Raw genomic sequence first — 69,756 nt, 5'->3', positions numbered from 1 at the left:
GACCAGAAACAAGAGCCAGAAGCTGAAAGAAAGAAGTGACAAAGTCAAACACCCCGTGCCCTGCCCGCGCCGAGGGACCCCGCAGCCCGGCCGGGCCCTGCCCGGCCCCTCCGCCCGCGACACCGCCGCGTTCCCCCTTCCCGACGTTAATCCTTATCGCCAGGTTAAATAAAACATTTCAAACCAATTGTTTGTTTAAGTATATATGTCATTTTAGTGTAAGAATATGAGCTTGCTTCCTGTTTGCTCAGCAATGGCCGTATCCTGCGCTTACAAACACTCCATCGCTCATCCCGGGAGTTTATTTAACCCGGGCTAGGGGAAGCCACCCCGGGCATCCCCCGAGGCGGGCCGGGGCAGCGGGGACCCCGCCGGCCCTCCGCTCACCTCCTCACCCCCGCGCCTCGCTGCACCGACCCCGGACCCCTCGGAGCCTGCCGGAACGAGCAAACGAGGAAAACGGGGGACAACCGTGTCGGAAACGGGGAGGCTTCAGCGCAGACCCACCTCGGCGCCCGCCGACGGCTTGGGCCGCCGGGAGGCTCGGAGCGGGGAGGCTCGGGGCTACTTGCCGTTGAAGCCGGTGCACGCTGCCGTCGTGCCGTGGGCGAGGGGCGGAGGCGTTACCGAAAGCCGGCCGCAGCGCGGGCGCCTTCCCTCGCCGTGCGGGGCCGCGTCGGGTCTAGACGGACCGGCTCCCCGGTGTCCTGGCACCCGCGGGGGCTGCCGCTGCGGCCAGGAGAGCGACGGCGGGGCGGGAGGCACCGACAAGCCCCCGAGCCCGCGGCTGCTAATTGCCACCTTTAACTGGGAGGCCCGCCTAATTAGTGCCCCCGCAGCAGGGGCTCAGGGCTGCCCGCCGCGCAGCGCCCGCCCGCCCCTCCCCTCCCAGCCGCGCAAGCGACGCGCCCGCGCTGCCTCCGGCCCCGCTCCCCGCTCCCCGCTCCCCGTCCTCCCCTCCCTCGCTGCCTCTCGCCGTTTCCTGCGGGGCTTCTGCGTTTTAGCAGGCTGGCGGTAATTGCACGTCTCGGCAGATGCTCTATAATTTGATATCTCGATGGAAAAAATACAGCGGGGACTCGGGGAAAACAAACAACAACAACAACAACGACAAAAAGTAAGGGGAAAAAGCAAAGCGCCACGATTTCGTGCTACGTCGCTGCGGAGAGCCCCGGGAGAGCGGCGGGGCGCGGCGCGGACCCCAGCCGGCCGGGCCTTGCGGCCTTGGCGCCTTGGGCTGCCTTCCCCGCGGCCGGGCCGTAGCGCAGCGGCCGGCGGGCTCCGTGCGGCACCGGCCCGCGCCCGGCGGCGGAGGTGAGGGGCCCGGCGGTGCCGCGGCCCGGAGCGATGCGCCCAGGCCGCTCCCCGCCGTGTGCCACCAGGCACCCTGCCACACGCTGCCCCAGCCGCCTTTTGAAAAAGCATCGTTCAGGACGCGCAGTGGGGAATCCAATTAACTTAGCCGACAGCAGTTAACGGATCTTTAAAACGCGAAAGCATCCACCTCTGCCCGAGCGAAGGCGGCGGCTCTGGCCTCTCCCGGCCACGGGCAGGCCGAGCCGCCAGGGAAGGCGGCGGGAGAATCCGCCCCGGTAACGGCCGGGACAGCAGCCCGCCTTGCTCTGTCTCGGTAGGTCTGCCTGCGAACCTGGGTTTGAATCTCTAACCTGCCTCCGTGCGAAAAAAACCATATTTTTGTTTTCATTCAAAAGCGTTACATTACTCACAGCAATAGTTCATAAAATACTTTATTGAAATAAAGTAAATATCTTCGCATTAATAAAACTGATCATAAAATGCAGTTCTCGAATAACTAGGGGCACCACAGGGTTTTAGACAGCGAGTAGATGTGAAAGATGGGATCCAGTGTCCTCCTGGCCCCGTCGGGCCGTCGCGCAACGGGCGCCCGTGGCGCAGCGCTCCGCGGGCGCGGAGAGGAGCGGCGGGGCGGGGGGGGGAGGGGGACGCGACCGACCGAAACGCCCAGTTCACCGGAGACCGAGGGCGACCGTAGCCACTGGCCGTGCTGTCCCCCGTCCCCTTCCCCCGGGCCGCCGCGGGCGGGGCGGGAGGTGCGGGGCCGGCGGCGGGCTCGGCGGGCAGCGCCCGGAGGCGGCGGCCGGGGCCGGCGGCGGTGGGGCCGGGCGGTCACCCTCACTCCTCCTGGCTGACCTCGGCCGGCGAGCCCAGGCTCTCGGGCGGCTTCTCGGCGTCCCGGGCTCGCTCCTGCTCCGAGAGCTGCTCGCTGCTGGGGATGGAGTTCTTCTTGGGGCGGCCCTTGGGCTTGGTGGGGGACTCCAGGCCGCCCCCCTGCAACACCTGCGGGGCGGGGAGGGGGCAGAGGAGGGGGGCACCCCGGTAAAACCGTGCTGCCGTCGGCCCGGGGCGGGAGGACCCTCCCTCTCCCCCGTCCCCCGGACCTCGGCACCGCGCCCGGGCCGCAGCCAGAGAGCAGCCGCGGCCGCCGGTGCGGCTCCTCCCGACCTGCGCCGATCGCCCTCCGCGCCCGCGGGGCCGAGCTGCAAAGCCGGGCGGGCTCGGACCGGGGGTCCGGCGGGGGCCCAGGCGATGCTGGCCTTAAAGGCCGGGGGCATATTAATTATTATTATTATTATTATTATTATTATTATTATTGTCCAGGGCCGGCATGCAGAAGGACGAGCCCGCGGGGCAGTGCTCGGTACCCCGGTGGGGCGCGGACCCGGCGCGCAGAAGGGTCGGACTCCGGCACTTACTATTTTCTTCCATTTCATGCGCCTGTTCTGGTACCAGGTTTTCACCTGGAGCTGGCTGAGCCCCAGCGATTCGGCCAGGTCTATTCTGCGGGCGAGAGAGAGAGGCGGTGAGCCCCGGCAGCTTTCGTCTCGGCTGGCAGCTTTCCTCCTTTTGCAGGAAAAATGTGTCCTCGGCCCGGCCCGCCCCGGCCCGGAGGTCCGGCATCGCCTACCTGTCGGGCGTGGAGAGGTATTTCTGCTTCTCGAAGCGCTTCTCCAGCCCCATGAGCTGCAGCTCCGTGAAGACGGTGCGGCTGCGACGCCCCTTCTTGGCCTTGCTGCCCGGCTCCGGGGGGCCCGGCTCCAGCTTGCCGCGGAGGTGCAGCTCCAGCGGGAGATGGGGCGAAGCGGTGCCGCCCTGCAGCCCCGAGCCGGCGGCCAGCAGCGCCGAGCCCAGCCCCGAGCAGCCCAAAGGAGCCAGCGGGAACTTGAACACGGCGGCCGGCTCCGCCTTCAGCACCGCTGCGGGAGAGAGGGGCCGTCAGCGCCGGGCAGCCCCCGGCCCGGCCCCCGGGGATCCCCGGGGCTGCAGGGTGCCTCGGTTTCCCGGGGATCAGACCCTGCAAGGAACCCCGGGCCCTTCTCCCCCTTTCTCGGCAACGACGCGGCGAGGCGGAGCGGAGCCCCCCGGGGTGCGCGCACCCCCGGAGCGGGGGTCGGGGCCGGCCCTGCCCGCGTCCCCCCGGCCCCGCCGCCTCCGCGGCACAGGGTCGCATTCTCCCCTTCGACCGGCAGCTGCTAATTACGGAATGACTCGGGGGGGTTGCAAGTGGAAATAGTTTAAATCAATCGAAAAGCGTTCCCTTCCAGTGCCACCCAAGAGCAGCCGGGCCCGCTGCAGCCAGCTGAGCCCCGGCGGGCGGCGGGGGGCCGGACACGGTCCCGGCTTTCTCTCCCGAGCAGTCTACAGGACGTTGTCCACCGGGGAACAATTTAAATCCCTCTCCGTGAACCGCAGCCCCACCATTTTCCTGCGAAGACGCGCCCGGGGATAGGAGAGGGAGAGCCTCCGAAGGCACCCAGCCCAGCCCCGAGGGTGCTGCTGCAGACACGCTCGGGCCGCCCTCGGCCCAAGCCGCGGCCGCGCAGCCAGCCCGCTCCTCGGCGGTCGGGGCCGCTGCCCGGCCCGGCCCGGCCCGGCTCGGTTCTACCCGCCCGGCCCGGCCCCGCCGCCGCTTCCCGCCGCCGCCGCCGCGGCCCGGGCACGCGAAGCCAGCGCCGGTCCCGAGCCCGGCAGCGTGCGGGGCGCCCGGTGCCCTGCGCCCGCCCTGCGGGCCCGGAGGGGCTGCGGCCCGGCCTGCCCCGCCGGCACAGGCCGGAGCGCGGCCGGTGGCGTGAAACGGCCCTTTGGAGGAGCCCCTGCGCGTCCCCCTTCTCGGCCGGAGCTGAAGTTGTCTTGCCGAAGCAAATACACGTCTCGCTCCCTCACAGGGCCTGATCCTGCTGAAGCCGGCGGGAGCTGTGCCGTCAGGGCTATCAAGAGCCTTTTACCTGCTCCGCTATTTCAAATAGTTCCGCCCGTCTCGAAAATAATACTCATTTCCAGATATTCCAATCTATGTTGCTCCCTTGCTATGGGGTTTGGCGCTTTCCTCTTTATCTTTCAAAAGGGAAACAAGAAATGGGGATCCTCCGATTCCGTTCGTTTCTACGGATAAAGAGCGACGTCTCCGCAGCCTAAGACGGCTTGGGAAATGCAATCGCACATTAAATGCTGGCGTTTAAAATAAATTGAATACTGGCGTTTAAAAAAAAAAACAACCTGTGTCGTTAATACACTGCATTTGTCCTAGGTACTACATCAGACTGGAGAGAGCACGCTGGCTCCCGCTTTAAATAAGTATATATATAAATATTATAGATATAAAAAATAATATAGACATAAAATAATACATATGTAATATATGTGCCGGCTTTCCAAGCTAGAGCCGTGTCCGCAGAGCGCCGTGCCGTCTCCTGCGGGGGCTCCAGCAATGCGCACCTCGTCCGAAAACACGAAAAAACCGACCAGCAACAACGCTCTCCCCGTCACACTCAATGGCCGTTTTGTGCGAGCGGCGTCGGAGCCGTGAAGCCGCTTGCTTCATTTTAGGCCCGAAATACTCGCCAAGGCTGCAGGCTGGGAGCCTCCCGCGGCACGGCGAGGGGACGGGCACGGCCGGCAAAGCCCGGCAGCCAGCTTTTAGGCAAAATTCACGAGGCCCGTGCGTTCCCAGGACCCCGCAGGACCGTCCCCTTCAAGGGGACCGGCTCCGCAGCGCGCTCGCCTACCCCGGCGGGAAATGCCGCCCCGCCGCGCCGCCCCGCTCCCGCAGCCCGCTCCCCCCCAGCCGCGGGAGCCCTCGGGGCTCGGGGCGGGCGCGGGGGCTGCCCCCGCCGCCCCCGGGACGTACCGAGGTGGTTGTGGTAGGGCCGGGCGGAGAGCAGCGCCTGCACCCCGAACTTGAGCAGCTCCCCGGCCGGCGCGGCCCCCTTGGCCTCCGGCGGGTCGGTGAGGATCTCCTCGATCATGAAGCTGCGGTAGCGGTGCGAGCGGTGGTCGGGGAAGGCTTCGGCCGGGAAGTAGTGCGCGGCCCCCAGCTCCAGCGGGTGCTGCATCCTCGCCGCCGCCCGCGGGGGGAGCCCCGGCCGCCGGGGCCGCCGGGCCGCCCTAGCGCAGCCCCCCGGCCGGCGCTGCTGGCAGCCGGGCAGCGGGGCGCCCCGCGGGGGCTCTGCCCATCGCCCCGCCGCCCCTACCCTGCCCCTGCCCCTGCCCCTGCCCCTGCCCCTGCCCCTCCGGGCCGGGCCCGGCGCGGCCCCCCCAGCGCGAGTGGCCCGGGACCGCCCTGAGCCGCGCGGCGGGCCGGAGCCGTTACCGCCGCATGCACACGGGGCGCGGCACCGGGGAGCGTCTCTCCGCCCCGGGACGGCGGGCAGCGGCCTATTATACCGCCGGCCCCGGCGGGGCTGTCAGCGCTGCGGGGGAGGGCGCGGGAGGGGCTGCGGAGGAAGGAAGGGGCCGGGGCGGGCGAGTACCTGGAAGCGCGAGGTTACAGCAGAGCATTTGATCCGCTGCCATATAAAGCAAATTAGCCTTTCTGCCCGCTGCGGGAGAGCAGACACCCAAACAAGCGCTGGCCCCTTCGGAGCGCAGCCCCAGCCTCAGCCCCGTCTTCGTCCCCGTCCCCATTCCCAGCCCCATCCCCATTCCCAGACCCGTCCCCGTCCCCAGTCCCAGCCCCAGCCCCAGGGCCGTCAGGGGAGCCGCAGCTCCGGGGAGCGCCCGGCCGGAGGGGGACACACACGGAGCCACCCCCGGGGACCGCCCCGCCACCTGCCCGGGCCGCCCGCCCCCAGGGCCGCCTCCCCTCGGGGGGACCTGCCCCGCGGCCCCGGCCGCGGCCCCGTACGTCCCCCCTTGGCGGGGAAGGGCCGCCACCCGCGGCTCGGAGCCCTCGGGGCAGCCCCGGTGCGGTGGCCGGGGGGAGCCAGCGCCCGGAGGAGCCGGCGCGGCCCGAGGGGAGGCGGAGGCCGCGCTGCCGGTCTGGGCAGGGGGCTGCCCGACGAGGGGGCCCGGCCCGATGCCCTCAGCTCCGGGCTCCCTCCGGGCCTCGGCCAAATGGCTGTAAACAACTGAAAGGAGCTGGTCGGGGAACGAAACAAAACACAACACGAAGCCGACCGTTTCCCTTGACTTTTACAGCCTTTTCGCGAATATTTTGCTCGGTACAACGGGATTCGTTTAATTCGCCTTTAGCCCGTGTCACGCAAGACAGCAGAGAATTAAGGAGCCATTCCTACTCGTTACTGACGTACGGCGTGCGAGATTTCTGTGCGAGAGTCCCAGCGCTCGTAGTCCCCAGCAGAAAATGTGGGCACCAACGGGTTAGAGGGGGGACGGTTTCGGCAGCCCGGCCGGCGGGGTCCCCGCGGCAGGGAGAGCTGCCAACGGCCGTGGGATGCTTTTTGGCTGGGCTCGGCCCCCTGCCCACGGCGGGAGCGGCACTGGACACGCGGGACCGCGCGTTGGTGATTTCCACGGGAGGTATCCCCCGGACTCAGCCCAGCCGCTGCCTCTGCGATGGGGCTGGCCCACGCGGAGGGCCGGGCGTGGGCCTCATCCCCGGGGGAAGGGGAGCGCAGCCTCTGTCTTTACGGTTTTCGACGAAAAAAAGGGATTTCGGCACGTTTCCTCGGGGCTGCCGAGGGGTCTGCGGGGGATGCGCGGGGCCGCGCGGAGCCGCCGGCGGGAGCTTGCGCGGCCCCGCTCCGCCGAGCCGCGAGCAGCGAGGCGGGACGGGACCGCCACGGGGGTCACCCGCAGATGCTGTCCCCGAGCGCAGCCCACGGGGGGTCGTGTCCCAGCCGCGGCGCCGGCAGCGCTCCGCGGCCGTGGGGGGCCGGCCGGCTCCCCCCCGCTCCCCCGGCGCCGGGCTCCCCCGCGCTGTCCCGGCTCCAGTGCTCCTCGCCGGGCTCCGCGCCGCGCTCCCCGACCGGCGACACGCGTGGGGGCACCCGCAGCCGGCGCTGCCCGCAAAGCCAGCGAGCAACCTCGCGGGCGGCCTTTGCAGGCGGAGGGGGTCCTGGCTGTTGGGACCCTCGGAGGATCGGGACACCCGGGCCAGTATTTTTAATTAAATCGTGACGGAAGGGATACGTGGAGGCGTTTAAGGAACTGTCGCGGACACGAGGCCGAGCTGCCCGCGCTTGTCAGCGTTATTTCAGTCCTACTGTCCTGGCGTTTCACCGCACTACCCAACCATTGCATTCGACAAAAACGAGGTGTTTCCTGAATTTGTGCTCTGTGCTTCCACTGCCTTCCCAGATAACCTGTTCCATATGTTTACTGCCACCGGTACGGAGCAGTTCCGCACGGATTTTTCTCTTTTCTCCACGTTTCTTCCGTTTAAGATTCTGCCCCTTGCTCTGTGAAAGAGTAACGAGCTGAAAAACGCCTTGTTAGCTCTCCCCGGTCCTCCCGCCGTCCTGACTTCGGTGGAGGGCTGGCACGGGTTCAGACACCACCCTCAGTGGTCGCACCGCCAGCGAGTCAGGGGAACGCGACAAAGCAGTGGCCGTGTTCGGGTGCCAGCGGTCCCCGCCCGGTCTCTGGGGCCACGGGCGGGGGGCAGCGGCAGGGACCGGCAGCGCTGAGCCCGCCGAGATGCTGCGCGGCCCCGGGGCCGGGCCGGGCGCCTCCATCCCCGCCCCGCGCCCCCGTCCCTCCTGGAAATCTCCGGGGCAGCAGCGTCCCTACGGACACCTGCCCCGCGCTCCGGGGAGCCCTAGGCGAGGTTAACGGGGCCCCAAAAATCCGAACAAAACCCCTCCCAGTTTCCTGGCGTGGCTTTCTGTCCGCCCATCTTTTGTCCATCTCCTCTGTTTAGATCACAAGGTATTTTCATGCCGAGGTACTGATTTCTAACGGCCGGGGCAAAAGAGGCCTTTGGAGCTATTGTAATAAATAACAAGAAGAATTATTATGAGTAAAGTGAGAAGAATTTGGGCCACATTCAAGGGAGCAAACAAATCCACATCGGATTGTTTAAACAACCTCACCTCGAGACTAGCACGCTCATAAACAAACAGTGCGCATAAAATAAATCTCCATCTCCCCCCCCCCCAAAGCACACACCTTGGCTTTTTTTTTTTTTTAAATAAAACAAACCGCATGAATAATTGTAAAAATTAGATTAAAAACTAGCCCCATCTCTGAGCAGGTTAGGTTCCTGGTACCACAGACCCGGTATCGTGTCCCAGCATACAGAATTACCTTTGATAATTTAAGGTTTTATATACCTTGTGAAACATCTGCCCCGAGGCTGCTCATGTGAGCAGCCGCAGCCGGGCAGGCACGGCCGGCCTGGGGGTCACATCAGGAACCCATCCTGGGAGCAGGCCTACAGCCCCCGAGTTCATTAAACAAAAAAATTAACGTGTATGGAAAAGGCTCCTATGGCAAGGTTTTGATGCCGCACTGTAGGAAACGAAGGGTGCACTGCACCACCCGGCTGCACTCACAAGCAGCAATTCAAAATCGTTGCAGAGCAAATCCCATAGCTCAAAGAACACCAGTGGATGCTTTTTAAATTGTGCCTGAAAGAATTGTCTATTTTCATGCGCTCTCACAGAGCACCTAAATCCGCACTCTTATTTTGCGCCGATCTCTCCGGTGGATACAACCCTGAGCAACTCGCACAACTGCTCTTTCTAAATGGCACCATTTCAGGGCGGGAGCTCTGCAAAATGCGTGGGGCGCTGGGGAGGAACTGGGTGAACGAACTGCAGGCCCCCCATTTCATACACTTCTTTCCCCAGCTACTAGAAGGGAATCACCTTTGCCAAAATGCTCCTCATCTAATGAGTGGGGTTTTTTGTTTGCACCAGGGACAGACTTCATGTCGAAACACAGACTATTTCCAGAGTTACCTATTTTGAAATAATTGTATACAAATGGACGTAACTAGTTTCAGAAACTATCAACGCATCTCTCCCGTCCAGAGGCTCTTCTAATCTTGATTTTACACAACAGTGGCGCGCATTTTAAAAGGCTTCTTTTGCTTATTTTTACACTTCAGATATCTTGAGAGAGGTCTCTGTTTTGGTCGGGCAACTCAGAAAAGGATGGCAGTTCCACTAGTACAGATGTGGCTGTGAGGAAGGAAACGAGTTCACCCGGTGAGTTACAATTCTTCACGGGGGCAGGAGGGCTTTTGCTTCGCCGATTAATCACCGTTTTGACGGGAGGAAGAGTTTTGCCCAACTTTGCCCATCGCCGGCCTCTCGGTTAAGTTCTCGTAGTATTCTCCTACCTCGAACAACTGCAAGGCGAGAAATAATGACGTTAAACCTCCTTCCCTCCCGGATCCCGCAGGGAACATCCCCGCCGGGAAGACATTTTTCCATAAGAAGGGCAGCAGACGAGCCCCCCGCTTGCCAGCCTCGCCGGTGCGGCCGCAGCCCCGAGCGCCGGGGGCTGCCGCGGTCCCCGCTCCCGCCGGGGCCGGCACCTCCGCGGGGCTCCCGCCGGCGCAGGGCACGGCCGAGAGCGCTCGGATGGAAGTCTCGGCTCAGCCCAGCAGCAGGAGCGGCCGCGCCGGGCGAGCCCGGCCGCCTGCCCGGCCCGCAGCCCGCTCTGCCGTGCGGGGCGGCGGGGGCCGGCGGGGCCGTCCCGCAGCGCTGCTGCCGCAAGCCGCGCCCGCCCTGCCCCGACGGTCGGGGGAGTTCGTGCGAGGCTCTTCGCATCAGAGCTCTCGCCGCATTTCAAACCCCCACGCCTCTCTGGTTGTCCAACATCGCCTTTGGAAAACGCCGAACGGGGTGCCCCCGTCCCCACCCCCGAAGCCCAGTCCCGCCGCCGGCAGCGGCAGCCGGGGGTCCCGCTCCCCGCTCCCCGCTCCCCGCAGCCCGCCCCGGGCCGTACCCTGGGGGCACCCGGGCCGCAGGGCTCTGCCCGCCGGCGGCCTCCCCGTCCCCAGGAAAGCGGGGGGGACCCTCACGCCGGTGCGGGAACGTCACCCCCGCAGCCCCTACCCTTCCCACGGCTGCAGGGTGTCCGAGGAGCGGAATTAGTCACAGCAATCTCCGACTCGCTCGCTTCTCATGGCACTTAACATGCAGGAAATCCACAAAGTGGTACGGAGAGAGTGGAAAACGTGACATCACGGGCTGATTGGGACGGAGCATTAGGGCTGAGGGAATAGCTCAGTCCTGAGTAATACGTTATGCTTAATGGCTGAGTAAAGCTTCATCAGCGTTTGAACACGTATCCCTCTCAAAATGATTTTCTGCAAACACCTGGCCTCATCAGACAGTTTGACTACGTAATTACCTTTGAAAGGCACGTTTAGAGGATGCAATTAAGTTTGAGCGAGGGCTGCAGGCAACTGCGCCCCAGCCCCTTTTTTTCCCTGCCATAGGAGGTACACCACCCATCCTTCCTGCTACGCACACTCCAACAGCTCTCGCAAACTAGGGGTCCCCCGTTTCTTCCAGAGCTTTACAAGCACAAGGAAGCCATCCCTGAAGCTGTTATTGTCTGAATACATTTAATGTATATCCAGTAGAATAGCCCGCAAAATCAGAAGCTCCCCACACACGCAAGCTCCCTCCCCGCCACAGCTGCCGGGGCCAGCACACACCCCAGGGGTGCGCTCCTCCTCCGGCATGTGCAACCAGGCACCCATCCTTTCAGCTGTAACACCTTCTCCCTGGCACCCTTTTATTTTGCAGAACACCGAAAGAGCACAAACAGTGAGTAAGACACACACTGTGAAAGCCTCTCGCTCTCTCTCCCTCTTTTTTCTTACATATAGGATTTTAAAATTTTATTTATTTATTAGTTTTAATTTTTCCCTAGTTCACAGCCAAGGGATGCAACGCTTGGAAATACAAACCAGTAACTAGCCACAAATGTGATTAGATCTCAGGGCGGACAGTATTTCTTGTGACAGCCTCTCCTCTGTGAACTGATTCCTAGTTCGGAAGAGATCTGTCGGTTCGCAGGCTCCTTCACCAGCACTGCCAAAAGCGCGGTGGCTGCAGCCCCTAAAAACCGTGTCCCAGCTAACAGATGAGTGCAATTATACTTTCCCTTGTTGACAGCATATATACCCATCTTTCTCCACCCAGAGCTGCTATCAAAAGCAGTGCGATGGTGCGCACAGGCCTTGGACTCCAGTCAGCGGTCAGCATAAATCCCCCAGTCCAGGGTTTCACATCCAAACTGCTCTTGCACAGCACGGCTGCCACCGGAGTTATGGCTGCGGAGCTGCGCATGTGAAACTGCAGGTACGAAATGTGTTGCAAATGACAGTTAGGAGATAGATAAAAGGGTAGGTTAAACGTAGGTGCTTTAGTTCAGTAAATAATTACACTCAATCTGAAACAGCACCTATGGCTGTACTATCCATTTCTAGATGCTAAATGAGTTTCAGACAGAAAACAATGGATTGTCCTTATCACTCTTGTATCAGCTGAAATTCAAGCAACCCCTGCATCTGTTGCAAAATTAAGGATGCCCTTAATGATATCACATTAGCCCCTGTGCTGTAAACACTTCAGTGTGTGCTTAGGTTAGTCACTGTGTACACAGTTGACTGACTGGAATAGGACTGTTTATAGTTCATAAAATTAAGTTAATGACTACATCTGTGCAGAGCTGGGGCCTTCAGTTCTTAAAAGTGAAGTGAAGAAACGGAATAAAATCCCTACATTCTTCAGTTTTATGGTTAGCCTCCAGTCAGTTTTGGTTCCTAGTTGTCGAGTACTACGTCAGATCTGGATGGTTTGGCTTTATAGATCAGCAGGGAGATGTTTCAGTCATTTAACACGATAATGGCTAATTGAAACATTTTATTTAAAAAATAACAAGATGTTTTATACATATTCAAATCATATTAAAGCTGACTTCCCAGTTTCTCACAAGCACCACTACAGCTAGTTAAAACCCCCTAAGTTAGAGAGCCAATTACATAACATAGCTTTTGTTAAATGCCAAACAATATAATACAATTAAATGATGACGGGTTTCTTTCCTTCTGTTAGTTTATTTCTTAAACAGGCTTTTGATTTGTATGTGCATCTTGTTTTAAAATACGGGTACAAAAACACTAAAGTGCCCCTACAATAGGGATTAGGAACAGAATCTCCTCCTATTGCTAAAGAAATTAATGGCCCTGGCACAGGAGAAGGGTCTGCAGCCTGGGCTCACCAAAAAGAAAATCACACCAATCAAAAATACTTAAGAAAAATGTTCAAAAAATGAACAAACCGGTGTCTGAAATCTCCTAAATGGCTTCTATTTTTAGAAGTTTCCCTTTGCAATGCAGACTGCTGCAGATATTCCACCTGACAGGCCAACTGATGTGGTGCGGCTGAAACCTGCCATCATGGAAACATCAACCTCTATGGACTGAGGCAAATCAGGCAAGCGTTAATAACAGAAGGCAATTAAAGATACATGGGTTCTCAGAGCTGAGCATGATTTACCACCGCAGGCTAGAATATTTTTTTTTTTTAATAAATTTGTGCCATGTGGATTAGGATTTCTGATGCTGTTTACATTCCTAAGAGTCTTTATCTGTTTTAATCTCCATAGCTCGGCTGCGATTCAATGGATCCTTAAAAATGTAACTTGTTGTAGGAATCTTGCTCATAAATCAGTAGCCAAAGTTAAAATATTTAGCAGAGGTACCTGTGCTCAGGCCACACGTGGAAGGGACGCAGGCGACCGGGCAGGGGCTCGCTCTACTCGTCTTCATCTGAGCTGGGAGCCCCGGCCCATGATGAAACCCTGGGTGCCTCATGCTGATGTGCTAAATTTAACCAAACTGAAAACAAGGTTTGGTTCGGAACCAGCTGACACTGGTGGCAGCTCTGTCCCCGGTTTAATGGGAGCGGGATCTGGGTTTAAGGGAACCTGGTTTTCATGAGAGATGGCAGGAAGCCAGCGGCACCAGTTTGCAGGTGTATGTATGTGGGCTCATGGAGTATTTTTCATGCCGTGTCCTATTGCAGGGCACTCCCTAACTTCCCAGAGTACAAGTGTCCTGGCCAAAATCACCCCTTGATGCTGTAAGCCAACCTGCGTGAAGATCCTGCGCATCCTCTGTGCGACTCCTCACGCCTGTGCTCCTCACACCAGGGCTTCGCTTAGCGCATCCTACTCTGAAACCAACCCAGGTCACAGAGGATTGCAAGTAAAATCAAGCCCAATTTTCTCTCTGTTAACTTCAGAGGGGGACTCGGGCAGGTGGGGATTACGTGCTCGTTCCCCCAGCTCTGCCCACTCCAGCTTAGATCCTGCACCCTGCAGTGACCCTCCCCGGCTCACGTTGCTGACTGTCTTCAGACACTAATAAACTCACTAAATTCCAACATTTACTTCTATGGAAAATCCGTCCCATAGGTTCACTTAGGTTGGGATGGAAGAGGGAAAGGGTAAATTTTCCTACAGTTGTCAACTTCTCCCTCCTGTATCCCAATTCAGTTGGAATAAGCGTGTTTTTTCTTACTACCATTCACAGACCAGTTTAGTTGAGAATGAAATAGGGAATTAGGAAGGTCATATTTTAATGAAATACTTTAAAAGAAGCGATGTTAATAGAGGTGAATCTGTACACAGAAAATCGCCCTTGAAGGTGTGACATTTTGCGAGATTAATTCCTTCATCATTCATACAAAGGGAACTAGCTGTATGAAGAAATTACTTACTCTCAGGGTATACACCCTGGGTCCATATACAGCCTTTACTACCAACCTCAAAGTTACAATGAACCTACAACATTGCAGGAACAGATTTCCTCTCCTTTCTAAGAGATGATTAACGAGAGTTATAGGGCTGTCTATAATGAGCCTTAAGAAAGACCAGTGTTCTTACAATGTTAAAGAAAGCGCAACGGTTTCTGATTTCCAGTCTGACCCTACAGGCCTTTCTCAGGCAAAACCTGGACCGTGCTTTAGGTCTTTTAGTCTCCTTGCGCAAGCAGACTGGGATTCTCAGAAGGACTTAAGGCCCCTGGTGCTGCAGCAGATAATTTGAACTCTGTCTCTCTGGGAAAACCTTGCTCACGCTGAAGTCACCAGAAGGAGCTGTGCTAGCCACTTCAGGAGAAACGAGAACCGATTTTTACATTGCCGACACTGCAGTTCTAACATCTGATACGGCAAATTTCTATTCTGTCCAGAACAGAATTTCAGACCCATATATGGCCATGACTGCTTAAGAAGTTTAAACAATTTTGCCTTCCATACATATATTATGACACTTGCAAATTTTTGGACTCTGATACGAAATTCCAAGAACCCACTGATAGTTATCTGTCCGAGCTGCAGACGGATTGATTTACTGCGGCCCTGCACCCTTCTTGCCTCACTCAGGAGCTCTTTCTTCCCCGCTCTTTTTCTTGAGCCCCTCCCGCCCTGGAGCACCCGCCCCGCCCCTCTGCCCGGCCCAGCGCCTTTCTCCCGGGCCCACGCAGGGCGACCGGGGGGAACGTCCAGCCTGGGCCGCGGCTCAGCGCGGGCGAAAGCGGCGGCGCGGCGGCAGCAGCCGGCCCGGGCCGCGGCGGCGGGGCCCCTCGGCTGTCGCCCGGGGCGCGGGTGCCCTCTGCCGGCCCCGGGGCCCCGCGGCCCCGCCCGCTCCGGCCCCGCCCGCTGCGGCCCCGCGGCCCCGCTGGTGGCTGCCGGCGGGGACGGCTCCGCGGCCCTCGGGAGGCTGCGGGGGCCCGGCGGCAGAGGCTGGTGTCCCGCGGGGGGGGCAGCCCCTGCTCCCACCGCCCCTCGCCCCCCAGCCGGGGACTCGGGGAGCGGAGAGAGCGGGGAGGCGCCTGGGCAGCGCTTCATTTTATTCACGTTAAACACGAGATGAGAGCAGAGCCTCCGATTGCAATTAAAACGCCCAAAAAAGGAAACTGTCGACTAGAACGAATATTAGTAGAGAGGAAAAGAGAAAGAGGGAATAGCTTAGCCTTTAATTACTAAAGAGTAGCCTGTGGAACGGGGAGATTCACGAAGAGCAAACTTAAAGCAACGCCATATTGCCAGCGAGGCAAGCACCGAAATGCCAGCAGGCAATGGTTGGGCCCCAAAGCCACGCAGCAGGGCAGCGGTAGGTGGGGACAGACCATTTTGTCTCCCTTTCTACAGCTGTTTTTACAGATTGGGTACACTTCTCACCGAAAGCCAGATCAGCCTAAAGACTCCCGCGCGCCTGGCTCGTGCTTGTACCATAGCGCTGAACACGAAAGGAAACGGGAAAAAAGTGCAAACACTTTAACAACAGATTCAGCAGCACGACGCTATTAATGCAAATCTTTCCACTAGTTTCAATAAGAGAATTAGGCCCGTAGCTTACTCAGAGAAATCAGCTGCAGATCATGTTTATTCCCTCCACATCCCAAATAAAGTTCCAGCAAAAGGCTTTTTTTGATTAAGTCATTAATATCACAAGATTTGGGTTCAAAAAGGGAAAGTTCTACATAACATGTTTCAATGAACGGCAACATGAGCACACAAAAGCTGAAATTTTAACAATGACAGTAATTAATAAGAATGTTTCCGAGAAGTTTTTGTACGTAACTGGCAATACCAATACATCTGCACAACCAACAGTTCAGACATCGGCTCTTGCAGATCATCGACAGACAGTCTTTGCAAAATAGCCTGCGTGTACCCGCACACGCCCTCTCACAGCAATGAAACCGCTGCTTGGCTCCACAGACCTCGGCGTACCCTGGGGCTGAGAGCTGATGTTTCAGCCCCGCAGAAAACAGGACGCAGAGAAGTACACGGGAGCATCTCCTCAACCCCCTGCCAGACCCTGCTTCTGCTCTCTCCTTCTTACATAGGAACTGCACATCACCTCACCTCTGTGAAGCTCCAGATGGTACTACCACAGCACCCCCTTTCCAATCCCCTCCCATCAACCATGACAAGTAATTTTGGTCCCCCTAACTGCTACCAAAATCTTCTGCCTCAGAAGGCTCTTCGAGATCTCTGTACAACGGGCATTCCCGGAGATCACATTTTTAACTGAGATAGCAGTTTCCCAGGTCTTGCGTTGTTCTGAAGCTCCTACATAAACCTCCTTTCTCCCAAACCCACGCCATATGCTCCAGCTATGCCGGCTGCTGCTCCTTTATTTGATTACAAGGGAGGAAGCTGGTCAGTCATCGCTGGGATTGTACCCAACGACTTTGAAAGCTCTCCCACCTCATCTTGTGATTGAGCATTGCCTTCCAGCACAGACTCAGACCTGCAGATAAATGGCAGAGACGTACGACAACCCTATGTCTTTGAATGATTACTCAATTTGCCACCCCGCCAGCCTGCCTACGGAAGAGCAACAGAGAAGTTCGCTTTTCAAAACCTTGCAGCAACAGACCGTAGCATGAATGTCAACTGCACCGTACTCGGAGCTGCTTCATACTGAGCTTCCATGCACAAACCAAACACGAGAGTGATCAAGAGCTACGTGCTGCAGAACTGAATCATCCTACAGCCTTTTTCGGATCTTTTTAGCTACGTCCAAATTTCTCTGCTGTTCTTTCAGCACACTTGCTGCTGATGCGCTGCTGAGGGATCAGAGTAGTAACTCACGAGTGGAAACTCAGGATTAGCTTTTCTCTCTGGAGGACGTGAATGACTGGCTCTTGAGTCTTAAATGATAGCAATCCTCCAAGAAGTTATGGAAGAGCCTTTGAGTTTAACATTTTTATAAACACCAACCTTTTTATCCTCAATGTTTGCTGTTTAAGGAAATCCCTTCTAGTTCTTATACATGTATAACATATAAAACAATTGAATTAATACCATATGATGGTAAAGGGGTGAAAAATCACATCTATAGCCAAAATAGTTCAGAAAAACTGTACAGCTGAGGTTTAAGATTGCCTGTAGTGACTGTATTTTGTTTAGACAATGGTGTTAATACTTCATATAGATTATGTGCACTACAGATTACAACAGTATGTGCTGTATGTTGTATAATTTATGAACTATTAAACTTAATTCTTATGTTTTGGGGTTGTGAGTTATAACTAAACAGAATCTAAACTACCAGCAAATGAAGATTTTCTTTTTCTTCTTTTTTTCCTGCATTAAACCGTTTTGTGGGGCGGAGGGGGAGACAGACCCAAAGCCAAATACTTGCACACTCACCCTCAGCAAGCTGAGAGCTCAAGCTTTATAGATTTAAGTATCTTTTATGTTCTGCACATGTATAAGCTATACTGGTGAAGTTCCAAAACAGGGATCATATGATTGGTTTTGTGCTGTATGTGAGAGGAAGACCACAGCAACTGAGGAAGGCAGTGGGGAAACACTTCTGCTACCTCTGAACTACAGGGATGCCAGAGGAAGGGCTAATGGTTGTATGACACTGAGTCATGTCAGTCCATAAAATCCACAGGTAGCCCAGCAGCGTTGACTGCAAGTCTGAACTGCCCTCACAAATGGAGCTGCAGCTTCATTGTTTTTTTAGTAACCTAGCTCAATTAGACACCCATATACTTGTGACAGCATGGAGCTCAGCGCAGGCCTAGGCTTAATGCTTACCCCGCTTCTCTCCCGGATTTGTGTGAACTCCACGCTGTCGCAGGTAAGTACAGCGACGGCTACTGTACCTGAGCTGGCGAGTTCAAAGCCCCTCTGCTGTGTCTGTGTAAGTAGTGGGCAGCATGTGAGCAAACACTACCAGAGGCAGCTGGGAAGAATATAAGGAAATAGCTGTGCAAGTAATTAGGGGAGGAAAGAAAGGATCCGTTAACAAAGATCAACCTACTAATGCTGGTTTTCCTTGCTTCCCTGTGTAGTCAATGGAGATTCTCATCTTGTTCAGCCTGTAAGTCAAATAAACTCTCCTCCTATAACTCAAATACTGCCTTTTGTGAATACTTGGCTACTTCTCTCCCTTAGTGGCAACAGTCTTTTGTGATAAGCAGGTCCCCATCAGAGACGCTATGGTACAATCAGGCTTAGAAACAGACTTTTACTTGCAGGCAGCTGAAGAGTAGTATTTATCCAGTGACAAGGTCTTGTGGTTCCCTCATCTCAGTTCTCATATGTAAATCCCACCTGATGCTAGACTGCCCCGGACAAAGTTTTGTAGGGAAACACCTGCAACTATTTTAGTTTATGGCCAGTATAACCAGAACCTTGCTGTCACTCACCACCTTGCAACAAAGAGCGCTGGAGACAGCTGCCTGAGGGTCCCCACTGAAGATGTTCAAATGATCCTGGAAAGCTGCGTTGTTTTACTTAGGCTCTCAAGAAGGAGTGATATTTCTCACTCCCATGCCTGGAGTTTACACTGCAGCATTTAAACAAACAGGTTTACAGGGGAGGAAGGAGAAACCCAAATAAAGAGTAAACCTGGAAATCCTGGAGAGATAACCGAAGGTGCGACTACCATCCTCTGGGTGCGTTGGTGAACATGCAATGGTGGTGAACACTCCTCCTCCAGCTGTAGGCAGCTGCTGAGGTAGCCAGCCACTACCTCCTCCCTTGCTTGTAGCTCACTCATCTATCGTCAGGACTCAGAAAAAACAACAAGTCTTGGCCAGATGAGTCTCTTATTCCTCATGGATACGCAGCATCTGGGGCTCTATCCAGCAGCTGAATCACCATAAGGACTTTTGCAAATTACACTTTTCAATAAATTCTATTTTACTTTGACACGTGTTATTGTTTACAAGGTTTACTTGGGAGATGAAACAAAAGTTAATTACATCAACTGATGCGTCAAGAAAATGGATTGATTTGATATCCCCTCCAGATGGGCTTCCTTTGCGTGGCAGTATGCATACCACATCTTAAAGAAAGGAGACAGAACACGTTAGGAAGGCACATTTGAGCCATCAGACTGACACTTCTTTATTACAGCGTATTTATTTTTTATCATGTGCTTTGACAGAAGTCTCATAAAGTGTTATGCTCCTTCTGTAGGGTCACAGTCTTGTGACCTTCCATGATTTTAGAGAGAAGGAACATAATTTTAGAGGGCATGTTTATTATTTCTGTAAACAGTCTGTTTTCCATGCCAAGAGAACAGTTTTTCTGTATGTACTTAGATGACAGCTCAACTTTACTGGCTCACTTTCCTGACTAAGCCTTGCCTGCCAAATGTTTTTGATCATAGTCTGGCAAACAAAGCAATATTAATAGTAGAGCTGAGCAAATAATCTCCAGAAAACTGCTGATTTTTTTAAACCTCTTTTTATTACTTCCATAATATCCCTGAATCAAACGCAGCTTCCTTGAGTTAAATTACAATTTTAAAGCACCCTATTTTTTATTAAAAACAAAATAACTCCATGGAATCAGAAAAGCCACTTGCAAAATGGTTAGTTGTGACAAAGCAGGTCCATCACATTGTGTTGCTTATGTCCCCAAAGAAACAAGTGGCCGTGTTGTTCCAGCATGAACGCACATGCTTGTCAATTTAAACTCTGGACACACAGCTTCCAAATCTGTTTTTACTGGCACAAATGTTCATGGATGGTAGACAAGACCACAGCCAAAACAAGTTCGTTTAAAATCTGAATAGTGCACTTTTGCAATATATACTGATTTCTGATAAATGCAGAGTAACTTATTTTCCCTTCAAATGGTGAAGATGTATTTCAGATATACCTGAGTGTCCTGCATTCACGCATGATCTGATGCTCTGTTAATGAGGTTATCGTACAACGTATGCTCCAAGTCTTTGTTCTCTGATGGTCCATAAAAACTCTCGCAGCACCCTGCAGATGCTACAAGCTTGAAGCAAACTGACTCCTTATCTAAAGGGCTTTTTTTTTTTTTTTTCAGTGGCATAGAGCTCATAAAATCCCTCCATCTTGTCCCACTATTATGTCAAGAAAGGCAGAATTATGGTGCGTACATTTGACTGTTATTTGTAGAACGGCCTTCTGGAAACCAGTGTAGCTGAACACAAGACAAGCTTTAAGGTCTCATGACAGTACTGATGGCACTGAGCTAGACTATGTCATTTTTTACTCCTGTTCCTGCACAGTGAACAATGTAAGAGGGATGAAGACTGGCTCACTAGCCCCTCCACAAACATTAAATTTCCTCTCCTAGGGATGGGTTTATTCAGAGACTTGGATGGGACTTAATGAAAATCCTAACTAAACATTAGTTCAGGGCTTCCCCCTTCCCTCTGGACACCCAGCTGCAGGTGTACCAATAAATTCCTATGAATACCTGCAATTCTCTTGGTCAAAGTCTAACTCATCCTGAGGTCTCTTTGGGTTTTGTTCAGTGCCTGAATGGTCAGAACCACAAGACTTCACTTCTGCAGCTCAGTCTTCCTGATCCACATTTTTTTGCCTTCTTCCTACAGCAATCTTGTGGCAGGTTGTTCTGCAACCAAAAGATTCACACTGCCTGACTCTGCTCCTTGGTCATTCCAGATGTTTTGTTAAAAAGTAATTCATACTTCTTTGTCCTTGTTCCCCCCCGCCCTAAATCAAACTCACTGCTTCAATCCCTCCTATTTCAACATCTCCCTCAGGAAGCAGCCATTCCATTCTGCCAACATGTTCTTCTTTGATGGAAAGAGAACTATTATTTAGTTAATAATTGTTTCTAATCTGAGATACAGATAATGCCCATTCTGGCAGCAAATTAGCCGCTTTAATGCACACAGCGGGCCTTTGCAGCTATTGAGTTTAAGAAACTGATCAAATTTTGTACAGATATGATTCTGAATTTTCACTGAGCATCACAGGGGATCTGGCATTTATTTACTCTAGGCCAGAAACATCAGTCCAACCTAATGCAGAAGTCACTGAAAATCCCCTTCAACTGAAGACTTATGATGTGGAAAAAAAAAAAAAAGAAAGAAAAAAGCTGTAGACTGATAAGCTTTAACCATTAAAAATATCACCACTCGAATTACAACCAGAATGAACTACATCTCACTTAAGATACTTCTTACTAATGCTCAAGGCAGACTGGTAAGAGTGTCTGGTTTAAATTAGCTCCCTGCAAACTTACAGCTGCTATGTTATCCTATTGAAATGTATTTTCCTCCATTGTGGCTCATATTAATTTGCAGCTATAGAGCTGCATGTAACTTCAACCATTACAGGCTTTATAAAATGAAAAATCTGTAAGCTTTGTTTTAGAAAGTAAAATGGTTACACACAGGTGAATGATGAAAGCAGATTACTGTAATAAATGCAGTAGGTTACACCTTCACCTACTGCAATGTTATTTCTTTAACACCTTTCTGGAAGGAGAACACACACCACATGCAGAGGGGAGAAGAGAGACTCAAAGTTCCTGCAGTCCCTGATCTGGGAAAGAATTCACCCTGGTCAAAGCTGTAGACTTCGGCTATCAAATTCCTTAATCATTATTTTAAAGTATAGCCACTCAAAGCCCAAGACACTCATTAGTTTACCTGTGCTGTTGTAAAATGGGGGGTGATTATTCACTCTCTGCTGAGGTATAGTTATTATTTTAAAAATTCCTTTAATGAAAAGTGTGGGTAAGGTAAACTACAGAAACATCTGCCCTTTTGTGACAACAAACTTACTTTGAACAACTTCTCACTTGACTTATCGGGCTATCAGAACTGTAAAGGCCAAAGCACAGTTTTAAGGTCTTGAAGTTAACAAATGTAAAGCACATAAAAACTGAAAAGATGAGTAGAAGGAAATTCAATACAAAGTTCCATAAAAAAAGTCAATTAAAAAAAAAAACAAACAGTGAGAATAAGAAACCTCTACGGAATAGGGAGAAGAGTGGTAACGTGGCAGAGAAACACTCGCACCTTTTTAGAAGAAATAGGAGCCAAATTCACACAAAACCAAATGAAAGGACATGAAATGGTCATGACAGGAAGCAGAATTGTATCTGCTGCACGTGTCCTGCTCTGAAGCTAAACCCAGTTCCCAGTGAGGGGTTTCCATCCTCTCACTGTTGTATGCCAGAGGACAGGAGGCATGAGTGGGAGGTGCCACCAACACACTGCCCAGGCAAAACATCTTGGAAAACCTGTGGCAGTAGCCATAATTTGTTTTTTCCAGGAAAAGGTGGAAAGTTAAAAAGGTGAATGAGTTCCAGCAAAATAGTTAGTCTCTAGAAGATCTGCTGGCTCCAGTGAATCTGCATACAAACTTGCTTGTACTTGGGATCCACTCTCCAAACCCACAAACTGCATTCCACTGAGGACTTTTCTAACCCCAGAAGCAGCCTCTCCAGCTATTTTCTCTTGCTATTGGCACTGTTTCATTACATCTGCCGATTAGCCCTCCTAGTCTTTTGTTCCCTTCCCATCACGCTGATGTTCATCGCAAACAAGACAGATATTGTACAATGCATGATGCGCCTGCATAAACAGTGCAAATGAAAGGCTCATAGTGAAAACCTACATCATCTTCGCAAAGGCTGTGTTTATGTTGGAAAAGAACAGTATCGCTATCCCCAGCGAGCAGTTGGGATGTCAGGAAACAAAAAGAGGAATAAAGTGTTTAAATCCAGTGCTTGTGCAAGTGAGGTAAGGACCACGAACAATTTGGATGCAGAAATGAAGGTAAAAGGTTAAAGGTAAATGTTCCATAGTCTTTACAATACTTTACTTTACGGATTATCCCCGTACAGTTATTCTTCAGCTAGCTGCTAGCTTTGAATCGGAAAGCGCTCAGAACACCTTGCTGCAAAGCACACTTTATGTTGGCCTAACATCACAGTGCAAAATACCACCATGTTGAATAGGGGGGATTTACAAGGGATTTACGCAGGAACTACCGAGATGAAGTGCAGGAACTTTGGAGATGAAACCCATCTTGCCCCCACAGCAATCCAAGGAATATAAAAAGGGGGCAGAATCTTAAAAAAGTGTTTTACAGAGTTGGAAAAAGAACAGATGCATCATGTTAATTTGCCACAAGGTGGCATGTGCTGATCTAAAATAAGTTCCAGTCAGGTGAGATTTGTAAGACCTAAACAGCAAAACTCAGATCTGGAGTAGGCAGGTTCAACTTCAGTGGAGCTACTCCATTTGCATCAGGTTTGAACTCGGCCCTACAGTATTAGAGAATCTCATTATGTTCCTAGGATTATCACCGAACTTGAATTCACACTTCTTCCTGGAAAAGAAAAAAAGTTTCCTTTTCCCCGTTTCACCCTTTATATTCTACGGAGTTGCTCTAACTAAGCGAAAAATCCCTTTTCCTGGCTGTACTGGGAGCCTGCACCTTATGCTCAATCTCAGTGAGTTTTCTGCTGGTTCTGGTTCGTTCTCTGAATCAAAAAATGTATCTTTCAAAATACGACATTTCTGAGCATTCCTGCAACATGGATTTCTCTGTGCCACAGTTCTGAGGGGGCCCTTCACAGTTCAGCCTGCCAAGATGAGCGGTGAGGGAGGCAGCCTTGCCCCCCTCCGTACCATTGTACTGGCACAAGTGTTTGTGCAGCTGCACCACAGGCCGGATCAAGGACACGGCGTGGTAAAAACCTGATCTTTTTCCTTATTTCAGACAGAAAGGAGCAAAGCCAGCGTTCATTTTCAAAAAGTGCAGTACGCCTCTGTGGTTGTATCTTTACAATGAAACAAAGAAAACTTTATGCTTTCTTCAATGAATTTTATGAACTTTATAAATTCTTTCTGAAGCATTCAGGAAGTTTGTTTATTCATGTGATTATGTAATGATAAACACAAATTTTGGGAACAGATATCACATGGCGTGCTCACAGCCATGCTCAGCATTCCAGCCCTGGGCCAGCAAAACCCTAAACACATGAGAATTATAATTGATGGCAAAGGCACAAATCACACTCAGCAGGACTGAACACTAAATGTGTGTCCTGTAGTTAATTTTAAAAATGAAACTTGTAAACTTTAGCAACAGTTTCTGACAGGTAGACATGGGAAGGGAAACCGCATTCAAGTCTTTTAGAGGGAGACAGAAATAAGAGTCACACAGCCATTTTTTTGCATGTTTAGAAATCACAGTTATTGTAGGAAATGTGGTATGCTAATGCTGTCGAAAAACAAGATGTGTCTAAGACACCTTAGTACTAGTAGGACCAACATGTTTTAAGAAGCAAGCCCTGTGTCTCCTACACTGACAGCTCCTTTAGCTTAGTAGAAAGAAAAGGAGCAAGAGATTTCAGCATTTCCACTAAGTTCCCAAACCTGTTTTTAGCTTTCAGAAACTTAAGTTAAAAATACATAAACACTGCTAGTGTTTATGTAATTTACACGATGTACTAGAGACGCTAATTGTATGAGCGAATGTACTAATGTGGCTAAGACACATAACACTGTCAAAAATCTGCAAGTATCTTGAAAACCACAACTTAACTTCACAAGTGTGTTACAAGGACACTCACTCCAAAAATATCCTTATTACCCGGCAGACAGATGTTTCAGCCTAGCACACTAATGCACCGCAAAGGTTTACAGCTCTTAGTACTGCTTCAATCAGGAACTGTGTATTCAACTCCAGTATTAAAATAAACCATTACAAACCAGTTCTACTCTGTGTCCAAGACCCAAGTACCTTTTATGCCTGTTAAAAATGCTAGAAACACCTTTAACTAAGCCTCTCAGAACCCTAACCGATGTCTGTTTGGCATCTCTTCACCACCGACACTAAACCCCTTAATGAGTAAGAAATGACACAGCCAACAGCGCAGTGAGCTGAGGCAGAGGCCCGCCGGGGTGCAAAGGGGACAACTGCCCACCAGCTGTAGGCACCGTTTACCTGAAAGACACCGTCTTTTGAAAATGTTTAATTACATTCCCAAACTAACCACGAAGAAGAATCACTCACGATGGTGCTGAAAACATTAAACCCTGTCAGTAAATGGGTTCAATTTATTTATTGTTTTGTGTACTTCTCGGTGTGCGGCAGCTACAGGAGGCCCAAGGCCTGGCTCCCACCCAGCCCGGACCGGGCAGCTGGCGGAGGCGTCTGAGGGGGACACCGACCCCTTACGCATCTCTGACCTGGAAGAAAACGAGTAACGAGTAATCTTTGGCAACGCGGGCGTCACGCTGCTCCTTTCACGAGGCGGCAAGGCCTCCCTCAGCCGTTTCTCCTCTGCGAGAGGAGGCCTGGGCTCGCCCCGCCCGGCTCTGTCACGCCGCCTCCGCCACAGCGCCTCTGAGGCCGCGCTGAGGACGCGGCCGCCCGGGGAAGCGCAAGGCGGGAAGCGCAAGGCGGGCCGGGCCGGCGGGGCCCGGGCCGGCGGGGGAAGCCCCTGCCGAGCCGCCGCCCTCGCCTCCGCCCACTGCCTCACAGCGGCGCATGCGCCCGGCCGCGGCGCCGCCTCTCCCCACGCCGGGCGGCGGAGCGGCGGCCCGACGCGCCGGGAGGCAGGTGGGTCCGGCGCCCTCCCCGCGCCCCTGCCCGCAGCGGCGGCCCCGCCCGCAGGGAGCACCGCCCCGCTCACCCCCTTCTCCCCCGGCCCGTCAGGGCAGGCTCGCCCCCGCTCCCGCCGTTCCCCCGGGGCCCGCCCCCGTCGCCATGGCAGCGCGGCACGCCCGGCGGCGGCTGGGGCTGCGCGGCCCGTCCGCGAGGCAGCGGCCGCTTCACCCCCCCGGTGCTCGGGGGAGATCCGGCTGCTCGGGGGAGATCCGGCTGCTCGGACGCTCCTTCGGCCGCAGGCCTCGCCCGCGCAGGTGGGGGCGAGCGGCGGCCGCGGGGGGCTGCCTCTTCCCGCCCTGCCCGCCCCCCGGCTGAGGTAAGCGACTACAGTGTGCTCAGCACGGACAAAAAAGACTTAAACCACACTTCCGTAGCTAGTGACTTCGTCACTAGTTCTGAGTTCTTCGTCACTAAGTTCTCCGGCAGTTGCACGTTCACTGCCTCGGTGACATCCAGAGCAGAGGCCCTCCGTTAAGAATTTAACACCCACAGGCACCCCCTCTGCCCCCCAACCTCTCTCGGCTTCCGGGAGGGTGGGCGCTGCCCTGCTCCCTCCAGGGCACTTGCTCGGCACCAGCAGTTTTCAGAGCAACGACCTGTAACTCCTGGAGGTAGGGCTGGGAGGCAATCCAGCCCTTCTTGCCAGCGTCTGCTAAATAACACGGTGGGATTTAACCCTCGCAAGGCGTACGTCTGTCAGGGACTGGGAGGACCGTGAATGAGAGCAGGGGAGCGCTGGCTTCTGTAGGCCATACTGGCGATGGAAAGAGGCTGCCCCTTCGCAGCCGCGTTCTCATGTTTTGTAGCAGTTGTACCATACCTTTAATCATCACTTACTCGATCGCCCGTGAAAAACACAGCGCAGTCAGTCCCCTTGGGAGTTGAAGAGGCAGACCTGCGTATGGCATATTCTTCAATCCAAACACATTTTACGTTTGTCAGGATAGTAATTTTTAGATGTAGCTGTTACTGCTTTTGCCAACAGACTGTAACTATGCTCTTCAGTAGATTAACAAAAAGAGAAAAGATTACCTGATCTATTAGTAGTCTAGACTTAAGTGTTCTCCCTTTGCACAGCTCCCTTGCTTTGCTTTTCTTAGAAAGAGCCATGTTTGCAGGAGGCCTGCACCTCAATTAGTAAAACTGAGCACCACATCTGTGGAGTAATTAATCCCAAAAGAATATGTACAAAATAAGTATTTGCAATTACGTATTGCTTGAAAGCATTTTTCCATCTCCTGTTTTCATCAGTAGTTTATGTAAAACACACATGGAGCCACATGTGTAAGACCATAGAGGCGAAATAAGTTAGGGAGGCAGTCTTCAGGGCCAGGTACTGTAAGAATATCACCTCAGAGATATAATTAGCAATGTAATCCTCTCTCATTATGTGATTGCTTGGGTGGCATAAACCGATAAACCGATCTGAATAGTGTTTATTCCACATCTGTAAATATTTTACTTCATCATAAATCGAATGATACCGTTATGAGTATTTTTTTATAGTAGTAGCAGAATTACAAATGAGAGGAGTCACGAGCAGAAATTGCAAAATTTGACATGGATGAAACTAGTTGCTGGGAAGGAATGTGCTACAAATACTGTAAAAAAATGGATTGCAAGTGCTCAGATAAGGTACAAGATTGCTTGTATCTTTTAGTACTAGCTGGCAAATATATTCCCAGTTTCTGGCAATATATTCCCACTTTTCTGAATGGAGAGTATAGTTTCCTGGCTTACTTTAATTTTTCTTCCTGCTAGTATATAATTCAGAATTAAAGACATACTTGTTTAAAGAGGCTCAGTTCAACTAGGCAAGGTGAGTTTCTCATTTACTTCACCAGGTGACTCAGAAGAGTCCTTGGGTGGGTATTTTTCTGCCGTGCTGCAGAAGCTGCTCAGCTAACAGCTATCCAGAGCTGGGTGGCTGTTGCTGACTGCCGGCCTCAAAGTGCTCAGCCAATTCACCTGTACAGGGTAATTAATAGGTAATTAACACCTATAATTCCTTAGAACAAGTACATTTCAAAACAAAATCAGTCCTTTCCTGTTACCGCCAGGTACAGTTAAAGACTGCCTGCCTGGTTGGAAGCAGTTCATTGAATTTCCCTCCATCGGAGGTAGGGTGCTGCAGCTCTGCGGGAGCCCCCATGCACCTCCGAGCTGCAGCCAGCCGCGTGAGGCACAGTGCCTGTGGGCCTGCGATGCTCCGCAGTCTACAGCGACACAGTGATTACCCGCTCTTTCTCAGACGCATTTCCTAGGCATAGATTTTCTGTTTCTTTGTGAAGCAAGGTTCAGACTCCAGAATTGCTTAAGCAAATATTCAACAAAAAACAAATTACTTTCTACCTTGTAATCTGTGGTTATTAAAAATACCCAAACCCACAGAAATTTGTAAACATTTTTACTCCTGGGTTTGGGTAGCTTGTTAATGTTGTAAATTAGAAAAATATGTAAAAATACACCTATTTCCTCAGTTTTCGTTCCACTCTGGAGTATTTCCTGAACTTAATTCAATCACAGGAACATGAGGGAGGTACAGCCACCTGCAACTCTTGATCTCTGGCTGCTTATATTAAATTCCTTTGACCTCTTTGGTTCTTCACTCAAACAGTTCCCTGTGTTACAGAGCTTGACCATTTTGTTCCTTAGCAAAAAGCATACAATAAAATGCCTAAAAGGCTTGGCTACCTTAGAGCTACTTAATTTTCTTAACATTTCTTCTTTTCCTTTACCTAGTCTGCCATTTTTGAACAGTTAAGTTTTATTGTGCATAAACTTGACAACTGTTCAGCATACCCACAGCAGGTCCAATGTTTCTTAGAAATTATGCATACATTAAACAGTGCTTTTGCAAAGGTCATCACAAATTGGCTTAATATATGGTAGCTCTTCAGAAGTTCTGAAATTTATGAAAGAAGGACTTCTTCCCAATTTCTCTGTTTTCCAACAACCTGACATTTGCCAGCTGTTTCAAAGACAGAGCTATCAACCCAAAGTAGACCATTACTGGGTGAGGGCTTTGCAGCCACGTGGATACCACTGTTTCATATATTTAGAAAATGAGCTGTCTCACAAAGCAGAGGTAGATGGGGTTGCTATAGCTCTATGACACTCTCCTTTCCTTTTATATCTATATCTGGTTTAAGTTCCGATTTTTCTTTCATTTTAAAGCCTGCGGCTAAAAAGAGGTTCTAGACTATTTTCCTAGGCTTGTAGTCACCTGTTGCATTGCAAGTGCATTGAATGACCTGTCAGCAATACATGATACAATTCTTCAGTTTTAGAACTGTCTTTTGAATTGAAATCTTCATATTACTATGCCGCCTCTACCTAACATTTCACTACATTTCCATTTTATCCTTTATTGGCAATTTTAACTAACAGTGGAACAAACAGGAAAAGAGGGACTGTTGGAAGTACAGATGATGAAAGAGGATAGGGATCACAGGCAGGCTGCTGCTCTGGGATCTCATTAAGCATCTAAACGTGTATATTTACCTCACAACTGTAACACTGCTGGTGTAGTCGAGATCTACCAAAGATAGGCTTTGACCCTGCTTTTGTGCTTGATTTGCTGTGTGATGCTACATTATGCTTAAGGGACAGAAATATATAAGAAAAGAAATCTAAAAGCAAAACTTATAAAAAGTCTTTAATAAGACTTCGTACAGTTTTAAAATTACACAAAATTAAAGCATTCGGTGGAGTGTTTCAATACAAGCTGAAAATAAAGCAACATTAATTGATTTTTATCCAAATGATGAGAAGAGCAAAAAGCAAAAGGTGAAGCTGGAAATCTCCAAAGCCAGCTGGGAATCTAAATGCATAGTTTGTACCAAGTTAAAATTAACCTTAAAGTGAATTAGGTTTTAGTAAATTTTGTTTTAGGATAATTTGCTGTTGTGATTCTGTCTGTACCAATGAAAACAGTGCAGTCTAAGCAGTGGTCAAACATTTTAATTGCATTCAGCTCCTTATGAGACAATTTAGACAGTTTTCCACCTGCCTAATCTGATAAATTAGTACCTAAGGTCACGGGACAGGTGGATTCGCTAAATCTGCTGTAAAGTAGCCATGAGGCAGCCCATGCAGTGCAAGAGAGATAAGCTGCCAGAAGCCTAGTCATCCTGTTCTACTTACCTAAAAAGCTTGTTAGTATCTTTAAACGGCAGTCATAGTTCAATAGAATTTTCCAGAGGATTTGGGATTCTTCATTTTGTTTAAATAGGAAAATGCCAAGCCTAGAGAGATAAAGATTATTAGTTTAGTCACTAGCATCCCACCTACTCTGTGCATTCTTTCCTTGGAAATGGCAAATTGTTTTAACCTAATGGTTAACTCCTCCAAAAAGTCATCCTCAGTTAGCACAAAGCCTTGTCTTGACAAAAATAGGATGACATAGCCTGTTTGAACAAACATGTTTGGCACTGATTCCTGGAACTAGCAAACTTTGCAGATCGCTAGAAAAAATTAGTTCTTCAGCTGAATAAACTGGTATTAATACCGAAGAGTACAAATGTAGGAACAGATATGAGGGGCAACCCAGCAAACCTCTAACACCTACAAATTGATACAGCAAAGCAGTGGGCTGTTGCACTGAGAATCCAAACCATCCAAGAATTAACCCCTCCCCTGGAATCAAATAGGTAAATAGTGTTATTATATTATCCATATGAAAATAATCACTAAGTATGTCAGCAACAGCTTCTCAAATGTGAGCATTTAGAACTTTCCCCAAAAGAGTATGCTTATATTAAGAATTTAATTTAATTACTATTTCTTAATTATCCGAAGCTGCTCTTTGTTCTTTAGTCAACTAAAAAAAAATGGTAACTTCCTCTGTTTCCTCCTACAAAACATTTTACCAGATGCTCCATTTGTTTAACACATTTTTTTTCCTGTGCTGACACTTGAAAAATATATGTGCCCCTTTAGTCATAATTCTGAGGCTGTAATTTCTAGAGCCACTTCTACAATGACTACGAACAACGCGTGATGAAACCAAGAAGCGATGCTGCTATCAGGGAGTGTTTCTTGTGCAGGGGTCTTCAGACAGGGAATCTGTCAGCGCTTGATCTAACTTGGGAGTCAGCCCTGCTTTGAGCAGGATGTTGGACTAGCTGACCTCCAATTCTTTCTCCTAAATTTTCTATGATGCTAAATAGAGGTTCCTACTGAAAGTCTTTAATTCCCAGGAACTCAACACCATGTTCTGCTGGGCCTCTAAAGCAGCGACGTGCTTTGGTTACTGCTTGGGCTCCACTGTCACAAATACCTATGTGAAAGCGTCATTCTGTGTGCTCACAGCCTGGTGCTGAGCAGGGGGCTGTTCACCAGTTCTTGCCACACAGAGACCCACAAGGACCAGTGCTTCGGGGGTTTTGAGCCCCTCTAGTTCCACCTGTGGGCTGGGGAAGCTGCGGGTGCTCAACACCTTTGGAACTGAAACTTCTACCAATATATTAAAGAAAGATGTGCAATGTAGAATTTTAGGCTCCACAATCTGTTCAGGTTTTTAAGTACCTAAGGTACCTTAGTGTGGTTTCCAAAATTGTGTACAAATCCTTTGAAGCCCCATTTTAAGGATTTTTTTTTTGCACAAATGTCCATACATGTATATATAAATGATGTTTGCTGTTTACTAAGATGACTGGATGCAGTTTAGTTCATGCATGTGAATTTTTTTTTTGTCCTTGCTAGATTAGTAAGAAACTAGATGTGTAATTTAAAGGACTACTTTGTTAAATTCTCTCTGTTCTCAGTAAATTAATTTTTCTATAGAAAAGTAGTTGGATTCTTCTTCATTCTGATTTTTATTAGCAGTATACAGCAGAAAAACCCAGTGAATTCTGACTACAAAATTATTTCTGAAAATGAACAAAACAATTTAGTCCTGTTATATGCTTCATCTCTCTATTTGCCAAATTAAGGCAGGTGTTTAGCTGAGACGATGTTTTTGGAATTAATAAGGTTGTTGGCATCAGCGTTGAATTGTCTCCTGTAGCTTGCTCTCCTTGCTTGTTTAAGATATCCTACAGATATCCTATCCACAGAAGCTTGCACAAATATTTTGTTTCTAGATAATTGGGAGGCATTTTTAATGATGAGCAGTGAGTAGCGCTTAATTAATGCTAGGGATTTTTTAATAAGACATGCAGGGAAGTGATGGAAATAGATGAAAGCCTTTTTTTGACAGCTAATATTTAGTGGTTGAAATTGATTTAGATAGAATAAGATATTGTATCCCATTTTATTTAGCTTGTTTTATTACTTTATCTAGTATTTAGTTAAATCCACAAAGTCTTTGCTTTGGTTTTTAGTAGATTACATCCTTTACGTTCAGATGAACTTATTTTTGTTATGGTTTTGAGATACTACTTTTAATGCAGTTAATTTATACTCAATGTAAATACTTCAATGATATTCTATGCTTTATTGGGTGAGAAAAAAACGTTTTGTTCAGGGTGTAACCACAGATAACAATGAAACATTTATCTCTGATTTTCTTTTCATGGCATTTCAAAATTAATGTATCAGTTTGACTTAATCAGTTGTGAAGTTACATTAATCAATTTGTGACTAATGTAATGTCACAAAATTATCTCTGTAGCTATGTGCTTAGTCTTCTGATGCATGTAGATACACATATATTTACTTGTGGTTGATAATAGGAAAATGAGGTGAATAGAAAAAAAGAGATGGAAGATTTGGTTCTTAAAATATCAGGTTAGTGTGGCCTGTTTGCCTCAATCCCTTTAAAATCTAGGCAGGCACAGAAAGCAGTTTATGGGATGATTATCTGCATAGCCGGTAAGGCACTCCTCATACAGTCTTAAATTAAGAAAAGATAGTTACTGGCTCCTCCCAGATTACCATCACGAATCCAATTAACTGCAGGAAATACCGTGGCAACATCATTCAGCTTCTCTTCTGTAAAATGTGAATTCCCTACAACATATTTGTTGTGGTTGATACTGCAACAATGAAGGGATCAACAATCACTCATTCTTTTTGCAGGGTAACAGGTAAGGTGTTAAATTGAAATTACTGAAACTCTATTAAAACTCATGTAAATTTACTATGGTTTTGACTGTATGAGATTTAAAAATAATTCCTCTAACTTGCAGAGGCAATTTTTAATCTTTTCCACTTTTGAATGCTGTTAAAATGCATTCCTGACAATATTTCATTCTTCTGTGTGTAGTCAGTCTTACAAGTGTGATAGTCTCTTAGTAAACATGATATTCATGATCAAGAGTATCTGAGTCACCAGTTTTGTTTGTAGAACAGTTAATATATTCATTTTACACCATCTCCTTTATAATTCTCAATAGTAATTACTGGCTGCCAGCCCACTCAAGGTAGTTTAAAATAACTGGTGTTAACTATTGGGTTAACACTACCACAGAAAGCTGATGTGACTTAAATAACATGAATCAAGTCAATCGGTAGACCTGTCCATCAGTTTAGCTTGCAATTTCTTGATATTTATGTCAAAAAATCTATGAATAGCAAATACTGAATCACCAAACCAACACCTACATAACCTTCTGATGAATTATATTCTTTTGTCTCTTTTGTACGTGAAAGCGGTTACAGTCCTTTGTAAATATCAAACTCAATGATTAAATAACATTCACCTTTTACTAAAACAGATGAGGAATATTTTTTTCCCCAAGAGGGAAAAACATGTAAAGAAATAAGAAATCAGTTCTGGTTGTGGTCCCAGTGAAATCACTGGAGTTTTACAACAGCTGTAGTATTGTTCTGCTGTGTAAATTACATATAACTAAACTATACAAAAATTTGTTTAAATTGTTACCTTGTCTTCTTTCTTTCCTTTCTCTCCTACATCTACGTGTTTATTTTCTTTTTCCAATTTTTTTGTGTTTGCTTATAGGTAGTAAACATTTTAAATTTCAAATAAGCCTAGGGAATTGAGGTGTGTGCCTACTGGTATATGTGCTCAATGCTAAAACGGCCTTCAAGACTTTTATTAACTGTAGCTTAAGTATTTGTGAAATATCTACTATTGGCGAGCTTTTTTACTGGTATATACATTAGAACAACAACCTTTGCATTTTGTTTCATTATTCATAATAATCAAGTTTAACAAAAAACGGTTATCTACAGTTTTTACAAAACTTTAGAAATAAATGCTTTGTTATTCCTGGCAATGTTAAAATTAGATAGTCTGTTGTAATTTAAAACACAATTTCATTTACCAGTGCTTCCTGTAGAAGTGACTAACTATGTCTCAGCAAATTTAGAAGATTTTTCTTTTAAAAACTCTCATGATGTGCCAATCTTAAAACATCAGATTTAAAGCCTGAATTTAGCAACCAAGTTATAATTTAGTAGCTCTTAACCACTTCATTAAATAGAAACAGTCCTCCTTACATTATCATATTTTTGCTTAGTCTTAGTTATCTAAGTTGTCTTTAGTTATCTATCTGAAACAATTAGTGCGGTTTACACAACTTTGCATTTTGGCAATTAAACTTTATCCCATATGGTCTTGTATTTAGACAAATACCCTCCTGACTTCTGTGGGACTGCTCACAAAAGCAAAGCTGCTCAGGAAGATAAGTACCTGTAGAATCAGGCTACAGAGTAAATTTTAGAGGTGTTACCTGAGTGCTTAGGTACTAAGCTAACATGGCCCCTACCTGCGTCTGTAGTCAACTATGTTCCTTTAAAAATTTGGCTACTGGGTAGTTACTTACATGTGGCTGCAACAGGGAGAGAACAAAATCACTTTAGAAGACAAGAAAATAGTAAAAATAACCTCAGAATTTTATGTGACAGGCATAAGCATCAGCATTTGCCTATATTGTATGAATATATTTGAGGTTTCAAATAGCTTTTTTTATACACTAATATTTTGAAACTGAAAGCTTATCCAAGATTTTTTAATGTTAATACATAAAAGTAATCTTTTGAAATGTGTAGTCATATTCTGTTGTATTCTTGTTTACCAAATCCACACGCATCTGGAGAGATGGGACCTCACTATTAGTAGACAGTTCTACAGAAATGGAGTGGGGGGCTTTACAGTGGGATTACTGTTTGTGCCGGCAGCTGAACTGCCCCAGCTGGAATGGTTCCTGTCTGGAATGCAAGCTCTTCTCTCTGTTTTGAAAATGTGTTCTGAAGTAAAAGAGAGTAATTGTGTCTATTAAATAACCACCTTAATTGCTAAGGTAGAGTGAGACCAGCATCTTCTTGTCTCATCCCGTTTTGGCTATATAATTGTTTTCTGGCTGCTAAAACATTAGACATTGCTCCTTTCTCTCATTTCATTCTGGAGCAAAAATTCAGCCCAGTGACTGGAAGCCACTTATTTCCAGATCCTGAAATACTAAAAAAGAATCTTCCTTGTTACAAGGCAGACTGACACCTAAGCCAGTTGCTAATTTGCTAACCCCATTGCTAGTTTGCCGAGTCCATCCTGCAGCCTGCTCGTGTGAACCAGTAAGGTATGCCTCCTTCATGCTCTTCCTTTGTAAGTCTGCCCACCAGTTAGTTGCAGAACCTGCTTTGTGTGGATCCCTGATCTCGCAGTTGTCCCACTTACTGTGTGACACCTTACTACTCAACCTGTAACTTTACAGAGAAGTGCTTTTATTCCAGAGGAAATGGATGTGGACAAGAGGCTGCTTCACTCCGTAAAAGCAAGTGGAAGCACAGAGTGATCAGCTATGACAGCACAGCATGCCTATGCTATTTCCTCTGCAAGAAAGTCCCCTCTCTGCATGTATGAAGCAGTGAGTTGACAGCTGTCGTTTTACCAAATGCAACAAGTGAATCAATGGTGCAACCAACAGGAAACAAAAAATGTTATATCCTTTCTGTTAGGAATTGGTCTGCCCAAAAGTGGACCCCCCCCTCCCCTGCCAAAATACATACAGACATTAAAACAAGTATAAAATCCACACCTGGAGTGGACCTCCTGAAATATCCCCCTTAGTGCTTGACATCTGATGGTGTATCATGATTTCAAGAGACCCTTGTTTCCTTGGGCAGTGTGGTATTGCTATTTACTTCAGTCAGCCAACAACACAGGCATTATTTTTACTATGTTTTGGTTTCATTGGCTATGTTGTTTATGCACGCTTAAATGACATTGCTTCCTGTGATAAAACAGAAAGAGATGGAACATCACCCGAGACGCTGTTTCATTTCTTGAATTGGGAAACAGGGATTAAAAGACCAGCTTCTTTGCTGTCATGGCAATAGAAATGCATGTCAGAGATAATGGAGCGGATCTGATTAACGCGGTATCGTGATTGCCACAAGGCACGTGACTTCAGTTCCCTCTGACAGCTAATGAGGGCCATGACCTGGAATAACGCTCCAGGCTTGTTTTTTTCTCCAGCATCTCACGTGTTCATGTGATGGACAAAATGCTGAAGAGGACCTTTTAAAAACTAAGAATATCTGGTACACAGAAGAATCAGGAGAGAGTTGTTTCTTTCACCCAAGCACTGTTTTTACTTTTAACACTCTTTTTATCTGTGCAGGAATGTAATACCCCTCTCTAGTAACATCAACACTGAAATTGTTCTTCCTGTCCCAAATTACAACATTTTACATCTGTTCGAGGGAGTACAATATAGGTCTGTAAAGTGATTTGTCACAATCTTACTTAACTTTTTTTCAGAAATAAATATAAGGGAATTGCTCACATTGATCACACTGTGCAATTTAAAACACCTGTCAGGAAGTAAATTTAGCAAACTGAAAGGCATGCAGACCAAATATTTAAGTCAGTTGGAACTGCCTGGTTATACAGAACAGGACCTATAGATTTGGTATATCTTCTCAAATAAAATTGAGGGAGGTCTAATTTGTTACACAGCAAATAAACACATTGTTTACCTCTGCCGTTTAGAACAATCTTGCTAGTGTTTTGTAATACTGTAGGTGTATTATCTTCTGCATTAATCTCCATCTCTTCCCTTTTCAGTTAAGGGTCATTGTCAGCCTGAATTCTGGTTTAAAAACAAAAGGAAAATAGTTTTAGATGACAGAAATATCTCTGATACTTCATCTCATTTTTTCTAATGCTTGAGTACAAGGAAATAGGAAAAATAAATAGTCATACTGGTGATTATTCTGCTGCCCATATGATGAGACGTCTTTTTCAAATGCTTATATGTTATCTGGACAAGCTATTAAGATTTTTTAAGAGAACTTTCTGAGAAATAGAAACCAACAATTTTTGCTAATTCAACTCTATTAACGCTAAATAACTTCTGGAGATAAAATAAAGTTATTTCTTTAGCTACCAAGTTTCCCCTGATCGTGAAAGCCATCCCTTACTGATTTCAAAGTCCACTGGAAAAAAAATAGAGGTTTTGAAGCTTCTCCAAATAGAATGCAATTATATGCAAGTATTCCTGCCTGTTTATTAAAGGATTGACTTTTAAAAGTGCAGAGTCAGATGGTCAAGTAGCTGCGTAGAAAATGCTCCAGATACTCTTTAGTCTGTATTAAGATTCATCTTAATTCGTATTCTTATTCATATATTTACATTAGAAATGCATTTCTGAGCATTGCTGAAGTTTCAGAAGGCCTTTTGGCTTTCACAAACATGTAATTCTCATCTTTTTGAGGCAACTGATACAGCAGTATTAAAGGGTTGTTCATGTGTATGTGTATTCTGTTCCCACCTTTAAGCATCTTGAAAAGGACAGAGCTGCACTAGGTGACCTTGTGGAATAAAGTCCACTAGCATTGCTGGAAGAATAAATTATTCAAGTACGTGGTAGATAATGTAATATCTGAATGAATGAAATTCTATTTGAATCTATTTAAATATTTACTTTAAAAACAATTATGCAGAAATATAGATAAAAGGTAGAAAATGAACAGCAAGCAGTTAACACCACACTTCAACACAGCACAGGACTGTTATACCACCTAATCCCCACAATACTTTTTTTTTTTTTTTTTTTTTAGCAAATCTGTCTTTTAAAATGCTATTTATGCTGCTGAATCCTAATATTGGTTTTGCAGAATTTGGACCTAAGGTTTGCCTATTTAGTAAAGTTTCTATAGTTACACATACAGCAGAGATGTACTTAGTTTGGTATTAAAAAAATGCTTTTTTGTTATATTTGCCACTATTTTCCTATGGAGATAAGAGAAGGAGAATGGTAATCTTATACTGGGTGAGAATTTCTGCTCAAGATCCATGTAAATGGTTTATTTAAACATCACAGTGACTGATTAATATGTTCACATTTACAGCTTTTCTTTAGCTTTCTTTTTGTCAGAAGGCCTTCAGAGCAGGACTCGCCTTGTATTAGAAATTACATTAAAGCATGAGAAAAAACTTTTCTGCTTCGACAGACTCTTGTGTTCAGTTTTCTTGTTAGAGGAGAATCGTCATATATGTGACTTCAAACTTGCCAACAGACTAAAAACAAGGAGCAGAGGGAAGAGAGCAGAGAAGGCATATAGCTTGTGGACAGTCTGTTTTGCAAGTATCAACTAAAATTGTAAGTGGTGTGATCGAGAAATCGTGCTGCCATTCTGATATAGCTTTGCTGAAACTGCCCCTTGCAAGATCTCAGTTCGAGATCTCTGGTTTTATGTTTACCTTTAAGAATGTGAGAAAGTCAGGATGGCATTACATTAAATGCTTTCAGTTGAGTGATTCCTGTCCGTATAAAACATGCGGTTATAAAGTACATAATCAGCCAAACTCCAGAGCTTGAAACACACAATCGACTAAACTTTTAATTGGTAGGGCAGACAGTGAAGCTGTTGAATTTTAAGATGACTGCACACCAGAAAGAAAGTACAGTCCATGTCTGACTGCCCAAATCTTAAGCCTTGGACAACTCTATAACCAGGTGCCAGGTACTGAGCTTTATTTTGCATTTTTGAGCTTCCGTTGTAGATTTTCAGTGAACATATTACTGTTTCCACAGGTACTGCAATGGCTGCAGGAGTTTTGCTGCAAAATGAACTACCGTATTCTTCGTTGCTAGAGAGCAGTCTATATCTTGCAAATATGAGTTCAGGTAATAATTTTTCTCTGATATGCCATTCATCAAAAGTGCTTAGAGACATTCTGAAAAAAAAAAATTTCCATAGAAAATTAAAAAACCCAGAAATATTATCCCCAATTATAAACACGAAATGTCTATAACAAAACAAAACTGCATTACTTTATCATCACCACAATGTGTTAATATGTTGAGCTTTTCTGTAACTTTTGTATTGTCAGATCTCTTAATTGAAGAAACTATGTGATTTTTGTGTGCAGAAACTGCCTAGCTCTCTGAAAATACAAACATACCTTCAACAAAACTCCTCTTTCTAATAAACTCTTATAGGATGTAATTCTTTCTTACTGTTTTGGGTGAGTACTTGCAAATTGTGCTAGATTCAGTAGGAAAATAATGATGTGCAGCATTTTCTTTTGCTCATTTCTGGCTCTACTATCATTTGATATATACTGAAGAGAAGTTTCTGGGAAGAGAAAAAGAATTAAATATAAGAAAGCAATATAATCATTAGAAAACATTTTTTAGGTTTCTTGGATATAGGTAGCACTTGAAATAGCCTTTTTCCTCTCCTTTCTCTTCCACCCAACCCCCAAAATAAAAGCATATTTAAATACTTCCTTACCTCTTGACATCAGCTTTGTTGCTGAATTAGAATAGGCGGAGTTTTGAGGTAACAGCTAACAGAGTCAGCTTTAACAATTTCCTTTTCTCATACGACATCACTACTGATGTTTCAGGCCTGACATCTACAGCAAACCTTACCACGTCTCCTTCAGAGCTGGGGTGCAGTATGCAAAATTCAGTCACTCAATTCTTGCTCAGTACCTAGGAGAAACAGTAGATTTTTGCCTGATGAATGTTTATCAGAAGAGAGCTTTCTCTTATGCAAATTATTCTGTAAGAGTTACTGTTTTTGTAGTACAAAAAGAAACACAGACTGAAGATATATACTATCTTTAGGAAACCGCAATGGGATTAAATTGCTTATTGAACAAAGTTATGGTGGGTTTTGATTTCCACAGTATTTCTCTTTAACGTGCAGTCTAACGCACAGACAATGGGATGACAAAGTTTTTTAGCATTGCTATAGTCTGTTCTCCAAATAGTTGCATGAGAATTTTGTGCTTTTGAGAGTGTTGCAATCTTTCTGGCCAGCTCATTCTCCTTCTTAGCACACTGGAAGCAAAGTGGGAGGCAATTTGCCACCTAATATCTACCGTCAACTGATACATCTTCTCCTCCCCATAATCTGCTTTATCTCAGTCTGTAGGGCTAACAGCTTTGCTTAATAAAAAAGCTGTGCCCTGAAAAAAAATAAGCCTTTTGTTTTGAATAACAAATTGTGTTTTGTTAGAAGATATGAATGGTCCAGAGCGAACAGTCTACAATTCATCATGTACTGAACCCTTTCATTAGGAACACACTAATCCCAATCATTACAGAGCTAATGATGCATTTTGGAGCAACTAAGTGGAGGAGGAGAGGTGGTTGTGGAATGTTAAACCAAGAGGTGGGAGAGTATAATGTACTTACTTACAGATTTCTCAGGAAGCAGAGCCTCCAGCTACATTTTGATTGTTCTTTTGAATCTAGTATTTTGCGTCTTAGCAAGTTCTGAATGCATGCTATTTACAACTAACTAACTACTCACATTGTTTATGGAAAATGTTTTGGTTGTTCCCAGTCCGTTTTCAAAATTATCTACTTGAAATGCAACTATTTGCATCAAGCAGCGGAACAGTTTGTCCCAAACAGACTCAATTCCTATAGAATCGAGCAGCCCCAAGGATAGCTGGCAGCAGCGCCTTCATTGTTCGTTACTATGGAGACCGCTCAGCCCATGCTGACTAGCTGCTGGAGCGTACAGAAGGATGCACAGCTCTCTGCAACTTCAGCGCTGAGCGATTTGGATTTCCTAGCAGTGCATCCTCAGCAGCCTTCCTAGACGGTAGCTGGGGCTGGTCAGTCATGCAGGGTTCACCCCGAAGGCGTTCGGCAGTGAGTATTTTTAGCAACTTTTTCCAGGGTCGGAGGCATTCTTCTTCCGATCCCCTTCTTCGCATAATCCAGCGGCGCCGGAGCTCAGTTGTAGAGGTACTCTCATCATCGACTCACCGCGTTATGGTGGCAGTATCGTCTCTGAGCCCTGAGGAGCTGGATGCAACTTTTCCTGAAAAAAAAAGTAAAGTACTTTTCATTAAGACTGTTGGCAGTTCCGAGTATTTTCTTGTTATTAAATTAATATACTTTTGTTCTGTTAACTATATTTTATATATATGCATAAAATACTGGGTTCTACATTTTTTCCTGTATTTTATATTTTGTTCACTGATTCCTTATTCAAGGATTAATATATGCTTTTCACTCTAACAGCTCAGTTATAAAGAACAGATAAAATAGAAGCACACGTTCACACATACACCAAGTATATAGCTAAGTATTTTCGATTTCAGGTGGAAGAGGACTGTGACTTTTTTTTCTGTTGCAAAGGATATCACACACCTCTAACTTCATCAGAAAAAACAAGTTACTGTGAGAAAAAACAACTTCTGCAGTAATGCAATTTTTTCCCCTCAGAATCCTTACTTTAAGTCTGTATTGAAAAATGAGCCTTAAATATATATTCCATGTATTTATGCTGTTTGTAACTTCATCAGTTTGAGGTTGAACCAATACTTTTAAGGTGGAGGTGAATTTCTAAGCTTCTTTACTAAATCTGTTTTTGCCTGTGTTCTAGGAAGTTTGAGGCGTCCGACAGCAAAATACACTAAAGTAGGGGAGCGCCTTCGCCATGTCATTCCTGGTCACATGCAGTGCTCAATGGCATGTGGTGGACGTGCTTGCAAGTATGAAAACCCAGCTCGATGGAGTGACCAGGAGCAAGCCATTAAAGGGCTCTACTCTTCTTGGTAATAAGCAGCATTTACTCTCACTAAATGTAACTGCATCAATTGTATTTATTAAAAGAGAGAATTCAAAGGAAAATAATGAGGGGTTTTTAAGTCTGCTACTGCTAAGTTAAGTGTAAAACATAATCATAGCTTGTTTCAGAATTACAACTTACCAGTAAACCATAATGGCCATTGTACATACCCCAGTAAAGATGATGAAAGATTTCTGTTGACTTACAATAAGTTTGGTTCAGATCCAAAAGAATAAATACCTATCTGTCATGAATTATAAAAAACCTATTCTAAGTTATAGACAGTTCTTGCTAAGGTTTAAAATGCAAATTAATTAAAATGTGTTCATAATAGAATTTAAAGGTAAAAACATTTACTGAACATGAAATAGTGTAAGGTATGTGTTCAAAAGCATATTTGTATGCAGTAATACTCACATGAAATGTATTTTTACGTTCTTACTGATTTTTTTGTAACAGCAAATGCTATTCAGAAGCATACAAACCTTAAAGGGCCAAACAGAGATCTGAGTCCAGATTTCTATTCAAAATAATTTTTTAATATGTTCATTGGCCTGGCATTTAAACAGTTTCAGTAATGGTCTTTTGATATGTCCTATCTGTATCAGCTTAACAAGATTTATCACTAACACTATATGATAGTAGAATTTTTTAAAAAATCATTTCTAGTTAATCAGCAAGGTATTTCTGTCTTTCTTGAATATAACATAGTATTCTTATTTTGGTAGATTCATACCCAGGAGATTCTTAATAACAACATTATTATCTACTTTTCTAATTTCTCAGGATAACAGATAACATACTGGCTATGGCTCGACCCTCAACAGAAGTAATTGAAAAGTACAACATTATTGAACAGTTTGAAAGGTAAGAAATTTAGTCATTATTAATAGTAGGTATTACTAGTGTAATTCCTGATCCATTTTCTCTTTCAACATAGATTTGGATTGTTGATAAAGATCCTTTCATTTTAACGATATACAGGTAAAGATTTATTCTCCACTAAGAATAAATGTGTGTTTCAAAAAATAAGGGATAATGAGATTTTGGCTGCATATAATACTTTGACTCATCTATTCCTTCCTTAAGATGTGGCATAAAAACCATAATTAACCTTCAGCGTCCTGGGGAGCACGCGAGCTGTGGGAATCCACTGGAACAAGAAAGCGGCTTCACCTACCTTCCTGAAGCTTTTATGGAGGCTGGAAGTAAGTTCACTCCTGCTGCTATTCCTCATTAATTATTGATTTTGGCACTTAAAGATATTTTTACTTGAATCCTTGTGTGTTAAAAGCAGCTATGTAAGAAACGTTGCACAAAATGGGATGTAAACATGAAACTTGGCAAATATAATCAAGAGTGAATAACACATTATTGAAGATTGTATAGATGTAGAGTGTGGTGGAGGGTTTACGTTCAGGTGTTTAGAATAAAGAAAGGACAACAGCTAGTTAAATTTTTATTTTTCTTCTGAGTTCACAAATATATAAAACATTAATAGTGTTTCAAATTCTGGTACAATTCATGTTTTCTTATCGAGACTGTAAAAGGTTATTTCATTTGAAGACATTTGTATTGACAGTATTTTTGTATTTTCATATTATGGTGAGATGAGAGAAAGTGCCTCTCTGTAAGAAACAGCTCTTGACTGAAGAAGTGCTTTTATTTCTAAAAAGAAAAAATTACCCTCTACCTATATATAGCTCAGTAATTTTTGTATGAATCACTCAGTTTTGTTACACCTTTTACATTCTAGCTGAACTTTAGTTGGACAAATCTTTCCTAGCTTCATGTATTTATCAAATTTCAATAGCAAGTGTACACTGAAATGGGAAAATAATCTCTTGCAAACAATATGTAGTCAGATTCTAAGATCCATTATGCAATTTTAGTGCTATCATTTATTATTAGTCATCTCTTCTCTGCATATAGTACTGAAAATTTCACATTCAGTATGGCAGAAAATAACTTTCTTTTTGTTTTAGTTTATTTTTATAATTTTGGATGGAAGGATTATGGAGTGGCATCTCTCACTACTATACTTGATATGGTAAAAGTCATGGCCTTCGCCTTGCAGGAAGGGAGGGTAGCTGTTCATTGTCACGCAGGACTTGGTCGGACAGGTATGTGCTCTACTGCAAGATCAACAGAATTGTTCTTCTAAAAGTGCAAAACAGCCTCTGGTTATAAATCATTAATAATTTGTTTAGATTCTGTATCATTGCAAGATATACCTCTATAAAATGGTTAAAAATGCTAAACAAATTTGTGAAAATGATCTGAATGGCTAGAGGAGATCAGTTTTAGTGTATTAAAACCAGAAACTTGCAAGGTTAGAAAATTTTTGAATCTGTATAATAATTCCCTGTTACATTCAAATGGGACAGCTTCTTTTTGATGGGAAGGATTCACCTAGTACACTTTCATTGTCCAGTATTTATTACATGTTTACAAACCTGCCGCTCATTGTTAGATCAGGTAGATTTGGTGAAGCAGCTAAAATTTCATTTACTTCTTTTAAGACCTTTTTGCCCGTGTTCTTCCTGTAGAAGCCACCATTGCTCCTGTGTTCAGAAATGATGGAACTCCTAGAGATGCTATGGTGAGGAACTAGCTCTCACTGAATGTGTAGTGAGAATAGGCTTACTATCTTGTGGTGCAACAAATGCAACTATACTTAGGTAACAGCATCACGTAATAGAGGGCATAAAGTCTGTATCTTTGCCTATATTAATTTTTATCCTATAGTTCCACTGAGTATTTGTTTTAGTCTGATAGTTCTTCAACTAATGCTTGTCTTTATATTTTCCAGGTGTTCTGATAGCTTGCTACTTAGTTTTTGCAACAAGAATGAGTGCTGATCAAGCAATTCTTTTTGTCAGAGCAAAAAGACCTAATTCTATTCAGACTAGAGGGCAGTTATTATGCATCAGAGAATTCACTCAGTTTTTGGTTCCTCTGAGAAATGTATTTGCATGCTGTGAGCCCAAGGCACACACAGTGACATTGTCCCAGTACCTGACCCGTCAGAGACATCTGCTCCATGGTTATGAGAGTAGGCATCTCAAACATGTGCCAAAACTTATTCATCTAGTTTGCAAATTGTTGCTAGACTTGGCTGAAAACAGACAAGTGATAGAGGCAGAACTGTTAGATATACCAGATCTCTCAGCTGAAATTGAAAAGACTGTTTCTCAGTTGGTGTCCACACAGCTAGATAGAGAACTCGCAAGGCAGGACAGTGATACGTCAGAGTCCTCCCACACCCACTTGTCCACTTTCGAGACCCAGGATTCTCTTTTCTCCCTGGGACATGAATGTGATCCTCTTTGGAAAAGACGGAATGTCGAACGCCTTCAGCCTCTTACTCATCTGAAAAGACGTCTAAGCTATAGTGAGTCAGATTTAAGGAGAACTGAGTTTCTTTTAGAACAAGGAGAAACCGCATGGACAGTACCTGCTCAGATATTACTGTGCAACAAACTTCAGCAGAACAGTGGTGAGGAATGTTCTGCCACAGGCGAACAAAAGCCACAGTTGGATTTAAGCAAAGAAGCGTTAGTGCGTAATACATGTATGTTCTGGAGTCAAGGTAAATTTAATTTGGATGGACGAAAAGATGGATCCTCACTTTATCCCAGAAGGAACTCTACCAAAGAAGTACAACGCAGCAGAACCTTTTCTGCAGGTCTAGCATCTATGCACAGTACCAGGGAACCTGGAACACCAAGGCATAATTTTACCAATGAGAATGGTCATAGAAAAGACCTCAAGACTAATATGTATAGCAGAAGAGTCTATGTCTCCGAGGACTCTGATTCTTCTTCGTCTTCTAAAGTGAACTTTTCCATTGGATATGAAAGCCAAGGTAGCAAAGATGCGTCAGAGGCAATTCCACACATTGTTCTGCAGTCAGAATTAAGTTTGGAAGCCCGAAGAGTTTTGGCAGCAAAAGCACTTGCAGATATAAATGAATTTCTGGGAGAGGATGAAGTGAAGCAGAAGGTAGAAATGTGGCAGGTAATTTTTAACTTGATTCAATGTTATGGGCTCTGCATATTTCACCTAGGTTAATTCCTACAATGGCAAAAATGCCACCATGTGCTTTGAAATGGCACATTGGGACACCAGTTTATACTGTGGTTCAGTAAATGATTATATTTGTCAGTTATGGGCCAGTTCTTTCAAAAGCAAGCAAAACGCACCTACAAATTTTGGTCTCTAGCAGGAGATTAGAACATGGTTTCTGGTTGTGTTCTTTCATTTTACTAACTAATGAAAATTGATGCAATTATCTGTGGTTGTAACTTGCTGTTGGTACTACAGATTTTAAGGTAGAGTTGTGTTGTTTTTAATCAGCGCTTTCTCAGAACTAATCAGAGGATTCTGTGTGTAAAAGTAAAATAATTTACTAGAAACTTAACTGCTTATCCTCAAAACCAAATCCTCCTAGCAACATTTGCTTTGAAGTTGAAATCCAAAGCTGGTTTATGTGGTCTAGTAGATAATTGGGAGGTTCTGAGCTGCACTGTTTATGTCATCCTTCTGTTTTAAAGAATCACTTGTATTACTGCTGGTTAATGTTGATGCTTTGGAAAAAACTAGAAATTTTTTTTTTGGTAACTCTTAAGTCTTCTTTTTTTGTTGGAACATAAGCAGCCAAGTACTGCTACAATCAAAGAGAATGTTGGAAAAAGTAAATAGGTGATGCCTTTTCAGTTTTGTTTTGTTTTGTTTTTTTAAGAAAGAACTGAATTCTCGAGACGGAGCTTGGGATAAAATCTGTACCGAGAGAGATCCTTTTATCCTCTGTAGCTTGATGTGGTCCTGGATAGAGCAGCTGAAAGAACCTGTTATATCCAAAGATGATATTGACACGTTGGCAAAAAATTGCACAGAATCACAGGATGCACTTTACTTACTGAGAAAGGTAGATATTATATATGTCAATTCATTCTTTAACTGCCAAGTACATTTTGTTATGTACAAGTGTGTTAAACTATTCATTTATGGCCTTTAAGCAAGGGAATTGCACTTTTAAATGGCAACTTCAATCTCTTTAAAAATCAGAATGAGGATTATTTTGGTATTGAATAGTATGAGTTGTAATCAATACTATGATGATGAATATTATAAGAAAAATACCAGATACTACCTTTGAACACTATTCAGTAGAAGCTCAGCTTCAGCATATTTCCCTGCAAATTCTGCAGTTTGAGATCCAGAGACAAAGATGAGAAACCTTTTCTCTGTGACTCGATGTATGGCTTTCGTTAATGTCACATCTTGCAGCTGTGCATAATGGTTGTCATATTTGCTGTGCAAACATCTTAATCCATCAGCTTTGGAAGAGCTGGGGCAAGGAATAGGAAGAATTTGCCAATTCAAGGAATCAGAAGCCAGGCCAAATTCTTCTACTTAAGTCAGAACTGTGGCCATCTGCATTCTGAAATCCCTATGAAAAATAGGTACTTCTGATCCAAACTGTGTAATTGTGCTTTCCCCAAAGGGCTAGATTTGAGGTAAATTAAGAAAAAAATTTCTCTATTCTTGATCTCTTAATTACACAAATTCATTTCCTAATTCTTCAGGAATTCTTTGTTTCCAAAGCATTTATGAAGAAAATAGGGCCCCTTTTAACAGCCTCCAGATATCCAAGAATACAGCTTCTAATTGCTAGGTGGTCAGAACTTTATGTGCAGTCACCATCTTCATGCCGTGACATTCAGAATTCTTGAGTTCATCTAAAAAGTCATGTTTCTTCCTGAAGCATTCTTCCACTCTATCAGAGTTTTAACTTTCTATTTGTATTAAATAAAAAATAACTGCTTGACACCTGCTATAAATGAATGGGAAAGGAATAATAATTATATATTTTTTTAAATTTTAAAATATTAATTTTATCTTACCTTATCTTATCCTATATTATTTCAGAATAACAGAATAGTTGAGTTGGCAGGGGCCTCTTGGATATCTTCTAGTCCAACTGCCCTGCTCGCAACAGAGTCAACTAGAGCATGTTGCTTGTATGACAGATGCTCCAGTCCCTTAATCATCTTTGTGGCCCCTCGCTGGACTAGTTCTAGTATGTCGATGTCCTTCTTGTACCAAGGAGCCCAGAGCTGGACCCAGCACTCCAGAGGTGCCACCTCCATTGACCTGCTGGCAGCTCTCTGTCTAATGCAGCCCAGGATGCTCTTAAGCTGCCTTTGCTGCAAGGGCCCGTTGGCGGCTCATGTTCAACTTTGTATGCACTGGTACACCCAGGTTCTTTCCTGCTAATCTGCTCTCCAGCCAGTCAGCCCCCTATACGTACTGGTGCATATTTAGCTGCTCTTCCCAGAAATCCCTCAAGTTTTAATTTAATTTTCACTGTTAAGTGACCTGCCAGTGTGGAGATCTGTCTCCCTTGAAAAAGGGACAGGAACTAGCAGCCACAAAGATACTGTTGCTCCCTTTATGCATCCTTACTAGCACTGCCCAGGTGTCTTTCTGAAAGCTTCCTTTAACGGTGAAGGAGACTTGGTAGGACAGAGAGAGATGCAGATCATCCTATGTGAGCTGGGGAAAGAGCCCTAAACATGCATAGCATTTTGGGCTGAAAAGATCAAATCTCACTTTTTCTATGCCAGTTCACGTGAATGCTACTGTTAGTGTAGGGGGACCTTGAAAAATAAGTCTCCAGATGCACGCCTGACCTCCTAGAAATTTCCAGAGCAGTTTGTGGTACACTACAAGAGAAGAGTGTCTCCCATCCTGACTGAAATAATTATGTAGAGGCTCTTTAGCCTTATGAAAATTCCCTCCCCAACTCCTACATCTGAAGGTTTCAATATAGGAAGGCACAGTATGATATTTAAACTGCAATTAACAAAACCTGAAAGTTAAATGTTTTTAATGAAAATATTTCTTCTAATGAGCTGCTGTTCCTTTTACCCACCAGGAGCAGTGTCAGACTATCCTTTGTATTTTACACTGTGTGGTGAACTTGCAAACGCTACCAGCTGATGTGGAGGAGGCCTTACTTGCTCGTGCTATTAAAGCTTTCACTAAGGCAAGTAACCATTTGTCCATGATATCAAGTTTATTTGTCTTAAATCATGAATGGTGAATCAACAGAGCAGGCCTCTGTGAGAAAAGTTACAGTAATTCCTTAACACTTAGTGTAGTCATGCTTATCTATCTCAGAGTTTACATTTTATAATAATCAGCCTACATAAAGGGTAGGAAATATTCTCAACAAAATTAAATTCTGTCACTGCAGCCTTAAGCCTTTAGTCTCATTTTTTCTGTTTCTGGATCACTGACAATTCATGGACTTCTTTGAAATTAGGGAAAAGATAATTTTTAAGTGGTGCAAATAATTAGTCACTGGGAGTAGCTTACCAAAGGCTTTGGTAGATTCTGTACTACTTGGAGTCTTTCCATCAGATTAAATAATTTTCTGAAATTACATTGCAATTCAGTTATGTTTTGGGCCCTCAGTATAGGATGTGTATTAATAACTTCTGCTTTTGGAATCATTTAATAACAGTGACAGGTTAAGCTTGCTATTGTTCAGCTCAGAGCTGCTTTCTTTGATTCAGCAGGTGAAATTATTGGAACAGAACGTTCATCATACTGCTTCCTGATCTCTTGTAAATCTACAGACATGTCACCTGTTAAAACAATCATGCCATTTCTCCTTCTACTAGTTTGGTTTAATGTCTAGTCAGCATAAAATTGAAAATACTTAGCATTAAGTACTCCATCACGAAACACATACTTTCTTTGATAAATCTTAAAACCAATTTTTAAAAAAATGTTGGTCATCTACTTTGCATTTTGCTGTATGATATCTATTTAACAACTGAACTTAAATTTCTCCCTTTTATTAGACAAGCTTCGATTCTGAAAATGGACCATATGTTTACAATACCTTGAAAAAAGTATTTAAACAAACACTGGAAGAAAAAACAAAAAGGCTTAAGGAAGGAACAGAGAATCCCTCTTGATTTCTGCAGAGCTATGCCGAAGAATTAGATGGACCTACCAAATTATTTTGCATTTTCCAGCTACTGTATTTTGTGCTATCTGGCATGATTTACCTAACTTTAGGTGATAGTAGTTATTAACAAAGCATTTTATTTTTTTAGAGGGAGTTTTAGTGACAATTGTTCTATCTACACAGTTCTAAAGAACAGCTCCCATGTGACCGTACTGTAGCATTTGGTTTCAGGTCCTATGCTTTTGTATTGTGAACTGTTCTCTTGTTTTCAAATGTATTTATTGATTTAGAAACCTCTGTCATTGGCAAGCAACATTATTTTCAAGTTACACGATTGCCATAAGTTCAGTGCCATGGTACACAAAGGTTTAATGGATTGAGTTAATATTTATGTATTACGTATTTTTACATTAATGTTGTTTGATTTTACTTTGAAGAAAATAAATATTGACTGAACTTATTAAGCTCCTTTTCCTTTTAGAAATTTTAAAATAAGACTGAGAGTAATACTGAACAAATCTTGAGGTCTACTATTGACAGCAGATAATTTTTTTCCTGTAGATCTGTTAAATAATTGTCACCAATGTGTTCCTAAAAAGTGTTGCAGTAGAGAAATACATTAAGTGTATTAAGTTATCAAGGCCTTAATTTAGACTTTTTTGGCTAAGAAAGCTTTAAAGTGTTTTTAACAGAAAATTGATTGTGGCATTTTAAGTGCTTTGAATAAGAGTAAAACTTTACCTTATTAGCTAAACTTTTACAGATCTTATTTTAAGTGAGAAAACAATTATCAAACCTTAATAAGGATATAATTCTGTCTGTACTTATGTTCAGCAAAAACTTGCATAAATAAGTGTAACATAATAATACTAAAAAATAATCAATGAAAATCTTATTATCTGCAATACACTTTGCAGAGGCATTTTTATCTAATAAGACAGAAACAACGGGGATATCATCATAACTGCAGGTTTTGATTACAGCCTTAGGAGTCAGACTGGGATGCCAGTTTGCAGGATTAACAGTTTATCCAGTTTGATATATTTGAGTAGTTAAACAAGAATCTGTCCTTTTCCAAAATATTTTTATTCAGTACTGTAAATGACTAATATTTAGAGTTAAAAATAGATGAGTTTAAAATACATATAAATTATACATGCTGCAACTGTGAGATGATTATATATCAAATTCGGATCCAAACAAGTACTTTGGCAGAATCATCCTAAAGTAAGCACACTTGAAAGTAAAACATTGCATATGAATCACATACATGAAAGCAGCTTTGTCAAGAGGCAAGGCAACACAACGAGCAGTTTAACATTAGCCAGCTTACCTTAGCAGTCAGACTTCGGAATACTAAGAGGCATTTGCCGGTGTCTTAGTTTCCCGAGACATTATTTCAGTTTACTACAGTTCACAGCTCCAAATAGCTAGCACCAATTCCTGGTATTACACGCTTGGGGTGTAGAAGCCAGCTCAGTATTGTTTAAATTGGTATAATTAACAAGGACTTTCACATATCATTGGATCCAGCTAGAATAATCTTTCTGAAGTTAGTCACGTGTTGGCATTTGAAAAATTACCTACATGCAATCCATCTAAATGGATATTGTAGAACTGGGTGCTTTTTTATTTAGTAAAATTTTTGGTTATTTGACAAATGCGGTTGCAATTATGGCCAAACTGTCCACCACATCTGATTGAACCCATTATGAGAAAAAACAAAAATAGCCCACCTAAATGAATAATCAAACCTACAAACTTTAGCAGCAGCCTACTAATTAATTTGTGACCTGGGTGATGTAAATACTTAAATACTGCTTTTCCTTATCACTTCCTCATGCACTAAACCTGACTCACAGCTTTGTGTGACAGCCTTGCAGCTGTGGGTTATGCGTGGGCAGATTTCTCTTCACGCTCATCAGGAATGCTGCCTTGTCATGCTGACACTCCAGCACCTAATCCTGCTGCAGCAAAATGGCCATGAGCTAGTGGCAGGATGGGACAGGAGGACCCCAGCTAGCATCTAGCCTTCTCCAGGAAATGTTCTTCCTGTTCTTCCAGGAAATTCCTCTCCCATTAGAAGGTCACCTCAGTATCGGAAGCAGGTATGCAACAGCTACTGCAGTAAACCACAGAAAACACATAATCTCTATTGAGCCTTACCACAAAGTCATGTCAGAAGTGCAGAATCCTCGGGCCCCCAACCATGCCATACAGGAGAAACCCCTGCGATGCTGCAGTGCTGTCCATCTCCGTAACATTAGGACTCTTCTGCCTTGGTCCTCTCTTGCCTCAAGTCCACCAGCCAGCTCACTCCTAACTTGTAGTAAGGTATGGTAACTACCAAAATATCACTAGAAGAATCCTGAGTAGAAAAACACGCAAGTTACGTCCTTTGTGGCCAAATGCCTCCTTCTGCAATGCCTGCTCTCATGCTCTGCCACCTCATACACCGGCGCACTGGGGGAAGGCTGCTAGGCACCTATATCTGGTGTGTGGTATTTGACTGACGCTACAAGGCATTCATATACTGCAGCATCTGCCCAAAGACAAAACGTACCCTCAGCAACTTGGGTTAGAAAAGTTGGATTTTGCCCCCAAACCAGGCCTAGATGAGTTCTAAGGTGGGTTTCCATATAATCCAAAGGTGCTGAGAATTTTCCTTGGGCGAGCAGGGATAGGGGAAGGAGCTTTTGAGATCCAGTGAGTGACTACGAGACAGTCTCCTTAAGTGTGGCCAAGGAAAGGCAGGTTCATGTGGGTTCCCTGAGCCCTTTATTGCTCCAGCTTTCACCCCAGGGCCTGCTACGAGGAAACAGGTACCTTCTTTACCCCTTCTCTGGGATTTTGGCTCTCCAAATGCCAAGAATGCCTTGTGAGGAACGGCTTAAAAGCGATGCTGCGCAGGTCCCACACAGATTGGGATCTCGCAGTAGTCTGGGACTGACGGAGGAGAGGTAAAGGATGTAGGAGTTTGAAGCATGGAAGAGGAGACTGAAAGAATCTGGGTAAGCTCCCACAGCAGCAGCCTCTCCTGCCTGTGCTCTGACTGTGAGTACAAACGCACCCTGCATTCCACACACTGGTGGACAAAAAGAAGAGGATGGCCTTGAAAACGCTGGCTTTCTAATGTGATCGTGGCCAGGTACTACTGGCAGATACAGGGAGGCCAACTGAATTGCTGTGTGGAGCTACAAGTAGAGGGACATGGGGACAAGGAATGTGCATAACTGGACCAGATAAAGCTAAGCAGTGTGGTACAGAAGGGGGACCTGAATGGACCTGTGGGAGCGGGTCCAGAGGAGAGCCACAAAAATGATCAGAGGGATGGAACACCTCTCCTGTGAAGAAAGGCTGGGAGAGTTGGGGTTGTTCAGCCTGGAGAAGAGAGGGCTCCGGGGAGACCTTCTTGCGGCCTTTTGATCCTTAAAGGGGGCCTACAAGAAAGATGGGGACAGAGTTTTTAGTTATCGCCCCTGTTGCGATAGGACAAGGGGCAATGGATTTAACCTAAAGGAGGTAGATTCAGACTAGATAGAAGGAAGACGTGTTTTATGCTGCGGGTGGTGAGGTTTATGCTGCGGGTGGTGGGCCCAGGTTGCCCAGAGAGGTGGGAGATGCCCCATCCCTGGAAACATTCAAGGCCAGGTTGGACAGGGCTCTGAGCAACCTGATCCAGTTGAAGGTGGGCCCTGCTCATTGCAGGGGGGCTGGACTAGGTGGCCTTTAAAGGTCCCTTCCAGCCCAACCCATTCTATGATTCCATGATTCTATACTTCACTCTGCCTTAGGCGTGAGACTCGGCAACCGGAGGTTTTAGATACACGTCTGGACACGCTGTAGCCTGCACAGCGGGAAGGGATCGATCAGAGCCTCGCTGCAGCGACGCTGGGCTTCACACCTTTTGTCATGGTTACTGCATCGCAGTAACCTCTTGTGGTAATGTGAATGTTTCTAGCTCTGTAGCCAGTGGAGCATGAGCAATGGTAGGACTATGTTTAAAACCCTGTGGTAAGCCAGTCCATGTAAATGGCAGTCCCTGCCAGCCGAAAGCAAATCTCTCCCTATCTGTCCCTGATACGGGGAGCCTAAAAACCGTATCCTTCATGGCAAGGCTTGTTCGTTCAGACAACGGACTGTATCCATCAGACGGGGAGCAGTGGCAGTGAGCAGTTCATTGGCGGTGTTGAGGGCTCTGTAACCTACGGCTAGTCACCACTCGCCATGAGGTTTCTCTACCGGCCACGCAGGAGAACTGTAGCGGGAAGGAGGCTTGAGCACGCTTCCCCGTTCTTCCAGCTCTTTATCAGTTCAGGAACAGCCCGGATGGCATCGGAAGGCGACTTGTATTGTAGGGTAAAGGGGCAGGACCTGGACCTCGTGCTGATGACCTGTTGGCAACAGGTCACGGTCAGGGATGCGTTGATGCGAGGTAAACGGTGGGGCAGAGCGCGTGGTGCCCCTATTTCCCACTTTCCCCACGAGTCCCCACCCACGACTGACCCTTGAACGCATCCATACCTAACCTATGACGGGGACCTAGAAGTAAGGCCGGACTGTCCGTCCATTAGCTAGAATTACTTTAGCCCTGAGCAGGGTGGGGTAGTGACGTGCCATTGCCACCTACAAGAGAAACGATTTGCTCGCTAAGTCTTCCATCACCTCTCCTGCTCAGTGGTGACTGAGGGTGCTCCCCAGTTTCCCCTTTCTGCTTTCGTCTTTTGCGCAGAGACAGGCTGGCGTTGGCTTTAGCTGAGGTTCTCCCCTGGTTTTCTCCCGTGGGCTGTGCAGTGGTAACTAGCATAAGACAGACATGGACCTGCTTGAGCGGGTCCAGAGCAGGGCCACAAAGATGATGAGGGGGCTGGAGCAGGAGTCAGTAGCTCAGGTGTGGAAAGTTAGGTCACCTGCATGCTGTCAACCAGTCTGTGACAAAAGGGGGGGAAGAAAGACTGCAGTCCTGCTGTTCTCTCAACAGGAGGATGGCATCAACCCCAAAGTCGGTCTAGCCTAGGGTCCCTTGCCTGTGGGTGAAGCCCAAGATGGCACGGAAGAGCAAGGCGAGCATGGGATAATTCCCCGCGTGCTCTCCCGTGCCCCTGCGATCTACAGCACCGATTTTGTGAGCAGCGGAGGGGCCTGGGGACCTCTTGGCTGGCTCCTTGCAGCTCTCCACACGCTCTTTCCAGGCCATGTGCAACACCCCTCGCGGGGCGGACGGACCAGCGTACGGCCCCTCGGGGCTTTCTTACCGGGAGAGCTCTCCCTGGCACACAGAGGAAGCCCTCGCTGAAGCGCCGGAGGGAAACACCATCATCCACGCCCCTCGGGGAGCAGCGTTAAAACCCTCTCCCCCTCAACACTTTTACACCTTGTTGGCAATAGTGGCTGCCATCTAAGCCAAGGCCTGAGAACTAACAACAGGCCCAGCCTCCCTTCAGTCCCAAAAGCCACGTGCTTCCTGTTGTACCCCCCAGCCTGCCTTATCGGTACTAATGAGCGGCCTTGGGGTTGGTCCCACGCAGACACTTGTGCGACAGCTCTCTTTAATAAAGCTCCCTCTTTATTGGTGAGAAACGGCTGATCCCCGAAGCTGTCGGTGGGGGTTCTGTCAGCACATCCCCAACCCCTACCCTGGCGGGGCCGCCTTCAGCCCTCGCTGGCGCTCCGGACCAGCGGGCTTGTGGGGCGCGGGGGCCGTTTTGCTTGGGGCTGAGGCTGGAGGGCGCCAGGCTGGTTCCGCCGCTGCAGGGCTTCCGTAGCCGGGCTCGGCGGGCACGGGGGCCGTTTTGGCTGGGGCTGAGGCTGGAGGGCGTGGGGCTGGTTCCGCCGCTGCAGGGCTTCCGTGGCCAGGATCGGCGGGCACGGGGGTCGTTTTGGCTGGGGCTGAGGCTGGAGGGCGCCGGGCTGGTTCCGCCGCTGCAGGGCTTCCGCGGTTGGGCTCGGCGGGCACGGGGGTCGTTTTGGCTGGGGCTGAGGCTGGAGGGCGCCGGGCTGGTTCAGCCCCTGCAGGGCTTCCGTGGCCGGGCTCGGCGGGCACGGGGGTCGTTTTGGCTGGGGCTGAGGCTGGAGGGCACCGGGCTGGTTCCGCCGCTGCAGGGCTTCCGTAGCCGGGCTCGGCGGGCACGGGGGCCGTTTTGGTTGGGGCTGAGGCTGGAGGGCACCGGGCTGGTTCCGCCGCTGCAGGGCTTCCGTGGTTGGGCTCGGCGGGCACGGGGGTCATTTTGTCTGGGGCTGAGGCTGCAGGGTGCCGGGCTGGTTCCGCCGCTGCAGGGCTTCCGGGGATGGGCTCGGGGGGCGCGGGGGCCGTGGGGACAGCGAAGAAGCTGGAGAACCGTTGTCACCACCCTCATCTAGAAGCAAGCACAGGTGAGAAACGTTTCCATTGCACGCTGGGATCCACTTCTGCCTTGGTGAACTGCAGGCACTGGAAGGGGGTCAGGGAACAACGTGGGAGCCAGACGTAGGTGGAGATTGCCAAAGCTGCAGAGGGGCCCGGTGACCTCTTGGCTGGCTCCTTGCAGCTCTCCACACGCTCTTTCCAGGCCATGTGCAACACCCCTCGCGGAGCGGATGGACCAACGTACGGCCCCTCGGGGCTTTCTTACTGGGAGAGCTCTCACGCACACAGAGGAAGCCCACGCTAAAGCACGGGGAGGGGAAAACCCATCATCCACGCTTCTCGGGAAGAAGAGCCTGCTGGCCCGTGAAAGGCTGGCTGCACCAGCGCCGCCTGCTTACCTGCTCCCCGCGCTCGCCACGGAGCAGCCCAGGCAGCCCTGGCATGCAGGGCCACCAGGAGGAGGAGGACGAGGAGGAGGCGGCGGGCGGGGGCCATGGCCCCCTGCGCTCGCACCGTGCTGCTGCTGCTGCTGCTGCTGCTGCAGTGGGGGCCGGGGGCTGAGCGGTCGGTGCTTATGGCCGGTGCGGCACTGTGGGGCTCTGTGACCTCAGAGCCCCGCTGTGACCTCACGGCCGGGCCGAGGCTGTGTGGGGACAGCTCTCAGGGCGCTCGTTGAGAGCCGCTGGAGCACAGCCGGGGGAGCTGCCCTCCCGGGGAGGGGAGCACGTCCCGTCGGGCGGCTCTGTCCGAGGGCTGGGACGCAGTCCCACCCGGGGCTGAGCCCACAGCTCTGCCCTGTTTTCCGGGCACTGTCACAGGGGCAGCGAGGAGCTCACAGTCCCCAGAACAACAGGAAACCCCGGCCAAGGGATTTCTGACCTCCTCTGTGCTGTTAGCAACAGCTCCTAAGGCTGAAGAGTGAGCGATTTCAGTCTCGAGACAAGTGCAAGACGCCCTCCTGGAGGCAGCTTCCAGGCTGGAGCCCAGTTTGGCGCCTTGGGGGACCCCAGGGCTACCGAGTCACTTTTGTTTTATGGGAAAGATGAAGCCTTTACTTTTCCACTTCTTCTTCATGTGAAATGTAAGGGAATACTTTCTGTCAGGGTCCTCAAAGAGCAAAGTCAATCAATAAAACAGAAAAGAAATTCTCTGAAATTCTCTGACATGCAAAAGGAAACCTCGAGAGAGCACACGGTGGGCATATGCTGCCTGTCCAACCTAGTGGCCTTCTATGATGGAGTGAGTACATCAGTGGACAAGGGAAGAGCTAGGGAAGTCACCTCTCTGGGCTTCTGTAAGGCCTTTGACACGGTCCCCCCACAACATCCTTCTCTCTAAATTGGAGAGATACGGCTCTGATGGAGGGACTGTTCGGTAGATAAGGAGTTGGTTGGATGGTCGCCTCCGGTGGGTAGTGGTCAACGGCTCAACGTCCAGATGGAGATCAGTGACGAGCGGGGTCCCTCAGGGATCCGTACTGGGACCAGTACTGTCCCAATATCTTCATCAATGACATAGCACGATCGCGTGCACCCTCAGCAAGTTTGCAGACGACACCAAGCTGAGTGGTGCGGTTGACACGCCTGAGGGACGCGATGGCACCCAGAGGGACCTGGACAAGCTCGAGAAGTGGGCCCATGTGAACCTCGTGAGGTTCAACAAGGCCAAGTGCCAGGTCCTGCACCTGGGTTGGGGCAAGCCCTGTGTCGTGGTTTAGCCCCAGCCGGCAGCTAAGCACCACGCAGCCGCTCGCTCACTTCCCCCCCGGTGGGATGGGGGAGAGAATCGGAAGAGCAAAAGTAAGAAAACTCGTGGGTTGAGATAAGAACAGTTTAATAATTGGAACAAAATAATAATAATAATAATAATAATAATAATAATAATAATGAAGAATTATAATGAGAAGGAAAACAACGGGAGAGAGAGAGGAACAAAACCCAAGGGAGGGAAAAAAGGAAAAAAAAAAAAAATTATACAACCGCTCACCACCCGCCGACTGACGCCCAGCCAGTCCCCGAGCAGCGATCGCTACCCCCCGGCCAACTTCCCCAGTTTATATACTGGGCATGACATCATATGGTACGGAATAGCCCTTTGGTCAGTTCGGATCAACTGTCCTGGCTGTGCCCCCTCCCATTTCTTGGGCACCTGGCAGAGCGTGGGGAGCTGAAGGGAAAGAAAAAAAAAAAGTCCTTGACCAATGTAAATACTGCTTAGCGACAGCCAAAACATCAGCGTGTTATCAATATTATTCTCATACTAAAATCCAAAGCACAGCACTATACCAGCTACTAGGAAGAAAATTAACTCTATCCCAGCCGAAACCAGGACACCCTGGTATCAATACAGGCTGGGGGATGAAGGGATTGAGAGCAGCCCTGTGCCAAAGGACTTGGGAGTCCCGGTGGATGAAAAGCTGGACATGAGCCGGCAATGTGCGCTCGCAGCCCAGAAAGCCAACCGTACCCTGGGCTGCATCCAAAGCAGCGTCACCAGCAGGTCGAGGGAGGTGATCCTGCTCCTCTACTCCGCTCTGGTGAGACCCCACCTGGAGTACTGCGGCCAGCGCTGGAGTCCTCAGCACAGGAAAGACATGGACCTGTGGGAGCGGGTCCAGAGGAGAGCCACAAAAATGATCAGAGGGATGGAACACCTCTCCTGTGAAGAAAGGCTGGGAGAGTTGGGGTTGTTCAGCCTGGAGAAGAGAGGGCTCCGGGGAGACCTTCTTGCGGCCTTTTGATCCTTAAAGGGGGCCTACAAGAAAGATGGGGACAGAGTTTTTAGTTATCGCCCCTGTTGCGATAGGACAAGGGGCAATGGATTTAACCTAAAGGAGGTAGATTCAGACTAGATAGAAGGAAGACGTGTTTTATGCTGCGGGTGGTGAGGTTTATGCTGCGGGTGGTGGGCCCAGGTTGCCCAGAGAGGTGGGAGATGCCCCATCCCTGGAAACATTCAAGGCCAGGTTGGACAGGGCTCTGAGCAACCTGATCCAGTTGAAGGTGGGCCCTGCTCATTGCAGGGGGGCTGGACTAGGTGGCCTTTAAAGGTCCCTTCCAGCCCAACCCATTCTATGATTCCATGATTCTATACTTCACTCTGCCTTAGGCGTGAGACTCGGCAACCGGAGGTTTTAGATACACGTCTGGACACGCTGTAGCCTGCACAGCGGGAAGGGATCGATCAGAGCCTCGCTGCAGCGACGCTGGGCTTCACACCTTTTGTCATGGTTACTGCATCGCAGTAACCTCTTGTGGTAATGTGAATGTTTCTAGCTCTGTAGCCAGTGGAGCATGAGCAATGGTAGGACTATGTTTAAAACCCTGTGGTAAGCCAGTCCATGTAAATGGCAGTCCCTGCCAGCCGAAAGCAAATCTCTCCCTATCTGTCCCTGATACGGGAGCCTAAAAACCGTATCCTTCATGGCAAGGCTTGTTCGTTCAGACAACGGACTGCATCCATCAGACGGGGAGCAGTGGCAGTGAGCAGTTCATTGGCGGTGTTGAGGGCTCTGTAACCTACGGCTAGTCACCACTCGCCATGAGGTTTCTCTACCGGCCACGCAGGAGAACTGTAGCGGGAAGGAGGCTTGAGCACGCTTCCCCGTTCTTCCAGCTCTTTTATCAGTTCAGGAACAGCCCGGATGGCATCGGAAGGCGACTTGTATTGTAGGGTAAAGGGGCAGGACCTGGACCTCGTGCTGATGACCTGTTGGCAACAGGTCACGGTCAGGGATGCGTTGATGCGAGGTAAACGGTGGGGCAGAGCGCGTGGTGCCCCTATTTCCCACTTTCCCCACGAGTCCCCACCCACGACTGACCCTTGAACGCATCCATACCTAACCTATGACGGGGACCTAGAAGTAAGGCCGGACTGTCCGTCCATTAGCTAGAATTACTTTAGCCCTGAGCAGGGTGGGGTAGTGACGTGCCATTGCCACCTACAAGAGAAACGATTTGCTCGCTAAGTCTTCCATCACCTCTCCTGCTCAGTGGTGACTGAGGGTGCTCCCCAGTTTCCCCTTTCTGCTTTCGTCTTTTGCGCAGAGACAGGCTGGCGTTGGCTTTAGCTGAGGTTCTCCCCTGGTTTTCTCCCGTGGGCTGTGCAGTGGTAACTAGCATAAGACAGACATGGACCTGCTTGAGCGGGTCCAGAGCAGGGCCACAAAGATGATGAGGGGGCTGGAGCAGGAGTCAGTAGCTCAGGTGTGGAAAGTTAGGTCACCTGCATGCTGTCAACCAGTCTGTGACAAAAGGGGGGGAAGAAAGACTGCAGTCCTGCTGTTCTCTCAACAGGAGGATGGCATCAACCCCAAAGTCGGTCTAGCCTAGGGTCCCTTGCCTGTGGGTGAAGCCCAAGATGGCACGGAAGAGCAAGGCGAGCATGGGATAATTCCCCGCGTGCTCTCCCGTGCCCCTGCGATCTACAGCACCGATTTTGTGAGCAGCGGAGGGGCCTGGGGACCTCTTGGCTGGCTCCTTGCAGCTCTCCACACGCTCTTTCCAGGCCATGTGCAACACCCCTCGCGGAGCGGATGGACCAACGTACGGCCCCTCGGGGCTTTCTTACCGGGAGAGCTCTCCCTGGCACACAGAGGAAGCCCTCGCTGAAGCGCCGGAGGGAAACACCATCATCCACGCCCCTCGGGGAGCAGCGTTAAAACCCTCTCCCCCTCAACACTTTTACACCTTGTTGGCAATAGTGGCTGCCATCTAAGCCAAGGCCTGAGAACTAACAACAGGCCCAGCCTCCCTTCAGTCCCAAAAGCCACGTGCTTCCTGTTGTACCCCCCAGCCTGCCTTATCGGTACTAATGAGCGGCCTTGGGGTTGGTCCCACGCAGACATTTGTGCGACAGCTCTCTTTAATAAAGCTCCCTCTTTATTGGTGAGAAACGGCTGATCCCCGAAGCTGTCGGTGGGGGTTCTGTCAGCACATCCCCAACCCCTACCCTGGCGGGGCCGCCTTCAGCCCTCGCTGGCGCTCCGGACCAGCGGGCTTGTGGGGCGCGGGGGCCGTTTTGCTTGGGGCTGAGGCTGGAGGGCGCCAGGCTGGTTCCGCCGCTGCAGGGCTTCCGTAGCCGGGCTCGGCGGGCACGAGGGCCGTTTTGGTTTGGGCTGAGGCTGGAGGGCACCGGGCTGGTTCCGCCGCTGCAGGGCTTCCGTGCTTGGGCTCGGCGGGCACGAGGGCCATTTTGGTTTGGGCTGAGGCTGGAGGGCACCGGGCTGGCTCCGCCGCTGCAGGGCTTCCATGGCCGGGCTCGGCGGGCAAGGGGGCCGTTTTGGCTGGGGCTGAGGCTGGAGGGCGCCGGGCTGGTTCCACCGCTGCAGGGCTTCCGTGGTTTGGCTCGGCGGGCACGGGGGTCGTTTTGGCTGGGGCTGAGGCTGGAGGGCGCCGGGCTGGTTCAGCCCCTGCAGGGCTTCCGTGGCCGGGCTCGGCGGGCACGGGGGTCGTTTTGGCTGGGGCTGAGGCTGGAGGGCACCGGGCTGGTTCCGCCGCTGCAGGGCTTCCGTAGCCGGGCTCGGCGGGCACGGGGGCCGTTTTGGTTGGGGCTGAGGCTGGAGGGCACCGGGCTGGTTCCGCCGCTGCAGGGCTTCCGTGGTTGGGCTCAGCGGGCACGGGGGTCATTTTGTCTGGGGCTGAGGCTGGAGGGCGCCGGGCTGCTTCCGCCGCTGCAGGGCTTCCGGGGATGGGCTCGGGGGGCGTGGGGGCCGTGGGGACAGCGAAGAAGCTGGAGAACCGTTGCCACCACCCTCATCTAGAAGCAAGCACAGGTGAGAAACGTTTCCATTGCACGCTGGGATCCACTTCTGCCTTGGTGAACTGCAGGCACTGGAAGGGGGTCAGGGAACAACGTGGGAGCCAGACGTAGGTGGAGATTGCCAAAGCTGCAGAGGGGCCCGGTGACCTCTTGGCTGGCTCCTTGCAGCTCTCCACACGCTCTTTCCAGGCCATGTGCAACACCCCTCGCGGAGCGGATGGACCAATGTACGGCCCCTCGGGGCTTTCTTACTGGGAGAGCTCTCACGCACACAGAGGAAGCCCACGCTAAAGCACGGGGAGGGGAAAACCCATCATCCACGCTTCTCGGGAAGAAGAGCCTGCTGGCCCGTGAAAGGCTGGCTGCACCAGCGCCGCCTGCTTACCTGCTCCCCGCGCTCGCCACGGAGCAGCCCAGGCAGCCCTGGCATGCAGGGCCACCAGGAGGAGGAGGACGAGGAGGAGGCGGCGGGCGGGGGCCATGGTCCCCTGCGCTCGCACCGTGCTGCTGCTGCTGCTGCTGCTGCTGCAGTGGGGGCCGGGGGCTGAGCGGTCGGTGCTTATGGCCGGTGCGGCACTGTGGGGCTCTGTGACCTCAGAGCCCCGCTGTGACCTCACGGCCGGGCCGAGGCTGTGTGGGGACAGCTCTCAGGGCGCTCGTTGAGAGCCGCTGGAGCACAGCCGGGGGAGCTGCCCTCCCGGGGAGGGGAGCACGTCCCGTCGGGCGGCCTCTGTCCGAGGGCTGGGACGCAGTCCCACCCGGGGCTGAGCCCACAGCTCTGCCCTGTTTTCCGGGCACTGTCACAGGGGCAGCGAGGAGCTCACAGTCCCCCAGAACAACAGGAAACCCCGGCCAAGGGATTTCTGACCTCCTCTGTGCTGTTAGCAACAGCTCCTAAGGCTGAAGAGTGAGCGATTTCAGTCTCGAGACAAGTGCAAGACGCCCTCCTGGAGGCAGCTTCCAGGCTGGAGCCCAGTTTGGCGCCTTGGGGGACCCCAGGGCTACCGAGTCACTTTTGTTTTATGGGAAAGATGAAGCCTTTACTTTTCCACTTCTTCTTCATGTGAAATGTAAGGGAATACTTTCTGTCAGGGTCCTCAAAGAGCAAAGTCAATCAATAAAACAGAAAAGAAATTCTCTGAAATTCTCTGACATGCAAAAGGAAACCTCGAGAGAGCACACGGTGGGCATATGCTGCCTGTCCAACCTAGTGGCCTTCTATGATGGAGTGAGTACATCAGTGGACAAGGGAAGAGCTAGGGAAGTCACCTCTCTGGGCTTCTGTAAGGCCTTTGACACGGTCCCCCCACAACATCCTTCTCTCTAAATTGGAGAGATACGGCTCTGATGGAGGGACTGTTCGGTAGATAAGGAGTTGGTTGGATGGTCGCCTCCGGTGGGTAGTGGTCAACGGCTCAACGTCCAGATGGAGATCAGTGACGAGCGGGGTCCCTCAGGGATCCGTACTGGGACCAGTACTGTCCCAATATCTTCATCAATGACATAGCACGATCGCGTGCACCCTCAGCAAGTTTGCAGACGACACCAAGCTGAGTGGTGCGGTTGACACGCCTGAGGGACGCGATGGCACCCAGAGGGACCTGGACAAGCTCGAGAAGTGGGCCCATGTGAACCTCGTGAGGTTCAACAAGGCCAAGTGCCAGGTCCTGCACCTGGGTTGGGGCAAGCCCTGTGTCGTGGTTTAGCCCCAGCCGGCAGCTAAGCACCACGCAGACGCTCGCTCACTTCCCCCCCGGTGGGATGGGGGAGAGAATCGGAAGAGCAAAAGTAAGAAAACTCGTGGGTTGAGATAAGAACAGTTTAATAATTGGAACAAAATAATAATAATAATAATAATAATAATAATAATAATGAAGAATTATAATGAGAAGGAAAACAACGGGAGAGAGAGAGTAACAAAACCCAAGGGAGGGAAAAAGGAAAAAAAAATAATTATACAACCGCTCACCACCCGCCGACTGACGCCCAGCCAGTCCCCGAGCAGCGATCGCTACCCCCCGGCCAACTCCCCCAGTTTATATACTGGGCATGACATCATATGGTATGGAATAGCCCTTTGGTCAGTTCGGATCAACTGTCCTGGCTGTGCCCCCTCCCATTTCTTGGGCACCTGGCAGAGCGTGGGGAGCTGAAGGGAAAGAAAAAAATTGAGTCCTTGACCAATGTAAATACTGCTTAGCGACAGCCAAAACATCAGCGTGTTATCAATATTATTCTCATACTAAAATCCAAAGCACAGCACTATACCAGCTACTAGGAAGAAAATTAACTCTATCCCAGCCGAAACCAGGACACCCTGGTATCAATACAGGCTGGGGGATGAAGGGATTGAGAGCAGCCCTGTGCCAAAGGACTTGGGAGTCCCGGTGGATGAAAAGCTGGACATGAGCCGGCAATGTGCGCTCGCAGCCCAGAAAGCCAACCGTACCCTGGGCTGCATCCAAAGCAGCGTCACCAGCAGGTCGAGGGAGGTGATCCTGCTCCTCTACTCCGCTCTGGTGAGACCCCACCTGAGTACTGCGGCCAGCGCTGGAGTCCTCAGCACAGGAAAGACATGGACCTGTGGGAGCGGGTCCAGAGGAGAGCCACAAAAATGATCAGAGGGATGGAACACCTCTCCTGTGAAGAAAGGCTGGGAGAGTTGGGGTTGTTCAGCCTGGAGAAGAGAGGGCTCCGGGGAGACCTTCTTGCGGCCTTTTGATCCTTAAAGGGGCCTACAAGAAAGATGGGGACAGAGTTTTTAGTTATCGCCCCTGTTGCGATAGGACAAGGGGCAATGGATTTAACCTAAAGGAGGTAGATTCAGACTAGATAGAAGGAAGACGTGTTTTATGCTGCGGGTGGTGAGGTTTATGCTGCGGGTGGTGGGCCCAGGTTGCCCAGAGAGGTGGGAGATGCCCCATCCCTGGAAACATTCAAGGCCAGGTTGGACAGGGCTCTGAGCAACCTGATCTAGTTGAAGGTGGGCCCTGCTCATTGCAGGGGGGCTGGACTAGGTGGCCTTTAAAGGTCCCTTCCAGCCCAACCCATTCTATGATTCCATGATTCTATACTTCACTCTGCCTTAGGCGTGAGACTCGGCAACCGGAGGTTTTAGATACACGTCTGGACACGCTGTAGCCTGCACAGCGGGAAGGGATCGATCAGAGCCTCGCTGCAGCGACGCTGGGCTTCACACCTTTTGTCATGGTTACTGCATCGCAGTAACCTCTTGTGGTAATGTGAATGTTTCTAGCTCTGTAGCCAGTGGAGCATGAGCAATGGTAGGACTATGTTTAAAACCCTGTGGTAAGCCAGTCCATGTAAATGGCAGTCCCTGCCAGCCGAAAGCAAATCTCTCCCTATCTGTCCCTGATACGGGAGCCTAAAAACCGTATCCTTCATGGCAAGGCTTGTTCGTTCAGACAACGGACTGCATCCATCAGACGGGGAGCAGTGGCAGTGAGCAGTTCATTGGCGGTGTTGAGGGCTCTGTAACCTACGGCTAGTCACCACTCGCCATGAGGTTTCTCTACCGGCCACGCAGGAGAACTGTAGCGGGAAGGAGGCTTGAGCACGCTTCCCCGTTCTTCCAGCTCTTTTATCAGTTCAGGAACAGCCCGGATGGCATCGGAAGGCGACTTGTATTGTAGGGTAAAGGGGCAGGACCTGGACCTCGTGCTGATGACCTGTTGGCAACAGGTCACGGTCAGGGATGCGTTGATGCGAGGTAAACGGTGGGGCAGAGCGCGTGGTGCCCCTATTTCCCACTTTCCCCACGAGTCCCCACCCACGACTGACCCTTGAACGCATCCATACCTAACCTATGACGGGGACCTAGAAGTAAGGCCGGACTGTCCGTCCATTAGCTAGAATTACTTTAGCCCTGAGCAGGGTGGGGTAGTGACGTGCCATTGCCACCTACAAGAGAAACGATTTGCTCGCTAAGTCTTCCATCACCTCTCCTGCTCAGTGGTGACTGAGGGTGCTCCCCAGTTTCCCCTTTCTGCTTTCGTCTTTTGCGCAGAGACAGGCTGGCGTTGGCTTTAGCTGAGGTTCTCCCTGGTTTTCTCCCGTGGGCTGTGCAGTGGTAACTAGCATAAGACAGACATGGACCTGCTTGAGCGGGTCCAGAGCAGGGCCACAAAGATGATGAGGGGGCTGGAGCAGGAGTCAGTAGCTCAGGTGTGGAAAGTTAGGTCACCTGCATGCTGTCAACCAGTCTGTGACAAAAGGGGGGGAAGAAAGACTGCAGTCCTGCTGTTCTCTCAACAGGAGGATGGCATCAACCCCAAAGTCGGTCTAGCCTAGGGTCCCTTGCCTGTGGGTGAAGCCCAAGATGGCACGGAAGAGCAAGGCGAGCATGGGATAATTCCCCCGCGTGCTCTCCCGTGCCCCTGCGATCTACAGCACCGATTTTGTGAGCAGCGGAGGGGCCTGGGGACCTCTTGGCTGGCTCCTTGCAGCTCTCCACACGCTCTTTCCAGGCCATGTGCAACACCCCTCGCGGGGCGGACGGACCAGCGTACGGCCCCTCGGGGCTTTCTTACCGGGAGAGCTCTCCCTGGCACACAGAGGAAGCCCTCGCTGAAGCGCCGGCGGGAAACACCATCATCCACGCCCCTCGGGGAGCAGCGTTAAAACCCTCTCCCCCTCAACACTTTTACACCTTGTTGGCGATAGTGGCTGCCATCTAAGCCAAGGCCTGAGAACAAACAACAGGCCCAGCCTCCCTTCAGTCCCAAAAGCCACGTGCTTCCTGTTGTACCCCCCAGCCTGCCTTATCGGTACTAATGAGCGGCCTTGGGGTTGGTCCCACGCAGACATTTGTGCGACAGCTCTCTTTAATAAAGCTCCCTCTTTATTTGGCGAGAAATGGCTGATCCCCGAAGCTGTCGGTGGGGGTTCTGTCAGCACATCCCCAACCCCTACCCTGGCGGGGCCGCCTTCAGCCCTCGCTGGCGCTCCGGACCAGCGGGCTTGTGGGGCGCGGGGGCCGTTTTGCTTGGGGCTGAGGCTGGAGGGCGCCGGGCTGGTTCCGCCGCTGCAGGGCTTCCGTGCTTGGGCTCGGCGGGCACGGGGGCCGTTTCGCTTGGGGCTGAGGCTGGAGGGCGCCGGGCTGGTTCCGCCGCAGCAGGGCTTCCGTGGCCGGGCTCGGCGGGCACGGGGGTCGTTTTGACTGGGGCTGAGGCTGGAGGGCGTGGGGCTGGTTCCGCCGCTGCAGGGCTTCCGCGGTTGGGCTCGGCGGGCACGGGGGTCGTTTTGACTGGGGCTGAGGCTGGAGGGCGCCGGGCTGGTTCCGCCGCTGCAGGGCTTCCGTAGCCGGGCTCGGCGGGCACGGGGGCCGTTTTGGTTGGGGCTGAGGCTGGAGGGCGCCGGGCTGGTTCCGCCGCTGCAGGGCTTCCGTGGCCAGGCTCGGCGGGCACGGGGGTCGTTTTGGCTGGGGCTGAGGCTGGAGGGCGCCGGGCTGGTTCCGCCTCTGCAGGGCTTCCGTGGCCGGGCTCGGCGGGCACGGGGGTCGTTTTGGCTGGGGCTGAGGCTGGAGGGCGCCGGGCTGGTTCCGCCGCTGCAGGGCTTCCGTGGCCGGGCTCGGCGGGCACGGGGGTCGTTTTGGCTGGGGCTGAGCCTGGAGGGCGCCGGGCTGGTTCCGCCGCTGCAGGGCTTCCGTGGCCGGGTTCGGCGGGCACGGGGCTCGTTTTGGCTGGGGCTGAGCCTGGAGGGCGCCGGGCTGGTTCCGCCGCTGCAGGGCTTCCGTGGCCGGGCTCGGCGGGCACGGGGGTCGTTTTGGCTGGGGCTGAGCCTGGAGGGCGCCGGGCTGGTTCCGCCGCTGCAGGGCTTCCGTGGCCGGGCTCGGCGGGCACGGGGGTCGTTTTGGCTGGGGCTGAGGCTGGAGGGCGCCGGGCTGGTTCCGCCGCTGCAGGGCTTCCGCGGTTGGGCTCGGCGAGCACGGGGGTCGTTTTGGCTGGGGCTGAGGCTGGAGGGCGCCGGGCTGGTTCCGCCGCTGCAGGGCTTCCGTGGCCGGGCTCGGCGGGCACGGGGGTCGTTTTGGCTGGGGCTGAGGCTGGAGGGCGCCGGGCTGGTTCCGCCGCTGCAGGGCTTCCGTGGCCGGGCTCGGCGGGCACGGGGTACGTTTTGGCTGGGGCTGAGGCTGGAGGGCGCCGGGCTGGTTCCGCCGCTGCAGGGCTTCCGTGGCCGGGCTCGGCGGGCACGGGGGTCGTTTTGGCTGGGGCTGAGGCTGGAGGGCGTGGGGCTGGTTCCGCCGCTGCAGGGCTTCCGTGGCCGGGCTCGGCGGGCACGGGGGTCGTTTTGGCTGGGGCTGAGGCTGGAGGGCGCCGGGCTGGTTCCGCCGCTGCAGGGCTTCCGTGGCCGGGCTCGGCGGGCACGGGGGTCGTTTTGGCTGGGGCTGAGGCTGGAGGGCGCCGGGCTGGTTCCGCCGCTGCAGGGCTTCCGTGGCCGGGCTCGGCGGGCACGGGGGTCGTTTTGGCTGGGGCTGAGGCTGGAGGGCGCCGGGCTGGTTCCGCCGCTGCAGGGCTTCCGTGGCCGGGCTCGGCGGGCACGCGGTCGTTTTGGCTGGGGCTGAGGCTGGAGGGCGCCGGGCTGGTTCCGCCGCTGCAGGGCTTCCGTGGCCGGGCTCGGCGGGCACGGGGGTCGTTTTGGCTGGGGCTGAGGCTGGAGGGCGCCGGGCTGGTTCCGCCGCTGCAGGGCTTCCGTGGCCGGGCTCGGCGGGCACGGGGGTCGTTTTGGCTGGGGCTGAGGCTGGAGGGCGCCGGGCTGGTTCCGCCGCTGCAGGGCTTCCGTGGCCGGGCTCGGCGGGCACGGGGTCGTTTTGGCTGGGGCTGAGGCTGGAGGGCGCCGGGCTGGTTCCGCCGCTGCAGGGCTTCCGTGGCCGGGCTCGGCGGGCACGGGGCTCGTTTTGGCTGGGGCTGAGCCTGGAGGGCGCCGGGCTGGTTCCGCCGCTGCAGGGCTTCCGTGGCCGGGCTCGGCGGGCACGGGGGTCGTTTTGGCTGGGGCTGAGCCTGGAGGGCGCCGGGCTGGTTCCGCCGCTGCAGGGCTTCCGTGGCCGGGCTCGGCGGGCACGGGGGTCGTTTTGGCTGGGGCTGAGGCTGGAGGGCGCCGGGCTGGTTCCGCCGCTGCAGGGCTTCCGCGGTTGGGCTCGGCGGGCACGGGGGTCGTTTTGGCTGGGGCTGAGGCTGGAGGGCGCCGGGCTGGTTCCGCCGCTGCAGGGCTTCCGTGGCCGGGCTCGGCGGGCACGGGGGTCGTTTTGGCTGGGGCTGAGGCTGGAGGGCGCCGGGCTGGTTCCGCCGCTGCAGGGCTTCCGTGGCCGGGCTCGGCGGGCACGGGGGTCGTTTTGGCTGGGGCTGAGGCTGGAGGGCGCCGGGCTGGTTCCGCCGCTGCAGGGCTTCCGTGGCCGGGCTCGGCGGGCACGGGGGTCGTTTTGGCTGGGGCTGAGGCTGGAGGGCGCCGGGCTGGTTCCGCCGCTGCAGGGCTTCCGTGGCCGGGCTCGGCGGGCACGGGGGTCGTTTTGGCTGGGGCTGAGGCTGGAGGGCGCCGGGCTGGTTCCGCCGCTGCAGGGCTTCCGTGGCCGGGCTCGGCGGGCACGGGGTCGTTTTGGCTGGGGCTGAGGCTGGAGGGCGCCGGGCTGGTTCCGCCGCTGCAGGGCTTCCGTGGCCGGGCTCCGCGGGCACGGGGGTCGTTTTGGCTGGGGCTGAGGCTGGAGGGCACCGGGCTGGCTCCGCCGCTGCAGGGCTTCCGTGGTTGGGCTCGGGGGGCGCGGTGGCCGTGGGGACAGCGGGCGCTCCGGTTTTTCAGGCAGGAGCGGCGGCTGCTGGCGTTGGGTCCGGCTCGCAGGGGTGCCGGGGCGGCTGGTCCGGCTGTCCGGGCGCGAGGGCCACACGCCGCTTTCCGGCTGGGCTCCTGAAGCTGCAGAGGCGCGCTTGTGGAGAGAGGAGGCTGCTGAGGCCCTCGGCTGCAGATGGGACACAGGGCCTCTCCTCCGCAGCACGGCCCAGAGCTGGCACGGCTCCCCAGCACGGGCTGAGCTGCCGGCACACCCTGGCCGAGGTGGGCACC

The 69,756-nt window shown here is 49.4% G+C and overlaps 2 protein-coding genes and 2 long non-coding RNA genes across 12 annotated transcripts in view; 2 read left to right on the top strand and 2 right to left on the bottom strand.

The window, feature by feature from the left end:
• The window catches only part of LOC140658144 (uncharacterized), a 3,363-nt gene extending 2,523 nt beyond the window's left edge, over nt 1-840 (bottom strand). The window contains exons 1-2 of one of the 3 annotated variants that reach the window (XR_012044618.1): nt 388-840; nt 1-22 (exon numbers count right to left, since the gene is read on the bottom strand). The exon at nt 1-22 is cut by the window's left edge and continues 58 nt beyond it. This is a non-coding gene — a long non-coding RNA (uncharacterized lncRNA). The remainder of the gene's footprint in view (nt 23-387) is intronic. The other 2 variants (XR_012044619.1, XR_012044617.1) reach the window with 2 other exon arrangements.
• An 890-nt stretch (nt 841-1,730) lies between these two features.
• BARX1 (BARX homeobox 1) lies at nt 1,731-5,729 on the bottom strand. The gene is made up of 4 exons (XM_072876250.1): nt 5,168-5,729; nt 2,948-3,236; nt 2,736-2,820; nt 1,731-2,319 (listed from the first exon to the last, which is right to left on the bottom strand). The coding sequence occupies exons 1-4, from the start codon at nt 5,370-5,372 to the stop codon at nt 2,155-2,157; spliced, it is 744 nt and encodes a 247-aa protein (XP_072732351.1). The 5' UTR covers nt 5,373-5,729; the 3' UTR covers nt 1,731-2,154.
• Nucleotides 5,730-11,429: 5,700 nt separating this feature from the next.
• On the top strand, nt 11,430-12,799 carry LOC140657980 (uncharacterized). The gene is made up of 2 exons (XR_012044562.1): nt 11,430-11,543; nt 12,563-12,799. It is a non-coding gene; the product is annotated as an uncharacterized lncRNA (long non-coding RNA).
• Nucleotides 12,800-25,401: 12,602 nt separating this feature from the next.
• On the top strand, nt 25,402-49,978 carry PTPDC1 (protein tyrosine phosphatase domain containing 1). Of its 7 annotated transcripts, XM_072876236.1 has the most exons (11): nt 25,557-25,594; nt 38,590-38,682; nt 40,696-40,852; nt 41,408-41,579; nt 42,380-42,460; nt 42,683-42,801; nt 43,579-43,716; nt 44,406-45,613; nt 46,338-46,523; nt 48,537-48,647; nt 49,471-49,978. In XM_072876236.1, the coding sequence occupies exons 3-11, from the start codon at nt 40,792-40,794 to the stop codon at nt 49,585-49,587; spliced, it is 2,193 nt and encodes a 730-aa protein (XP_072732337.1). In that variant the 5' UTR covers nt 25,557-25,594; nt 38,590-38,682; nt 40,696-40,791; the 3' UTR covers nt 49,588-49,978. The 7 variants fall into 7 exon arrangements, with proteins under 7 accessions (XP_072732334.1, XP_072732337.1, XP_072732335.1 ...); XM_072876233.1 differs by lacking the exon at nt 40,696-40,852 and having other exon boundaries at nt 25,402-25,594; XM_072876234.1 differs by lacking the exons at nt 25,557-25,594; nt 40,696-40,852 and adding an exon at nt 25,624-25,958.
• Nucleotides 49,979-69,756: the final 19,778 nt, after the last annotated feature.

This window comes from Ciconia boyciana, chromosome 11 (genome assembly GCF_034638445.1).
Source record: "Ciconia boyciana chromosome 11, ASM3463844v1, whole genome shotgun sequence".
Taxonomy (NCBI): domain Eukaryota; kingdom Metazoa; phylum Chordata; class Aves; order Ciconiiformes; family Ciconiidae; genus Ciconia; species Ciconia boyciana.
Note: the sequence above shows the minus strand (reverse complement) of the source record. Positions and strands in the feature narration are given on the sequence as shown.

Coding starts and splice junctions, on each gene's coding strand:
- BARX1 (XM_072876250.1), bottom strand. CDS start 5,372: ATGCAGCACCCGCTGGAGCTGGGGGCCGCGCACTACTTCCCGGCCGAA. Junction 3,237..5,167: donor GCCCTACCACAACCACCTCG/GTACGTCCCGGG, acceptor TCTCTCCCGCAG/CGGTGCTGAAGGCGGAGCCG. Junction 2,821..2,947: donor TACCTCTCCACGCCCGACAG/GTAGGCGATGCC, acceptor TCTCGCCCGCAG/AATAGACCTGGCCGAATCGC.
- PTPDC1 (XM_072876232.1), top strand. CDS start 40,639: ATGCAGGGTTCACCCCGAAGGCGTTCGGCAGTGAGTATTTTTAGCAAC. Junction 42,802..43,578: donor AGCTTTTATGGAGGCTGGAA/GTAAGTTCACTC, acceptor TTTTTGTTTTAG/TTTATTTTTATAATTTTGGA. Junction 43,717..44,405: donor CGCAGGACTTGGTCGGACAG/GTATGTGCTCTA, acceptor TATATTTTCCAG/GTGTTCTGATAGCTTGCTAC.